We start from the raw sequence: 60,194 nt of genomic DNA, 5'->3' as shown, positions 1-60,194 counted from the left end.
TCTAGATCCAAAATAGTGTGGACACTTGCCAGTACCTGTTCGGTCCATGGCCTATGCCTGTATTTTTGCAAGATTTGTTTAAAAGGAGTAATCTCGTCAACAAAACACAGTGATGCCAGTCCTTCCTTGGAGGCATCATCTTTACATTACTTCCTTTTAAACATTTATATGAAGGTGCTAATTTACATGCTATGGCCTTGTGTACCACTATTTGCCCATGCTTCTATATTCTTCAGAGCTGGGTCTTATACAAGGAATGCAGGAATTACCACCTGACACTCCTGTACCCTTCGGAGTTTACTCCGGTGCTTGGGTTAGAGCGAGAAACTTTAAATTCTACTGAGCCTATTTACTCAGCTCACTACGACTGAGGGTGTGCACACCAACTTCTACAATGATCGATCAATTTTATTTTACTGTAGGCAAAACTTTACAATAAGCATGGCATGTATCACCATGTTCCCCCTCCACTATTCTCCACCAAAAATCTTATGCTCATAAGCACACACAATTTTTTTAGGGGATAAGGCAATACGCTGCATTTATTGAAAGTACAATTTAAACATTAAAATTAGCATACACACACCAACCAAAGGTTCTGCAGCTGGATCTTATAGTTACCAGTTCTTAGTATTGCTTGGTCAGTTCCAGTGGCCAGCTGAAACTACACACGAGGGAGAGGGCGGAGCTGGGTCTCTGTCTGACATGTCCAAAGCTCCGATGTCAATGCAGAACGAACCTAAAGTCCCATGGTAATCCACCCTTTTTTTTATAGTAATAAGTTGCCATGCAAGTTTGAGCCTTGCTGTGTTATGCTGAGGTTGTTAAAAGGCAACAGTTAAGGTTGCTTTCAATTAGCATTATTTTGGGTTGTTACTGGGAGTTGCTGAATTTTTTTATTTTTACTACTTATTTTTATTCTTGGGAGCGTATGCCTTTGCTTTAGGGTTGTTAGTTTGCTGCTGCTTCAGCCATCAGAGCAATTCTGATAATTAGGTTGGCACCTTTTGGTTTCTTCACTTCCCTTTTGACCATTTGATCCATTTGGTACTGGCGTTTTTTATTTTTTATTTGTCAGTGTGCCATAAATTCCTTACTTATACAGCAGAACAGTAAAAGAGTTTTAAAGCAAGACTTCTTACAGAACAGCAATCCGTAATCTTAACCATGCTAAAAGCTAATGATGATGATGGCCCTCAACTTCAAATACTGAATAAGCAGAGAAAAAGAAGTCTCCATAAACTGATAGGCCTTATTTTTTAATATTCTACCCTTTGCGTGCGTATAAGACTGTATGCTCTTTCAGGCAGAAGCTCTGTAGTCAGAGTGTATAACACACTGGCTGCTATTTCAAAGTCAATACTTAAAACTCTCCAATCCCTAAAACTCCTCAGCAGGGACCAATTAAATTCTATATTTTTCTTTATTGCAGTTTTTCATTCTCTTGAAGTATACAATAGCAGCTTTCTAAGTAGGAACTTTATTAAAAGTTCCTTACTATTTTATTTGGGGAAAAAAAAGGTAAAGTTCAGCAGGACAGGAACTGGAACACTTAATATTGGGTTGTTTGGGTGTAAACCTGTGCCCTAACACCCATGTAATTACAATGCAATATTTCCTTCCATCTAAGGATGTTAAACGGTTTTAAACTAATTAATTATTTGTATTACAATAGTATAAAGGGTTGCTACTGGTAGGCCAGGATGCTGTTGTGGGCTATATACAATAACAATTAAAACAACCCAAAATGCTACTTCCTTCTGTGCAGAGTTTACAATCTCATCTCCCCTCTGAGGGCTCTTGTTGATGCTAAATGGTACAGTGAGTAATTCAAACTAAACATTAAAAATCACTCTGGAGTATGTGAAACTTGGTCTAGGATATAAATTCTCTTCCTAGCTATAGACTATGGCAGTGATTCCTAACCAGGGCTACATATAGCCTTGAGGGTACATCAACTCATCTAGATACTTGCCTAGTTTAACAGGCTACAGAAAAAGCACTAGCAAAGTCAGTACAAACTAAAATTTCATACAAAGACTTGTTTATACTTTTCTATACACAGAAATGTAAGCACAATATTTATATTCCAATTAATTTATTTTATAATTATATGATAAAAATAAGAAATATAAGTAATTTGTCAGTAATAGTGTACTGTAACACTTCTGTATTTTTATGTCTGATTTTGTAAGCAAGTAGTTTTAAGTCAGGTGAAATTTGGGGTACATAAGACAAATCAGACTCCTGAAAGAGGTATAGTAGTCTGGAAAGGTTGAGAGCTACTGGCCTCTAGCTGTCAAATATCAAGGGGTAGCCATGTTAGTCTGTATCCACAAAAACAATGAGGCAGGTGCCACTTCAAAGATTAACAGATTTATTTGGGCATAAGCTTTCATGGGTAAAAACCCCACTTCTTCAGATGCATAGTGTGAAAATTACAGATGCAGCATGTGTGTGTGTAATTTTCAGGTCATGCATCTGAAGAAGTGGGCTTTTTACCCACAAAAGCTTATGCCCCAATGTTAGGTTGTAAGATGGACTCCTTGTCCACAAAAACTACAGCTCTCCTCTGATGAAAGTGAGCACCTACTGTATCTGGGAAGTGGTGGGGTGCCTGTACCTCACTTGGGTTAAATAGAGTAGCTGACACCCATGCTGCTTTTTAGATTAGGGGTGGACCACCTACACCTCCTACTATGCAATGTTCCATTTTAGATCAAAGAAAAAGACTACAGCTCCTAGTACGCTGCCACCTTGGAACTACCGCTCCCTTATGTACTCGTCAACGTTCGCTCCGCTGCTGTAGGTGACAGGATGCCTCTGACCTCGTCTTCACATTCAATGTAGTTGTACCGTTCCTGGCCCAGGCAGGAATAGGCAGCAGGTTTTAAACAACCCCAAGGAAGTATTTTTTTCTCACAATGCATAGTCAATCTCTGGAAATCCTTGCCTGAGGATGATGTGATAGCCAAGACTATAAGAGGGTTCAAAACAAAGAACTAGATAAATTCATGGAGGATAGGTCCATCAGTAGCTATTAGCCAGCACAGGCAGCAATAGTATCCCTAGCTTCTGTTTGGCAGGAGTTAGGAATGGGTGACAGGATGGAGAGGTAGATGATTACCTGTTCTCTCTGGCTCACCGGGCATTGGCCACTGTTGGAAGACAGGATACGGGGCTAGATGGACCTTCAGTCTGGTGGAGTAGGGCTGTTCTTGTGTTCTCAAACAAACAAAATACACCCTGGAGGCCCCTTCCCATCCCTGTGATGCTTTGCCTCACCTAGCCAAGAGGGGCTGGCCCTCTGGTTTGCCCACAACTGGACCGCAAGTGGCCCTGCTGTTGCTCCACACTACACACAAACCTCAGCTTCTTGCCTTCTCACCTAGGGCCGGGGGGGGGCAGAGGGGGGGTTCCTAGCCCCCTGAAAGAAGGGCCCAAATGTGGGGGAAGGGCCGGAACGACTCCACGCACGCCAGAAACATTGCAGCAGCGCCGCTTCTCCCCCCCTCCCCCATCATGGCCCAGTAGGATAAGCCTCCCCCAACAGCACCCAGGGGCTGTCTCAACCTAGAGCGAGGCTTCAGCCCCGTATGCTGAATGGTCTCCGGCCTAAAGTCAGCCTAGGGCCCGTCTTGGGCTGGTTGCGTGGGAAAGTTTGACCAAGTTCAAGTCTCCCTCAACTGCGAGTGCCCCAGCGAAGCCAAGCATGCCGGGAGCTGTAGTCCCCTTGGCCATCCGGCGGTCGGGGTGAGCGATGCATGCCGGGAGCTGTAGTCCCCTTGGAGACGAGGCTGTCTCAGTGAGCAGTGCATGCCGGGAGCTGCAGTCCGGGATAAGGGCTGTGCTTCAAGCCGGTGCTCGGGCGGATTGGCTGCGGGTGCTCAGATGGGCGGGTGCTACATGGTGTTGTGGCCACTCTGATTGGCTCGCTCTCTGCTCAGGCGCGGTGCCGTCACTTCCTCCCCAGCCGGACCTGCCCCCGGCGTTCATTCTCTTTAGTGTTTGCCCTGTGTCCGCCGCCTCCCTCCGCCACTGCGATTCGCCCCCCCCCCCTTCCCAGACCCCCTCCCCGCCTCGGGACCCGGCCAATGGACTGAGACGCCCGCCTGCCCGCCCGCAGCACCAGCCGGCCCGGGAGCCGCAGCCCAGGCAGCCAGGTGAGAGGGGACGGCTCGGGATTCCCCACCGGGGGGGGGTGGCGGTGGCGGGGCCTAGTGGGGCAGCGGCGGTTCTGCTGACTCCATCTGTGGGGTGTGCGAGGCCGGCAGCAGGGGCCCTGATTGGCGGGGATGGGAGTCGGTGCTCGGTAGGTCGTAGTGCCGCCAGCTCGGGCAGGGGCAGGGTTCCCCTTCGCCTCCTGCTTCCCGGGGATGAATCGGAGCCCCGTCCTCACGGGCAGCGGCAGGCGGGCCCTGGGGGGAGTCGGCCCGGCCTGGTGTAGGGGGAGGTGGGGGGCTGGCTCAGGTTACAGAGCGGGCTCTGGCTGAGGCTGCTGTGGGGGAGCGGGCCGCGCTGGGTGAGACTCGCCGCCCTGTCTGTCAGGGAGGTAGCTGAGGGGAGCCCCATCGGAGACACCGACCCCTAGGTGTATAGACAGGTGGTAGCTGAAGCGCCAGGTTCCCTCCTTTCCACTCCACCCCCCCCCCCGTAGTACCAGGGCGGGTGACAGCTACAGCATCAGCCACCCCCATTTTCCTGTCGTGACATCAATCTTTTGGTAGATGTAACAGCAACAGGTTCCTTTGCAAGGTGTTTCCCCGCTGCCCATTTTAGAGCCTGTGGGACAGGTGCATTTGGTTAGTTCACACCTGCTGCCCCATTGTGTTACGGCCCCGATAGGCAATATCTTAACTTGATACACAGATGACAATTTTATGTTTGTTTTGGCCGGTTAAAGAGGAGGAAGAACATGGTGCATGTCAGTGAGTAGGTTAGGATCAGTGACGCAACCAAATAAAAATGCCACACCAACAATATAATCCTTCATCCGCTGCTTGGGTAGTAAGTTTATAAAATAGATACACAAAAGTCTTCTGAGTTTTATTTAAAATTCTTATAATTCTCATTTTAACATGCAACTACGGTACCTTGTAGTAATGTTCATATTAGGGGGGAAAGCTATATTTTTAACGTGTTAATGACGATGTTAACATCATAACATAGATTAGACAAGTTGCAGTTTTAACATGTGTTAGCTGGTCAAGGAATTGGCTTAGAAAAACCACAAGCATTTGGGAAGTGTCCAGACTAGCCTTTACAAAAGTGTTAACTATTTCAGGTTAATTGGCAATCCATTAACAAGGTTAAAAAACTTTAGTGTAGACATATCCTGTATAGTTGATTTCTCCCACCCCTTCTACATACATACTTTCACACTTTCCTGTCCAAAATCCTTATTGGGTTGTAGAATTTCATTTTAACAAAATAAAACTCTGTACTGTGTATAAGTGTAAATAAATAAAATAAACCACACTAAGATAAATAGCAACAGTCAGACTTCTTGAAAGTCTTTCATATCTTTAAACATTTTCTTGTGTGGGCATCTGTCAAGCCAATCTGTGTAAAAGTTAGTCTGTCCATAGACTTACCTACATCTGTGCAATTGTGCTGATGTAACTACTGGATCAGAGGTAAATTGAAAAAATGGGCTGCCTATAACTTTGGTGTCACTGAATAATATAAATTCTATTCTGCAGGTGTCTGGGTTTTTAAAGCCCCATCTAATAGTCTTTCTTGGTAAATCTAGAAATTGTGAAAGTGGTTTGACTATTTTACACATTTATAATTCCAAAAAGGGGAGTTCATTTTGCCTGTTATATCAATACTTTCAACAGTTGCATTGACAACTTCTCTTAGACATGAAGATGTTTATATTTACACAGCATGTATGTGTCTTGATTATTTTAGTGCACTGGACCAATAAAGAAGACCTGTGTGGGATTTTTGATAACTTTACAATCATTGGCCTTGAGTGTGTATTTTCAAACCATGTAATGTTTTCGAAAAATAAAGTTTCATTTAAAATATTTTTGTGATAGTGGAAACTGTTAGCATTTAAAGGCTTACATGTTATCTCAGTTCTTTGCCTTAATTACATCTTTCTGCTCTTGGTTTTGTGTCTTTAAACCATGGTGTTGCTGCTGCTTCTCCTTCAGATCACTGTTTAAAATCCCCCCTTCAGGCTTTTCATCACCTGCTTCTCTTTTTTATCATTAATCCACATCCTCTCTCCTGGGGTGTCTTATCTGTATTTGTGAAGCACCATGTAAATTATCAGCCCTGTGAATTATTTTGAGCCTCATCTTATAGTGCCACAAATGTTAGCTTTGACATATTCCTTGGTTAATCAAGATCTTGTAAGAGGAACATGTTTGTGGTTTATAGAAAGTTTGTCCAGGAACACGACTTTGCTCAGCTAGTGTGTTTTTGCATTCTGATGCGCCTTATTTTCTATCAATTATAGGAAAAAATGAGTTAAGTGCCTTTTTTGTGGCAGCTGTTTAAACTTTTCAATAACAAATATTTGGCTATTCTATTTTAACACTAATTATACAAGTTAAATAGTCAGCCACATCAGAGCTGCTTCATACTGTAGGTTATCAAGTCATTGTCACTGAGGCCTGGTTTACACCTAAAACTTGGGTCGACCTAGCTACGTTGCTCAGGGCTGTGAGAAAATTTGACCCAGTTAGGCCTACCCCCTCACTGTAGATGCAGTTAGTCCAACAAAAGAATTCTTCCGTCGACTTAGCTACCCGCCTCTACAGCGAGAGAAAAAACCCTTTTGTTCCTGTAGTAAGTGTCTGTGCTACAGCAACATAGCTGCAGCTGTGCTACTTAAATGTAAACATACCCTGATATGGGTTATCATGGAGTATTTTTATAAAATGACCTAACTCTACAGAGCTATTTAGTTTGTGGAAATTTGGACTTGAAGTTCCAATAATAATGTGGTATAGGGGAAGACTGGAAAGGAGCAGAGGCAGCTAAGTCATCAGTTCCTGCAGTATTTAACCTTCTATGTTTAAAAAAGCATGTAGCTTTTATAGTAGTAAGGAAAATACAAACTTTGTAGTGTGGTTCTGTCTTCCTAGATCTGCAGACAGAAGACTTAATTTGTTTCACTGTTGCCATGGGATTCTAACTAGTATTAGTGAAACTGATGATGTCTTTGCCTTCATCACTGCTACTTAAAAAAGTTGTTATGAACAAGCAAGATGCTGGAACTATTCACAGAGAAGAAGAAAACAGAAGTGAAGCTGAGTGAAGGATAGAATGACAGTGCCCGTGGTCACTGCAGTAAGGAATCTGGAGGAGATCTAAAGTAATGGATCCTTCCATACAGTCAGGAGGCTTGAGATGATGGCGGGGAAGGGGTTTGATATATATTACCCTTACTATCCAGAGGCTGATATTGGAGACAATAATAGCATCTTTCTTGGTAGCCACCAGCCATCAAGTTAAAAATGGGCTGTAACAACAAGTGGACATTGAATAAATTCCCAAACATCCCACTTCTGCGTCTTGGGCACGTCTAATGTATTGTACGGAGTTCTGACAGACCCAAGAGTAGTTTCATACACATTGACAAAACTTGTATAATTTTTCATGGCATTAAATATTCATTTAATAAGAGATGGAAGCCTTGAGCAGGGTTCAGGAACAGCACTTTGTATGAATTCCCACACCCTTCCTTTTCTCAGTGATTTTGTGGGAGGTTGTTCTCACTGATTGGGATAGGCTGGTAGATGTAGTATTATAGTTATGTGGATGTCAGGTAAATTTTTCAAGACCTCAGTCTTTGGGCTTCCATTAATCACCACTACTATTTCGACTGAGGTTTCAGAGGTGTCTGATTGCAAGTTTCAGTTTTTTATATTGAGTGTAGAGTAATAATTCATAAAGAATGTGATATGAAAATCATTTCTTCAAAATTGCAGATGTCACCAAAACCCTGCTGCACCGCAGACTTTCTCTGAGACCTTGGGCAAGTCACTTAGGCACTCTGTTCCCTATCTATAAAATGAGATAATAGCACTCCGTATTTCACAGGGACATTGTGAAAGATTGTGAGGCAGGTAGGTACTGTTATAATGGGGGCCATGTAAGTGCTTAAGATACATAAGAGATTTATTTAAACCTAAGTTCAATTTGTCTTTTGTATTAATGGGCAAAAACACCACTATTCCTGATCTTGAACTGAAGTTCTGCATATTTCATTTTATAAAAGCTTTTGTCTTCCCTTTTATACCCCAGAACAGGAATATGTTGCTGATTAGAAGAAATTATTCTGTCTACAGCATAACTCATATTTTTAGACTTTTCTTTAGTTTTAGCTGAGTATAGTAGCACATAAAATAGTCTGCTTTACTGTGCTTTATTAATCAGTTACTATTTTTACTCCCCCACTTAGTTTCTGAAAACCAATGCCATAAAAAAGTAACTACGCCCTTCAAAGAAAGGACACAAACATTCAGAAATGGGTTTCTAGGAACATGCCAGTTTCAGCTAGCTTCTAGTAGATTTATGTTCTTTATAATTACAAGCTATTTGATTTACAAACTATTAGACAAGTATGATAATGGAGAGGATGATATTAAACACAAATTGGAGGACATTTAATAATATCAACATGATGCCATGTTGGTTTTGTGTTAGTCGCTTGAAATTAAGAACTAAAAAATAGACAAATACATTTCTACAACCTCTTATTTCTTTAAAAATCATTCTGAAAATACTTATCAATCAATTAGATGTTAAACTTCATAAACTTGCCCTAGTAATTATTCTATTACCTTGTGATATGTCACTCTGAAGATTGTCACTGCACAGGTGGCAGATGTTCATAACATGTTTTGTTTTTTATTTATGGTGATTGATAGTTTTTTTACAAAATATCCTAAGTGTAGAATAAACTGGATTTGTTCATCTAAAAAAGGTGGCTAGAAATGTTAGTATGTCTTGTACAATTTTCATTTGTGTAGATTGAGAATTCCTTGTCAGCTGCTATTTATTGCACAGCCCTTTTCTCATCTTTTTTTTTTCAGTCTTCTGTTGTATACTGCTTTGTGTCATAAGTACAGAAGAAATTGTCCCTGTCCCACTTTGTTTACAATTAGACACAGTACATTATACTAAAAACTACACATGATGTGTGGACTGAAGGTCAAACCTTCATGTGGTCAGTTATTTTTTAAATAAAATTTTAAATGTAATACTTGATGCGTGTCCTTGAACTGCTTCACACAGTATTCTGGGATGGTAGGATTTGGATTTTATGAGGAAGGTCACTTTTATAGAACAGTGAGAAGGGGATTAAAAGGACAACAAGTCCAAGCATTTAAGAAATATCCAGCTATTGAAAATGGTTACGATCATTTTGCAAAATACATTCTCAGAGGCTATACTGCTGTAACAGAGGAATACTTTTCTCTTTTTTTATTTGTACTATCCAGGTGAAAATCCTACGGAGAGAGAGAAACTTAAACCTATCTTTAAAGTTTTGGCTCTAGTAAGATAGTTATAAGACTTTTATGCTAGGGACTGAAATGCTACTTTGGGACTTATTTTTTGACATAAGCCAAAACTAAAAATCAATGCAGTGCTGAGAGACCATCCACCTTCCCTGATAAAATAATAGGAAATAACTGAGTAGGAAACAAATGTGCATTTTCAAGACCCCAGAGGCAAAACTGTGGGCATGTTATGTGTAATGTCTGTCCAAAAAAACCTCCATAAATATGTTGAGTAGAATTAGTCTAAATGGGAGTTGTAAGTGACTGACTTGATCTTAGTACTGAAAGCGTTTTACTTTATTAAAAAAAAAAAAGAAACAACCTGGCATTTAACTAAATAATTTTTAATACATGAGATATGACCAAGTTTGAACATTGAAATTATTGCTTTAATGTTACGTAAGTTTTAAACCTTTGACAAAATATGTGGGCATTATCTCTTTAGGGAACTTTTACTCATCAGTTTATCTGTTTTCTCTGCTTTCTACTTTTCCTACTTCTACCGCATAATATCAATATATAGCACAAGAAGTCAATCAGAAATGTTAGGGACCTGACCTGGGCTTTGATAGTCAATAGACAGATAAAACTCACCTTGTAGTAAGTAAGGGCTGCAGAGTTTGATTCATAGTGGTTAAACTTTTTCTACAGAACCAGACTTTATAAAAATTCTGCAACACAATGCTAGAGTCAGTGCGTTAACTGATAATACTATGTGCACAGCTGTTACTGTAACTTTTAAAGATGGTTGCAAAAGTCAATTTTTGAATAAGGCTATCTGATATCTGTTTCTCTGCTTAGTTCAATGCAATGCATTGTTTCTTTGGAGGAGACGCAAGTTCTGTTCCCTTATCTGATCTTAGTCCTCCAGTGTTCAATCACGTGGCAGTGAGATCAGGCCTCGCCGTGGAGCGGGTACATCATATTCTTAAGCAATCCTTATAGCAGTGGTCCCCAACCTTTCTGTGGGAATAGCATATTCCTATTCCCAGAAGACTGTGGCAGGCGCCAGACACCCTGTTGCCGAAATGCCGCCAAGAAGCGGCAGTGGCAAGAAACATCACCGCCGAAATGCCACCGAGAAACGGCAACACTTCTTGGCAGCATTTCGATGGGTGGTTCTTTGGCGGCAACATTTTGGAGGCTCAGTGTCCTGCAGGCACACACAACTGCCCTGGTGGGTGCCATTGCACCCACAAGCACCATGTTGGGGACCCCTGCCTTATAGCCAGGCAAAGAGCAGGATTGATGGACTCCATGATTCCAGCCATTCCTCCAAGTCTAAGGCTTGGTCTAAACTTAAAAGTAGTTTGACATAGCTATATCAATCAGGGATAAGGCGGGAACACACCCCTGACCAACATAGGTATTCTGACCTAAACCCCATCTTAGACGCAGATAAATTGATGGAAGAATGCTTCCATCAGAGTAGCTGCTGTAGCTCATGGTGTTCCTCGAATACCGACAGGAAAACCTCTTCCATTAGTGTAGGCTGCATTTACACTACAGGGTTGTGCCAGTATAGCTATGACAAGATAGTCTCTGTACAGTAGGCATCCCTAAGGGAGGTTACTTGAGATTAGGGAAGGGGAGCAGGAAGAGGAGGGTTGGCAAATAAAGCTGTAGTTCTGCATGGTAAAAAATGAAGCTCATTTGCAAACAATCTGTCAGTGAGAATATAATGTTTGCGTACATTCTTGTCTAAGGCTGAGATTTTCAATGGCCATGGGGAGTTAGGCACCCAACTTCCTTAGGCCCCTTTGAAAGTCACAGCCTAAATATTTACAAGGCATATACTGAAGGCATCTTATAAAACAAGCCTCAGAAACTTAAAATATATGTGGAGTTAGCATTTTTCTGAAAACCAGTTCCTAAATTTCTAAACAGTCTTCACTCTCAGCTACACTTGGACAATTTTGCCCTCATATTCAGAAGTTTCTTCTTTTATCCTGATGATAATTTTTAGCAATGATCAGTTAATTATGGAATACCTTAAAATACTTCAGTAGCTTCATAAAGCAAATTACTAACACTGCATTTTTTTTCCTTCCTAGGCTTTCTCCAACATAAATACTCTCCCTGGAACTAAAACCAAAACTTCACTGTCCCTGGATCACCTAAAGGTACAGGAAACATTAAACCTATGATTCAATAACTTTTATCACTTATAGTGTCTACCTTTTTTTAACCTAATATTCAAGGAGGTTATTAACTGGCAATATTCTGTTACATGGGGGAAAAGAGCTCTTTTTCCTCCTGCACACTTTAACTTATCTGAAACACCTCTAATAATTTTGGCATTAAAGAAATCCAGAAAGATCAGTTGCCTGAAAAAATTACTTTCTTACATAACTTTTTTTCTTACAGAAATCTGACAATTTTTGACTGAGTGAAATGGGGCTGTAAACTCAACTTGATAGTATTTCTCTGGATGTAATATAAATTTAGACTACCATTCCTCACATTTCCAAAATGTCAAGGAATATTGTAGGCATCAATAGACAGAATCCTATTGATTTTGATAAAAATTCGAAAACCAGGAGGAGGAAAGTGTGTGTGTGTGTGTGTGTGTGTGTGTGAGGGGAGATACAGTCCCTGGATCTGGTTAGCACACCCATCAACTTTAATGAGCTTTGTAACTATTTATAGACCAAAGAACTGGTTGATGAAAACTACCAACACCTTCCAGTATAACAACATTCCCCATCTAAACTCTGCCCATCATTCCAATAGAGTTTAAAATGTTCTTCTTTCTGCCTTATCTCCCAGGCAGAAAGAAGAAAATTAATTTAATAAACTACAATAACTACTAATAAACTTCGTAGCTATTTACGTATGTCCCTGAACTGAAGGGGAAGTGGGATGTAAGGGTGTCATATTGGAACTGTGGGGATGGGGGAATGGAGGATACAAGAAGCCCCTGGTGTGTGCAATGAGCTTGGCATACAGAAGCTACAAAGTATGACTCTCTGATCTAAAAGTGTCTTAATGAGAAAAGGATTGGGAGCAAAACCACCTCTGTTCACTTCCATACTCTGCGCCTGTTCATTGTGACTTTAGGCGTCAGTTTTGCTACCTGTATCTCACAAGGGTCACCTAAAGTTTGTAAGGAATTTGCCATCAAACAGAAGGTCCTATAGGAGTTCAAAATGGTTTTTTTTTTTAAATTCATTTTTGAATGCAGCTAGCAAGCAATTATCTATTTCTTTTCCACCTAATACATGAGTATTTTCTTAGTTTTCTACTTCACTTGTAAAATTTCAATCTCAACCTCAGTCTCAAGTTTTCTGTTGTATGTGGCAACCTAAAACATTCTAAATTTCTGTTACAGGACACTTGCCACCTTAATTTGTAAAGGTTATTGCCTATATTTTTATAGATGCTAAAACATGGCCTATAATTAAGCTTTTGCTTTGAGGGCAGTGTCAGTTGCAATAGCTTGAGCACCTTGTACAAATAGGTTACAATAGTGTGGCTACCTGAGTAGCTTAAATTTCAACAATAAAAGGACACCTTGCTTTGTGTACTGTTTGGAGTTCTGTCAAAATATTTCTCAAATTTGATTTTACAAAATATATATATTTTACATAGAAATCATCTGTGGGCCATTCCTATATTTCTTATTGTTTGCAGTACCAGAAATGAAATAAATGGAGACTTCTTAAAACCTATAGAATTAGTTAAATATCGGCTTCACAAGAAGGGTTAATTCTTGAATACAAGATTCCTAGGCGTTCCCTGCTCTGAGAATAAGTGTTGATGCTGAAATATTTCCAGATTGGTAATGTCTGTGCATCTGGCAAGTTATCATGCAATTGGAGTATAAATATAAATGGACTTTGCTTGAAGGAGAAAACTAGGTAACAATGATTGCATCAAACAAGTTATATCTATGCACAAACAAGCATTGTGTACATTGATAGACACAGATTAATAGATTAGAAAAATTTCACCTGCAACACGATTGTTTTCTGTTTTTTTTTTTTTTTTTTTTTTTTTTAAAGTAGCAAATTCATCTTGAGGTATGGAAATAAACTGTGGGTTCATGTATTCAAGCAGTTGGCTGGCATAGGGTAAATGTTAAGAGATGACTACTGCCACAAGCTGGCAATTATACTTCAAGTGAAGTTTTATTTCATTATGGATTTTTTCAAATCTCCAATTTGGGCAGACATTACTGCCACCTATAAACAGTGATGGAGGGAGCACTCATGATTTTGTTTGGTGCATTTTTCTTGCCTGCTAAATTGCCAACATTGTGTGCGGCGGTCTCCATAATAACGTTCAGTAACTATACAGCATTTTTCATCTGTAGATTGAAAGCACTTTTCAAAGGAAGGGTGGATAGATTGTCCACATTTTACAGGTGTGGAAATTGAGGCACAGAAAAATGCAGTGTGGTTCCATTTAATTTAAATGCTGTTACTTGTTTCTTCTGAGGTTGGAAATCTCATCTCAAATTCCCAGAGGATAAACAAAGGCTGAGCTCTTTCAAGTTATTTGAAAGTTGGGGGGAGTGGATGTTGGGGTGCATGGAGGGGAGGTAAACTGCATCAGATTGTTCCAAGCAAAGAGGTAAACTTTCAGCAGCTGTTTCCTAAACCCTGCCAGGCCTTTGTCTAAAACTTGAGCGGTTGATTCATAGGCTGAAAAGAAGCAGCAGATTATGACCCTATGAACATGTCTACAGTGATTTTGTTGTCTGGTTCTGGAATGTGAACAGCTGAAATCTATTCACATTTGGATTAGTTTCTAAAATCTTATTGCTTCAAGCCCTAGTTCATGTGCTGGAGTTTCCATAGAATTTTAGGATAATGGCTGAATTGTCTGTCTTAAGCATTGTTCTATCTAGAAGTGTTTCAAGGGAAGCTTTTTCAGGCTTAATATTGTTTTCTGACTCTTGATGGAGACTGATCCACATAGAACTTAGTTTGAGCTATGATTATATGTGAAACTCCATCCCTTTGTCCTCCACAGTAAATATAGAAAGTAACTAGTATCCTACTCAGAGACTTGCTTCCCTGCAAAAAATACTAGAGCAGTTTTGGAAGATCAAGGTAGAAAACACCTTGTGGATGAAAGGAGCAGAAGAAAACAGTAATAAATGTATGGAGACTTAGAACCGTAACATTCTAAGTTAAACCACGAAACATGGAGAGAACTCAAACAAGTCAAATGAAAACTTTGGCTAATCCTGTTAAGTACATACTGATATATTTGAGGCAGTGGGGCTGCTAATGGATGTCCCTGACGATCAAAAGTGTATTGATCGGGGATGTACTGATCCCAATAGATGATGTGCACACAGAAATAAATTAGCATTCTGCTGTGTTTTTATCTTGATTGCACCCAGATGGATCAGCACTTTTAGCATAGCAGTGATTAACAATATTCTGAACTAAGCAGTATTTAGGAAGTAGCAGGCTTGTGTTGCTATTATCCCCAGAGGCTTATACCAAGTAACCTATGAAATTGTTCAAGAATGACCACCTAGAAAAAGAAATCTGGGTGGTGTTGAATGGCTCTGTGAATGCATGGCAGGAAGTTGGTACAAATTTCAGCAGCTTCTGCCTAAATATCTCCTATTTCTGCAAAAATTTAACTCTGAGGCATTGGGTTGCTTTTACAGTGAACGTGTGATCAATAAAGAAACGGAGTACCTGTGGCACCTTAGAGACTAACAAATTTATTTGAGCATAAGCTTTCGTGAGCTACAGCTCACTTCATCGGAAAGCTTATGCTCAAATAAATTTGTTAGTCTCTAAGGTGCCACAAGTACTACTTTTCTTTTTTGCGAATACAGACTAACACGGCTGCTACTCTAAAACGTGTGATCAATATACATATTCACGTGTGACTTTCGTTTTTTCTAGTCTTAAGTTTGTATAACTAAAAATAAAGTGACACAAATTTTAGATTTGGAATCCACGAACCTATAACAAGCCACATTTGTTACAGAGAGGAATGTTTTAGTGACCTATATTTTAACATATTGTGTTTTTTTAAAAAAAAAAAAAGTCAAACTTTCTCTTTGCTAGAAGGATTGAGAATCTGTCCAGAAAAGTTGCAATCAGTGTTTTTGTGCTGGTATGTACATTCTTTAGGCTGAAAGATGCTGTCATTTCTATAAAATACTGTTTCATAATCTGCTTAAAAATAAATTCCATTTTAGTAGCTGCTATAATCTTTGGGGATACAGCATGTAGGGCATTCTTGTGGTAGTTAATCGTATGGTGTTCTTTAAACCAGTAATTTTGGAGACATACAAAACATCTGAATAGGTTAGTTTTTATACTTGTGGAATTTAGCTAGCCAATCTCTTTGAAATCTTAAAAATTATGCTCATTGGTGGACCTTAGCGCTGACTTGAAAACCTTTGAAATATTTAATGAGCAGCATGAAACATTACAAATAGGTTTATAAAATCAACTCTAGTCATCATCCAGTGAGCAAAATAGACTAAATAGCAAGCAATGAGGGGAATTACGGAAGGAATTCTGCCCTTGATAAAAGCATGGAGAGTACTTTGGTAACTTCCTAGTTAGATTAAATATTGTACCTCATTAGTATTTATGTGCTAACAGTATTTGTTACTGTGACAATGTAAGCTAAAAGGTATTTGGAACACCAGCATTTCAGTTTGCTTTTTTGAGCATCTAGTGTATTTGCAGTACAATAACCAAGCAGAAAAATCATTAAAGGAAAAAAAAAATCAGAGCTTAGTTACATTTTAGATAGTGAAGTACTTGCTACAGGACTCTGCTTTATCCTTGAAGACCTTTTGGGAACGGGAACTAGAGATGAATTTGGTGACTCGCTTAGGCTGTGACTGCACTAGCACTTTTGTCGGCATAACTTATGTCACCCATGGTAGTGAAAAAATATCTCTAGTGTAGACATAGCCTTAATTAACAGTTTCCCACAGGAATTAAATTTTTTCTATTTTCTGCACTGCTGATAGCTTGATTCAAAGTAAAATTTAATGTTTGTTTTGTAGCTTAGCTACCTGAGATTCCCTCTTCCTATTTGGTACCACAGTAGTGGACTTCAGCTGAAAATAGTGCACTGGTTTATACGTATGGGAGCTGTGGGCAGAGTTTTCAGTGCACTTTAGAGCTTGGTTTCTACTTTAGGCTTTTCAGAAAAGCAGTGTAAATTATGTTGTTTTAAGGGGCATATTACTTCAGACAGACCAAAGGAAGAGAAGATTCAGTAATTTCTTCTATTTGTAAGATGTTACTCTTCAGTTGAGTTAAGCATGGGACCTCATTTCACTCGGCCTATTTTTTCATTTAAAGTCAAGACTTTTTCAGTGCTTTCAGACATACTCCTTGTAAGTAGATGTAAGGGTTATAATGTCATTACTGTGGAGCCACCTTCTGAATTTACTGCATCTTACCTTCTCTCAACTTCCAGGTCCTTCTTTATAAACATGGACAAGTTATTCACTACAGTTATGGTGTATCAGTTGTGAAAATTCTGTAAGTTTGATAGGCAAATACAGAACTTCCTCTCATATATTTAAGACCATTTGCTGCATTTATGAAAAACTAGTTTGTCTGAACTAATTTTCTCTCTTTTGTGAGCTAACGTATTTAGAATGAATCACTCATGGCATTTTAGAGTTTATACTGGCAACTTTTAAAGTGAGGTTGAATTAGCAGGAAAATCTTTCTTTAAACCTCAGAACATAATGGGGGAGAAGTGCACTTCAGAGATTCAGAACTTAAACTGCTTTGAATATTTGTAAAGTGCCATAAAGTCCCTGTTGTGCTTGCTAGTATTTTTATCTTTAAAATAATGGAAATGGAAACCTTTTAATCCTTCACTATGTATATATCTGCAAATGTTTAAAAAATGTAACTGTGTACTACTACAAAACAAGGTGAAAATATGCAAGCAAGTAATTTGTATCAGACACAAGCAATCTTGTACAAATCCTCAGACACATATGGAGTACATAAAACATAATAAGGAAAGATAACTATTAGTCCCAGAAAGAAACTCCACACAAGCTTTAAACAGTATGATAGTCTTCAAATATGAAAAATATATTCTCATTCAGGTGAGACTGAATGTTCCCAATTCAGTAAAAAAAAATTAAGTGTGAAGAAACAAAAATCTTGATACTCAGATCTGAAAAGAGGAAATTTCTTTCTTGCTAGAGTAACTTTTGCTAACATAAGGAAAGATGCTTATTTACCTAAGATGTTACCCCAGTTGTCTAAACCTAATTCATTCATAATCAATTGTAGATAAAGAAACAATAACTACCTTTGTTGAGGCATGGAATCAGAATCAAGAGTATTTAAAGGGGTCTTAAAGGAGATGCAACAAAAAAAGTTTAGGAATATGAAGAAGAGCATCAAAATCAGTGAGTTTAGTAGACCAAAAACCTCTAGTTGAGATCCATTTATCAGAAATGCCACCAAATACAAATATTAAAATATTACATGACTTTCAGTCTACTGGATTCGTAGTGGAAGTTTGTTTTCAAAATTATCACTTTGCCTTCTAGAAGTTGCTTTCCTCAGTCCTTTTTAAAATAAAAACAAATCAGTGTTTGTATATTCTTGAATATAAGTTCTCACTACAAGCTTATTTTTTTGTCAGTGTTAGCTAAAAAGATCACTTTGGGTACGTCTACGCTGCACGCTTCTTATTGCAGCATGTAGAATACATACAGTGCAAGCCTCCTCTAGTATGGGTATACGTTGCAATGTAGGCAAGCACAGATAGGCCGGAGCCCTGGGGATATGTACCCTACACCAGGGTTTCTCAACCCATGGGCTGGGACCCAAAACTGAGTCGCCAGAATGTTTCAAAGGGTTGCCAGGCACCTCCTGTGACTCCAGTCCCATGAGGCTGGCTGGGCTCGCCTCCCTGCTCTAGACACTGCCACCTCTGGGGTCCCAGCGCCACTCAAATTGAGCCCAGCTGTTATGATGAAGGGAGTCTGGGTAGGCCAAATTTGAGGGAATGGCACTGCAACCCTATGAGACGGGTCACAACTCCACTCTCACAAATTTGGTCGTCGGGGGGCAGGGCCAAACGGGAGCAGCGCTGCAACTCCAGAGGTTGCAATGCCAGAGCGGAGAGCCAAGCCCAGCCAGCCCAACAGCACAGAAGCTGCAGGAGCCATCACTGTGAAGTGAGTGCCATGTAGGACCCCACTTCCTTGGGGGGCAGGATCTGACAGAAACCACCCGAGGGCCTCCACCCACAGACTATTTACTGTGTCACAACTGCCATAAACATTTACAAATGAGTTCTGAGCCCAAAAAGGTTGAAAACCACTGCCCTACACAGCTCTCTACATGCATGAGAAGCACCTAGGATTACCAGATAGCAAGTGTAAAAAATCGGGTTGGGGTAGGGTTGCCAGGTGTCCGGTTTTTGACCAGAACACCTGGTAGAAAAGAGACCCTGGCGGCTCCAATCAGCACCGCTGAACGGGCTGTTAAAAGTCCAGTCGGCAGCACAGCGGTGCTAAGGCAGGCTCCCTGCCTGGGCTCCATGTGGCTCCCGGAAGCAATGGCATGTCCTCCCTCTTGCTCCTACGCGTCGGGGCAGCCAGGGGGGCTCCACACACTGCCCCTGCCCCAAGCGCTGGCTCTGAAGCTCCCATTGGCCGGGAACAGTGGCAAATGGTAGGTGCAGGCGCAGTGCCTGCGGATGGTGTAGTGTGCAGAGCTGCCTGGCCACTCCTCTGCGTAGGAGCCAGAGGGAGGACATACTGCTGCTTCTGGGAGTTGCCTGAGGTAAGCCTAGCCTGCACCCCAACCCACTCCCGCTCGGAGCCCTCACCCTCCCGCATCCGAACCTCCTGCCCCAGCCCTGATCCCCCTCCCACCTTGTGAACCCCTCAGTCCCAGCCCAGAGCACCCCAAGCTCCTCAGCCCCGCCCCAGAGCCTGCACTCCCAACCGGAGGTCTCATGCACCCCAACCGCATGCCCTAGCCCAGAGCCGCCTCCTGCACTCCAAACCCCTCAGCCCAGACCCCCCCTTCTACACCCTGAATCCCTCATGCCTCTTATGCCCCTCCCGCAGCCCAGCGCTCCCTCCCGCACCATGAACCCCTCATTTCTGGCCCACCCCGGAACCTGTGCCCCCAGCCCAGAGCCCGTACCTCCTCCCAACCCCCTGCCTCAGCCCAGAGTCTTCTCCCATACTCCGAATCCGTCAGCTCCACCTCCCAGCCTGGAGCCCCCTCCTGCACCCCAAATCCCTCATCCCTGGCCCCACCCCAGAGCCTGCACCCCCAGCTGGAGCCCTCACCCACTCCCATCCCAACCCATTACCTCCCCCCAGAGCCCCCTCTCACACCCTGAACTCGTCATTTTTGGCCACACCCCCATCTGGAGCCTTCACCCCTGCCCCCGCCCAGTGAAAATGAGTGAGTGAGTAAGGGTGGGGCGAGCAAATGACAGAGGGAGGAGGGATGGGGTGAGTGGGGGGTGGGGGCCTAGAAGAAAGGGCGGGGCTTCGGAGGAAGGCTGGGATGGGGGCAGGGCAAGGGTTTTCGGTTTTGTGTGAGTAGAAAGTTGGGATGTAATAGGCACCTATATAAGACAAAGCCTGGAATATCGGGACATCTAGTCACCCTAGTAGCACCTCTCCTGTCTCCACTTCTCTTTTTAACCATGTAGTGTCTGTCCCTCTTCCTCCTCAATGCAGGGAAAGGCTCCGGCAGCTCCCTGCTGCCAAAACCTTTCCCTGCTGCCTCCCCGCTATCAGAGTCTTTCTCTGACACATTTAGCTACATGCATGCTGTAGCATGTAGCTACTCGGACACTACATTCCATCTCCAGTAGGTTGCCGTGTAGACATACCCTTTGAGTCATCCCCCTTTCTTTCCTACATTTGGAAGTCTCTTCACAGCTCAGGATTTGAAGCCTGCAGAATATTTGGATAGTTGTATTGCTAGTAATAGGACCTGCGTGGATTCTGGATGAGCAATTTCATTTGTATTCTTCATCTTAAAGTTATACAGGCATAAACCTTTGCCAGCTAGCTATATTTTTATAGAAATCTGCAGCTGGGAAGTGTGTGTGTAAAATACATTAGTAGTAAACTTGGCAGTAAAAATTTACTTTGAAACAGTAAATTGCTGGATGGCTGTTAAATGGATATTGGCAGCTGGCTCTGGCAGATAATCTTCAAACTGGCAGTTTTAGTGTATATTTAAGCTGAACTGTTTGGGCATGAATGTAATGTTGCACCCATGTAAAGCAGAATGCTTCTACAACTTGTTTAGTGGAGAAAAGTGCTATCCTATATAGTACTTCACAATTACTCGTATAAGTTTGTCACTTGGAGGTTACTTCTAATTAAAATAGACAGTTGCTTAAGAGCACTTCTGACATTTGGCTAGAAGTCCCCAAAGCTGTGAACAGTGCTATCCTAATGTATGAACTGTGAATGGGGCACCTTCTAATTCAATTATATATGCATTTGGAATGTTATATAACATAATGACATATAATATGTGTTAAACTCTTGCTTTCTACTTTCCTGGTAAAGTTACTTAGATGATTTCTGTTAGCCACCATTCATTTTATGGTTCTTCCATAAACATTGTGCATAATCTGTATTGCTTTTTGACATTTTTGCTTTTGGAGACAAACCAAATATACTCTGAAGACCTGTGGAGCAGGAGTTCTCAAACTTCACTGCACCACAATCCCCTTCTAACAGAGAAGTTGCGACATTACCAGGGATGGAGGAGCACAGCCCGAGCCCCGCCGCCCTGCGTGGGCTTGGGCTTCAGCCCTGGGTCCCAGCAAGTCTAATGCTGGCCCAGGCGACCCCATTAAAATGGGGTCCCGACCCACAGTTTGAGAACCACTGCTGCAGAGTAATGGCATGTTATCAATAAATACTGTTTCCTACACAGAAAAGGTGAACAATACCGTGAAAACCACAGTATATCTTCTGTCCAAACCAAATATATGGTTGTGATGGCATGTACTTGCTTTGAACAACTATTCTTTTTAAAAGACCACATTATTGCTTATCTTTTAGAGCTATAGACTAATTCCAAAGCTGAAATGTAATATCATTTTAAAAGTTGTTCTGTTTTTTATACTAGCAACAACTCGGGTAACTGGATTTACTTTGAAAGTGGATTCAACAATGATGTAGAAAAGAGATGGGCAGTTGGTAATATTAAATGAGCAAGAATAAATGAAACCTACTGTACTTTTCCGTTTTGTAAATTGAAGCAGTGTGAAGCTTATGCACTTTGAAATATTTTGTTAAAATCGTGGGGATGCAGGAGAGTTTTTGTGTACAAAATGGAAACGATGGGGTGCTTGAACATTTGGACTCCTTTTTAATAATAGAGAAATAAATCTAATAGATACTTTCCAGTTACTGTTATACATACTGATGTTCCAATCATGTTTGTGAATTATTGGAACTTAAATATTTGGTATAATCTTTTTTTTTTTTCTTCCTTACAATTTTTAGGTAGACCATTAGGCTCCATCGCACTGAATTAACCTGCATTCAAAGCTGTCTACCTGCAGTAATTCGCTTTGGTTGCAAGTGAACATGTCTCAAGTTCAAATTCAGAATCCATCTGCTGCTCTCTCAGGGAGCCAAATCTTGAATAAGAACCAGTCTCTTTCGCAGCCTTTGAGTATTCCTTCTACCACTAGTTCTCTGCCCTCTGAAAATGCAGGTAGACCTCTTCAAAACTCTGCTTTACCTTCTGCATCTGTTACATCCACCAGTGCAGCTGCAGGTAAGCTATATGTTAATGAATGTCTATATTTCTCAGCCTTGTACTGTGGTCTGATACAGCAGGTTGCAGACATATAGGAACTGTTTTACAAACATTACTCTAAAAACTGTGTTCGCCACCTGAGTTGGCTTCCATGTTTTATCCCTGTTTTAAGATCATAGTTTTAAGTGAAATTGTTTTAAACAGATCTAAAAATAGCTTTCAAAAGTTTTGAGAGAATGAATTAAAAATATCTATTTAAAATTATAATAACTGGATGATTTTGTTGAAGGAATTGACAGCAACATTTTAGTCAGTGTTCTTTCCATTTGTTTTTAAATACAATATTTTAAACTGACTGCATTCTTCAATTCACATATAACAGCAGGAGGATTGGTGTGTGAGCAAAGACCTGCACCTTAGACCATCCCTGACAGGTGTTTGTTTAACCTGTTCTTAAAGACCTCCAGTAATGAGAATTCTACCCCCTCCCCCCCCGAAAGACTATTCCCGTGTTTAACTATCCTTATATTTAGAAAGGTTCTCCCCCACCCCCATATCTAACTTAAATCTCCCTTGCTACAGATTAAGCCCATTACTTCTTGTCTACTCTCAGTAGACATAGAAAACTATTGATGACCATCCTCTTTATACATGCCCTTAATATGTTTAAAGACTGTTCTCAGGTCCCCGCCTTAGTCTTCCTTTCTCAAGACTAAGCATACCCAGTTTTTTAACCTTTCCTCATAGTTTGGGTTTTCTAAACCTTTGTCCACATTCTTTCTAAAATGTGGCACCCAGAATTGGACACAAACTTCTGGCTGAGGCCCCACCAGTGCTGAGTAGAGTGGGACAATTACTTCCTGTGTCTTACAAACACTTCTGTTATTACACCCCAAAATATTTGCCTTTTTTGCAACTGCGTTGTATCTTAAATCATTCAGTTTGTGATCCCCTATAACTCCCTGATCCTTTTCAGCAGTGCTACTGCCTACCCAGTTATTCCCCATTTTGTAATTGTGCATTTGATTTCTTTTTCCTTCCTAAATGGAGTACTTTGCACTTGGATAATGAATAGCATAATCAAACTTTTTCACAAAGGGGAGATACTTAATAAGGGTTTTCCTAGGAAAGTGGGAACAGACCTGAAATGGAAAGGATGATATGGCTAGGAAACTAAATTAAATGCTAGAGAACTTGTTTTTGGTTTAAATACATAGCATATGTAGGTTAAAATTAATGTAGAGTTTGCATGGAGGAAAAATGAATGAATACAAACCAGAGTAACATAGGAAAATAGATTCCAAAGAAACCAAAAAGCCCAGAAATAAGAACTGACCCTTCTGGAATTGTCAAAACAAATGAACATTATGATGCACAGTTAGAGAACGTCTAATGTATATTGCGTAGGTCAGACTCAAGGCCTCAGCCTCCTAAGCTTTAAACCAGATCAACATGTACCTGGGTAGATGTCTGAAAGCAAATTGCCATTTGATCCTTCCTCTTAGTTTCTGTGACAATTATAGCATTTTCTCTTGAATCTTGAATTTAAATGCTTTCCATTCTACATACCATGGTTAGAGATCTCCACATCCACAGATCCGCTGGTTTGAGACCTAGTTAGAGGTCTCTATCCCAGCAAATAACTCTGACAGTAAAGTAGCATGTTCCCCGTGAACCAGCATGGATTGCAAGCTTCTATCAGTACTTCCATAAAGATGCAGAAAATGAATTGTTGAATCTTTGGTAACTTTTTAAATCTGGACTATCCGTAGTCTTAATTATGATCTAATAATTTGTGATTTTTGCCTTATCATTCAGCTCCTTCTAACATGGCAAACCCCAAAGAGAAAACCCCAATGTGTCTTGTGAATGAGTTAGCCCGTTTCAACAAGATTCAGCCTGAGTATAAGCTTTTGAGCGAGCAAGGTCCAGCTCACTCTAAGGTAAATATTGCTCATATCACTTATGCATTTATATTGACAAGTAACTTTGTGAGTGGAAAGGCAAAATGTCTAGCTCTTGTGCAAAATAATCTACTGTAGTAGAATTATGGATAGTTTAATGGAACACTGAAAACAATTTAAAGCCTTAAGTGGTTTACAATTGCAGTCCAGCTTTTTTAGTACAGCCCTATTGGGTATGCTGAAGCATATTACGGTTGAGCTGGGGATGTTATCCCATGGGTTAAAACTTCTCCAATGCTTATTAATTGTTTTTAAAGCTGCTTATTGTAGTTGTTGCAGGAGATGCGTAACATATTGTTTGAGACTTACCCTTAACTGTACACTACTTACTTTTTTCCATTGTCTGCATTGTGGTCATGGCCTTAACATACAGTGTTTAATGGAGTATGTGTTAGCAGTCAGTTTCTATTATAATACCCAACTTTGAATTGTTACAAATGTGTGTTATGCTGAAAATTCCCTTGTTCTCCTTGCTTGACAGTGATTTTATTTTAAAGTTTGACCTAAATTCCATTCCCCAAAAAACTGTACCTTCAGATGCAGTAAAGATGGCTGAGATTTGTTGTGTCCTGCCCCCTTAATGAGAACTCAAGTACATTTGATTGTGGTATGGGAATAGTAAGTTAATAGGAAAATCACTTCTGGGAATACTCAGTTGGCTACCTAAAATTTTAGAAGTAAAGACAGTCCCTTTTCCCCTTGTACATAACTGCACATTTTCATTGACCAGATTGTGCTACTCCTGCTGGAACAGTTTAATCTGGGAGAATTGTCTGAATTGAATGTTTTCAAAACTTTTCTGAAAATTAGAATTGGAGAGAATCATGGGGTCCCTAGAATTTTTGCTGCATTCTGCAAAGTGTCAATATTCATTTAAAGTAGTGCATTTTCAATGCTTGCTTTCACAGATCACTTCACCTTTATCATAGGCAATGCAGTGCATTAGAAGTGCTGTAAGAGCTTTTAATAGTCTATTCTCAAGCATTAAAAGTCTGAAATAATGCCTAAAGCAGAAGTGGGCAAACTACAGCCCGCAGGCCACATCCGGCCCATGGGACTGTCCTGCCTGGCCCCTGAGCTCCTGGCCCTGGACGCTAGCCCCTGGTCCCTTCCCCGCAGCCTTACCTCACCGCACCACCGGCGCAATGCTCTGGGCAGCATGGCTGCAGAGCCCAGCCTGACGCAGTGCTCTGTGCTGCGTGGCTGCCTGTCCTGGAGTCAGAGGGTGGGATATTTCCCAGGGAATGCCTGGCTGCTAAATGATGAACTAGCACTCGGCTGAACCCTCAAGGATTAACACATTGTTGTTAATGTATCCTCACACTCTACAAGGCAGCATGAATGGAGGGAGGGGAGACGGCATGGCAGAGAGACCCCCTGTGTATGTGCGATGTGCATTGCCCCTTTAAGTAGGATGACACCACTCAAAGTACACTGCCTTTTTAAGTAGATCAGCAAGTTGAGACAGCAGCTGCTGCCAGCAAGCTCCCTCTGTCCTGAGCCCTTTTGTGTCCCACACACCCTTTGCTCTGTGGAGGTGGGGTACAGGAGCGGGGGGAAGGGGGACACCCTGACATTAGCACCCATCTTCTCTCCTCCTCCTTCCCCCTGACCCTGCAAAGCAAGCAGGAGGCTCCTGGGAGCAACTCCAAAGCAGAGGGCAGGAGCAGCACACCCCAGTGGGCGGAGGGACAGCTGAACTGCCTGGTAATTGATAGCCTGCTGGGCGGTTGCCACACAAGGAATTTAAGGGAGTGGGGAGCTGATGGGGGGCTGCTGGTCCACCCAGGTTCCAAGCCCCCACCAGCTAGCTTCAACGGGTTGCTCTTTCTGCAAGCAGTGGACAAAGCAGGCAGCTGCTAAACAACATTTAAGGTAGCATTGCAGAACTTCAAACTAGCATGTTCTCTAATTGATCAGTAACGTTTTTAAATGGGAGAATGTTAAGTGAGGAGTTACTATACCCTGTTGTACTGACAGTGAAGTGCAATTTACTAGAATCCTGCTTTCTAGATGGTTGAGAGCAAGATTTTAGTAAATTTCACTTAACTGCAAACACACAATATAGTGGAATCTAATAGGGCATTAATCCACTTTGAAATAAATTACTTTAGTATTCAAGTCTTCAGTGCCTTATGGAATTAGTGGTGCTCAAGGTTTAAAAATATTACATTGCATGGACCCATTTGTGTACTTTCTATGCCATAATATTCCACTGAAATTTTGGCAGGTTGTAATAAATACTTCGTTTCTTGAGTGTCTGCTGTTAGCATTCAAATGCCTACCTTAAAAGGCTGTAGCAAATATACAGGAGGCTTGTGATGATGCAAAAGGAGTGTAGGGAAAGGAGTTAGAACATTAAACTTTTTTCTTTAGTAAAGCTCTGCATTTTGTGGATCCTGAGGCTAAGACCTACAGGGAAAATCTGGTGAAATGTTTTTATCTGTTTAAGTTGCTTTAGGCAAGAGGTCTATGCTGTAGTAGTGATTATGAATATCATATGCACACGTTTTCAACTTGTGGTCCACGGACCCCTAGGTGATCTGCAAACTGTGTTTTAAGATTTCCAAAGGGGTCTGCAATCTCCATTTGAAATTTTTTAGGAATCTGAAAAAGAAAATAGGTTGAAAACCACTGCCCTAGGAGAATATGCTTAGGTGTGATTATTTTTAAAACTTATTAAATTGATTTTGCTCCAAGATCAACACAATTCCAATAATTTTTGTCTAGTGTCTTAAGCCATAGATTCCATGTGCAAAGCAGGAAAGGGTTACATTTTTTAAAAATGAGTATTTGGGAAGAATAATCAAGGCATATACTCATTTGCATTGTTACTCTGATGAAAATTAAACTTACTTAACCTGCTGTGGATGTGATTCACTTGTGAAAACTAGGCTAATAGGTCTGTCCTTACCCCACTTTACTTACAGTGACATATTACAAAGTTTCTGTAGTTTTTACACTTGTGTAAAATAACTGTTTGTTTTATCACCATATGGGGCTGAAAAAATGTGCACCTATGACAGTGATTTCCCAAACTTTTTCTGTTCCCCTTTCCTCGTCCTTCTCCCCCCCCCCCCCCCATTACCCATAATGGAACTTGTCCACCTGGGACTGTAGCCGGGAGCTGAGGCCGGAGCTGGGACTGGGTGGTGCTCTTCCCCCTTCCTCCCATCGGGGGCTGGCCTGGGCCCCACCATGTGACACCCCCCGGAATATTCCTCCATGTCCCCTCTTGCGGGGCATGCCCCACACTTTGGGAACCACTGACCTATGACAACATAAGAACTGTTATTTCTTAGTGCCTTACATATCTTTGTTCTGACCTCTGAAAAATGTAACCCAAATTGAAAGCCTAAAGTAACAAGTGAATGTCTTATGCCAGAGGTTCCCAAATTTTTGTTACTGCATACCCCCTTCCAGATCTACCAGCTGCCCATGTACTCCTACCCGTCTCATCACTGATACTTTTTTCTTCCTAACATTACCTGTCTTTAGCCATCTGTCCATATTTCAGTTATGTACAGATATAGTTAGTGTGGCATGTACAACTGAAAAAACAAAAAAACAAAAACAAAAAACCCTGACTAAGTTCAGAGCTCAGTTAGACTAGGCAGTTGCTGGGCAACTGAGCCCATGCTGTACAGTGATTGGAGGTGAGGGTTTGTATATCAGCATCTCTGTGTTCTTATTGGTACATCTTGGTCAATTAACTACCATGTTTTATATAACAAATGCCCCCACAGAGTTTTAAAGTTTCGTTTGAGTAGCCTATTATGAACATGCAATAAATAAAATCCACCATTACACAATTTTTCCTGCATTCCCCCAGAGATGTCCCGTGTACCCCCGGGGTACATGTAGCACACTTCGGGAACCCCTGACTTATGCAATATAAAATGTAATTCTACATAAGCAGTCTGCAATTTGAGAAGATTTAGGAGAATCCTATTGGCATTATAAACATTAAAATCATACAATAAATTTCTCACTGTAACAGCCCTTTGTGTAGCCATTACCTATCTACCTACATCTGTGCACATCCTTCAATTCAGACTCCCCAAATGTCTTGCAGTGGGCAGCTGTGTGGTTAGTACTGTTATAACAGTTTTTGTTAATCCCTGCATTCAGTAGCCCAGGAAACCAAAAGCGCAACTTCAGCTACCATGTTGACAAGGCTTTATTTAAGTTGTACTTAGTAGTAAATAACCTTTCTGATTGTAGCAGAAGGCATATTAAACACATAAGAGGTCCTAAAAAACAATGCAAAATGGTGATGTCAGTTATAATAAAGAACTTGCACTTCTTGTTTGTAGGTGTTTACAGTGCAGCTGACTCTTGGGGACCAGCACTGGGAAGCTGAAGGAACTAGTATTAAAAAAGCTCAACATGCGGCAGCTGCCAAAGCTTTGGAAGGGACAAAATTTCCTAAACCTACAGCTCGCCCGTCTCGTAGTGAAGGAAAGAATCCAGGTATTTTCCAGGACAGGCTCTTTAAAAATGTGTATAGGATACCCACATCTGAACTTGGTATGTATAAGTTGCTTAAGATTGTACTTGCTTGGTGATCTTGAAGTGACATTCTATACAGTCAGTGGCAACTGTCAAAATACGCGAGATCTTCATCTTAATCTAAAGGTCACCTGTATGCAATATGGAATTGTTCAAATGCCTCTGACCACCAGAGAATATTTTGAAGTGTAATTTGTTCCCTATACCTAGATATGCATTGTAAGTTTTTAAAGAAACTTCAGTTTCAATTTTACTGTTTGTATTTTGCCATCTAACACTTCAGTTAGAGTATGCTTGTAAAGACTGATTTGCCCATGGATAGATTTTTTTTTTTTTTTTTACTGTAATTGAATTATGGTGAGGATAGATAAGATTTTTTTTGCTTAGGCAGGTAAATGTCTTTGGCAGTTCTGAAAACCTGATTTTTGCAGCTTCAGAAAGTGTTTTACTTAGTTTGGTTTCTACTGACATTTTCTATCAGGTACATTTTGAAGGATTTTATGAGAACTTCCAAATATAATCAAAATACATGCATAAAATTTGTAGTACTGGATGTAAAATTATTGTAGTTGGCATTTCAGTTAAAAGGCTTCAAATTGCTAAGTCAGCATTTAAATGGGACCAGTGTGTTGAAAATAAAAATATTCTGATTTCACTCAGCTTCTGTAGTAAGAATTTTTTGTAATTGATAAAGTGAAATCTGAATAATCTTCTTTCTTTTACTGCATGCTCTTGACTTAGCTTTATTTTCTGTATATTCTGTATCCAAGACTTTCCAGTCAAATCAGTACATTAGTATAACTGATACTAACAGTTGGTAATTAACCAACAACATCAACAAAATTAGTACAGATTTTAAAACCGCAATACGAAAGATAAAAAACATTCAACCCTTCTCCTAAATCACACTTTTAAGACACTCTATAAAACAATTAGAGCCCTGCGTGGATACAAAATTTATATCTGTGGATATAAAGCGGATATCAGCGGAGCTGCAGTGCTGTATCGGGAACCGCAGCGGCAGCAGCATGTTGGACTGTCGCTCGCAGGAGCCAGCGCCCAGCCTAGGCAGCTCCTCTGGCATGGCTCTTCCGCCCCCAGCCCTGCCCACTGGGGCAGGCACCAGGCTCACCAGCAGCTGTCCCTGGTCATGCTGGAGACACACACTGCTGCATGGAAGGGACTCCTGCCTGGGAGCATGCGAGGCACTTGTGCACACCTGCATGACCAGAGACAGTTGCCAATGAGCCTGCTGGCTGCCCCAGTGGGCAGGGCTTGAGGCGGTACAGCCACTCTGGGTGAGCTGCCCAGGCGGGGTGCTGGCTACTGCGAGTGATGGCCCGACATGCTGCTCCTGTTGCCGCTGCCATTCCTGGTACAGCACTGCAACTCTGCAGATATCCACATCTGTGGATATAAATTTTGTATCTGAACAGGGCTCTACCAAGTATAATTAAATGATAAAAATCATGAATAAGTTGAGCCATTTAGCCCATAAAGAAGATGAATTTCACACAGCTCTTTCTTTGTATTTGTCACTGCCTAAGCAAATAGGGCAACTGCTCATATAACCAACACATTATCACTACATAATAAATATTCTTCTTAGAGTGTTTGTCCCTCTGTGTATTTCGCTGTGGGTACACATGTGCCCGGGGCCAGAGAATTTTGAAAGCAATGTCCAGTAATCCACACATGCTTCCTTGCCTATCCCATGCCTTTGACTGAAGAGATAAAGGGTGCCGTGGACTCTCTGCCTCTGCAGTTCCTTCTAACCTCATATGGTCCAGGTCAGTGTCCAAAGCTTTGGTTTATCCTTAATTTGTGAATATGTATCTGTAAATCGTTTTAGAAGTTTATAGAGTTTAAAGTTTTATCTGATAGTTTTAGTGTTTTAGTTAGCTTCCCTCACATGGGGAGCCCTCCCAACCCCCATACCCTGTTTTGGGTGCAGGACTCCCGCTTCAAAATTTGTGCTTCCTGCCCATGCTGCTTCTTGGTCAGCGATGACCACCAACGCTGCTTGTACTGCCTTGTGGGAACCCTCATTGCAGCAAGGTATAGTATCTGCCATTCATTTCCCAGTTGTGCTCGGGAAGGGCGTCAATTTTGCCTTAAGCACCTCGTGGAGAGGGCCCAAAGACTGCATTGGACCCAGGCCAGCAAACCCACCAGACGTAGTCCCAGCTGAGCAAAGAATATACCTCCTGCCACAAGGTCTAGCTCAGGAATGAGGGAGTCTACCCCTTCAGATCCATCATCAGGGTCTGATTGGGAGAGCAGGGAGCGTTCTCAAAAGCATGAAACCAAATCCTTCTAAGTGGATTTGGAGGCGAAGTAGGATTCTGCCTAAACCGAGCAAGTGTCTAAGATCAGCCCAAGAGAAGTTAGGATGTACTAAGTCTCAGGGGCATGACCAGAAAGCCCAAAAGTCCAAGGCTCCATTGGCACCAGATTGCGATTCAGCAGCAATGGTGCCTCCAGTATCGCCCAGCATAAACCTGGGGTCTGCTGGCACTGATGAAGAGCAATCACCAAGACCCTTGGCTAGCCGGGGTACTGAGTTCGTCTTCCATGGCCGTAGCACCAACTGTCCCTTTTACAGCTCTGTTGGTTTGGGTGGACAGGACCCCTCACTCCAGGAAAAACCAAGTCCTGCGCTCCTCCTGAGGACGTCTTTGCTCTCCCAGATCTGATGTCTCCTACTCCGTCAAGTTCCTCTTTCTCAAGAAAGATCCTAATTCCATTCAAGAGCCAATTTTTGGGAGGAGTCTGTCTCCCATTCCGTCTTCGGGTTATGACTTCCCTCCAGCGGCACTATAGATACTGCCAGTGGATCTGGAATTGGCTTTCTCTTCCTCGGGAGATTCTGAACTGCATGATGAAGTGCTATTTCATCCTCCAAGGCGTCTTCCCAGACCCAAGGCCTAGACCAGCTTGGGATCAGCCTGCACCTCATCACCTGCCTTTGAGCCATTGTTAGTCTATGCCATGGGGACCTCTGCAACCCCCATTCAATCTATCCTGTTGGCCGTAGTGGCGGCTTTGGACTTGTACCATCCTGTAGAGTTGGTTCGTTCTGCTAAGGAGTGGTCTCATTCCTCCCCTCTGAGGGGGGCAACCGGAATTGCCTCCTGATTCAATTGAAGAGGAGTAGTACATGCCTGATCCAGCAGTTCTGCCGGAATCAATAAGGTTGTATCTTTGTCCCCAGATGAGGCTGTGGCTCTGTCTCCATCCTGCTCTTCAATCAGCGATAGATGCAGCTGATAAATCTTCAAGGGCAATGGCTACTGCCATTGTAATGTACAGGGAATCATAGCTTCATGCGTCGGGGTTTCCCAGGGAGGTTTAGAACACCGTTGAGGAACTTCCCTATGGCGAGACTCATGTACTTAACCAGAAGATGGATGAGAAGGATTCCAGGGCCACCCTTTGCTCCCTGGGGATATATACTTCTGTTCCAAAATGAATATTTCATAGGCAGTTATACAAGTCTAGACTGATGGCTCAACAGTTCTGCCACCAGCGACCTTATGAGCCATTCCATAAGAGGCAGTGGGTTCAAAAGCCCTACTTCCCCACACCTTCCTCAGCAGGTTCGTCCTCCCAATCCTAGCCCTTTGAGTGTTGTTTTTGATGGCCGCTCAAGAGCTGCAAATCATTAAATCCAACACCTGCCAATCTCCATGTACTGTTTGGGGGTTGTCTTTTTCCACACCTGGAGTGCAATAACAAACACATGGGTGCTGAACGTCATCCATTCTGACTATATGATAGTTTGTGTCTATGCTGTGCACCCCATTTCCCTACCTTTTTTCAGAAGCCTCGTCATGAGAAGATTCTCAAACAAGCAGTAGAATCCATCTTAGAATGAAGAGTGATAGAGCAGGTTCCTCTTCAGTACCACATTTTTACTGGACGTACTTCTTTTTGGGTATTAGGAAGAGTGGAGACCCATTCTTGATCTTTGCCATCTCAACAGTTTTATTTGCAGATTCAAGAATCACATGGTCATGTGGTCATCTATCATCCCATCCCTGGAACAGAGAATGTGGCTTTCAGCTCTTGATATGAAGGATGCCCACTTTCACATAGACATCTACCCTGCTCAAATGTTTTCTCAGATTCATGGTGGGCTTCGACCACTTTCATTATGAAGTACTCCCTTTTGGCATTGCTTCCGCCCCCAGGGCCTTTATCAAGGTATTCTCTATAGTGGCAACCTATATCCGACACACAGCCTATATACCAAAAAGCCTGTGCATCGACTTTGGAAATGCTGCAACTCCTCTCCTCATTGGGGCTCAGTGTAAATTTTGAAAAGTCCATCCTCATCCCAGTGCAAACTTTAGACTTTATTGGTGCATCCTTAAATTGGATCCTGGCATGGGCTTACCTGCGGATGGACAGGTTTCAGGCTTGGCTTCAAACAATGTACTCATCAAACCACCAATCTCAGTGCCATAGTGACTGTTCCTACCAAAATAATATCATCCCTGCAATGGTGGAAGAATCCCCTTCAGGTATGTTTGGGTATTTACTTTCTTTCCTCCCCTCCAGACAAGGGCGATCATTACAAATGCCTCCCTGTTGGGTTGAGGAGCTCACATGGACAACTGTATAGTGCAGAGCACCTAGATATCTCGAGTTTCCAGGATGCACATCAAAGTTCTGGAATTGTGAGCAGTTTGAAAGACTTGTGTTGCCTTTCTCCCATTCATTCAAGGTCGCCATGTCCTCAGTGTAGGACAACATCATGACTGTCTTGCATCAACAAATGTGGGGAGCAAAATCTGTCCACCTGCATGCAGAACTGATGAGCTTGTACAATTGGTGCATCAGCAGTCAGATCACCCTGTGGGCAGTCTACCCCCTGGGAAATCAGAACGTGCTAGAGGACTCTTTCAGCAGACATTTTGCTGTTAGCCACAAGTTGGTGCTACACAACTGTGTGGTGAACCATATCTTTGGTCTCTACGGGACCCCCACTAGGGACCTGTCTGCCTATCAAATGAACGGGAAATACAAAATACACTGCTCCAGAAGCCTAGGTTGCCACTCACAGGGTGCGACTCTACTTCTTCCATGGTCAGACCACCTGAACTATGCCTTCCATCCACTACCACTCCTACCTCTGGTCTTACAGGAAATTTGGCAGAACAGGGCATGAGTCATCCTCATTGCCCACAACTGGCCCAGATGGTTTTGGTTTATGGAGCCTCTGTGCATGTCATCTTGGGCACTGATCGTTATTATTATTATTTATTATTATCATTATTACGATATTTTCCAATCTCCTGACCCAAGCATCCCAACCCCTGTCCACTTCACCTCAGGGTGTAGTTTTTGGATGGGCATCATCCGTAGAATGATCACATTCTGGAGAAGTACAGAGCTTCTTTTCTAATAGTAGAAAGGAGTTCACTAGAAAATGTCATGTAGCCAAGTGGAGGTGTTTTTCTGTCCGGGCACAGACTGTGTACCCTCAGAAGCAGAGGCTCTTCCTCTTATCTTTGACTATATTCTTTCCTTAAAGACACCAGATTTGTCTATTGGCTCCTTAAGGGTCCAGTTGGCAGCAGTCAGTGCATACCATCCACCTTCTCGAGAGAGAGAGAAAAAATAGCCTGCTTAATCACATTTAAATCTTGTTCTTTCGTTACTCAAACCATTAGTTTCTTGTTTTCATGTCTCTCCTATCCATGAAGATTGCATTCCTGGTAGCCATCACCTCACCTGAGAGGGTTAGTGAATTTGGAGCCCTGTTGGTGGAGCTCCTTATGCTATATTCTGTAGGGACAAAGTTTCATTACCTTTGTGTCCTAAATTAATCCCCAGAGTAACTTCAGAGTTTCACCTGAACCAGTCAATTCGTTTACTTGTATTCTTTCCAAAACTTCACACATCCTTAGAAGAAAGGAGGCTCCATTCCCTTTGCATTTGGTAAGCCTTGGCCTGCAAAGGACAAAAACAATCAGTCTCCCAGACTATTTGTCACCATAGTGGAAAGAGTTCAGGGTCAGGCTAAAGCCTGTTAAAGAATCTCTCAATGAATCTTGGGTTGTATTTTGTGCTGTCAGCTGTCTAATTTCTCTCTCCCTCCCTCCATGGGATAAGGGCTCATTGCACAAGAATGCAAGTGACATCTGTGGTATCACTTCAGGAAGTGCCTCTACTTGATACCTTCAAAGAAGTTATGTGGAGTTCTAGCCACACATTTGTGAGACTTTGTGCTTTGGTCCAGGACTCCTCTGATGCATCCTTTGGGATAGTGCTCCTTGTTTGGTTCTGCAATCTGCATCTTTAACCGTCGTCCTCATGAGTACTGCATATGAATCACCCACAGTGGAATACATGTAGGGACCAGCACTTAAAGAGAAAGTTACCTTGTAGTAATTAGAGGTTCTTTGATGTGTGGTCCCTGTCTGCATTTTACTACCGTCCTCCCTCCTCTGCTTTGGATCATCTTTTTGTTTGCAATGGAGAACGAACTGGAGAGGGGATAACTGTTTTGACCTTTTATGTCCTTGGTTGGAGGCATAAGGTGAACCAGGGCGCGTGTGTGGATGAAGGGATTCTGCTTTCAAAATTCTCTGGCTCCAGACACATGGCGTGCACGCTTTCGCACAGTGAAATGGAGAGAGAGACCGCACATCTGGAAGAACATCCTGTTAGTATAAGGTAACTATCTTTGTCTTCTAGTTTTGGCCCAGATGCTTTGTTTCATTGGGTCCAAAATTAGAGAGCCATTTATTTCTTAAATGACAATAAAATTACAAGCTAGTGTAGCAAATCTTCAACCTGTCCAGACCCACCTGGAGGCAAACAGCTGTGCCTCTTAATGCCATTTTATATCCCTTCCAAATAAACCAACTGCATTGTTTGGAAATGGAGAACTGTAAAGGCCCTCTTTAGCTTATTGTTCATAATTTCCAAATATTTCTTTCCAGTTAAATGCCAAAGGTAAAATTATACAGCTGTTTGTTAATATAAAAGAAGGTACCTCTTGGGAAAGAAACCTGCATTTTTTGTGTGGTTTCGCATAACGTTTGGTAGTATTGGATAAAGGAAGTATCCTAAAAAGTATCAGAACCTAGAAAGCTCAATTGATTGCAACAAGACTTGCCAGTCCAATAGCAGTACTAGATTGCTCTGGGATCCATTTTATGTATGTGGTAAACTTTTTGTACATGCTTTCACTCATACTCATATTCACAAATTCACTACAGATTATTGTGATGTGTGCACCAAGAATGTAGTCCCAGTCTGTCCTGGTTTGAGATTTTTACCTGATTTTACTCTGCCTTGACACTTACAGTTATACTCTATATTTCTATTTATCTAGATAGTGTAACCCCCACAGTGGAGCTAAATGCTCTTTGCATGAAGCTGGGAAAGAAACCTATGTACAAACCTATTGACCCTTACACAGGGATGAGATCTACCTACAACTATAATATGAGAGGTGGTGCTTATCCTCCACGGTATGTACTACAGTTTTTCAGTTTTATAATCAGTCCCATACTCTTTGAGTTCCTTTCTTTAATATGCATGCATTGCTGCTGATACTTTTTAAATAATATCTCTAAAAATAAAACATGCCTTAAAGGAACACTCAACTTTAGCCAGTATATTCTTCAGGAACCACTCCTACCCCAAGTACCTCTGCAAGTTTGTTTTTTACAATCATATTTTCTTTAAATTTTTCTCTTTACTGTGTGGAAAAAATCCAAAGCAGGGAAAGGAGCTAAACAGTGAAATGGTGCAGTTCAGAACATATTCATTGTTGTTTCACTAAATAAACTGAAAAAATTTCCTCTAAGTTATAATCTTAGGTGTGAGGAAAAATAGGGAAAACATTTTTAGACATGTTTTATTCTGAAGTTGGCTGTATGCCTTTAAGTATTGACTTTGGTCTGAAATACTTGAGTATAAAAATCCATTGTTCCTTGCTTCGTCATTTGTCAAGTGTATAAAAACTTAATTTACTATGCTATCATTCTCTGTGCTTCAGAAGTATTAGAAATGTGTTTAACTTACGAGTGTAGATATTCTAAGTATTTTAAAAGTCCTACATTAGTCATTCAGAGTTAACAGTTAATGTATTCAAATTGGCTCTCTACTATAGGAGTTTATTGTTGAGCTTCAGTTACTGAGACTCTCATTAATAGATAATGTTTAACCCTAAATGTTGACTTTGTAGCTTACCAGCAATTTTCAGTCTGGCAAACTTGCCTTTCTAATTTTAGGTACTTTTACCCATTTCCTGTTGGACCCTTACTTTATCAAGTTGAGCTCTCTATTGGAGGACAGCAGTTTCATGGGAAAGGAAGAACAAGACAGGCTGCTAAGCATGATGCAGCTGCTAAAGCACTGAAAATTCTGCAAAATGAGCCCCTGCCTGAGAAACCAGAGGTAGGAATTAACCTGAAAATGTCTGAAGTGAATTGAGGTACCTTAAAAGTGGAAATGCAGTTTTAAATATTCTTTGCTAGTTTAAAAAGAAACTGCACTTCTTGGAAGACTTAATTTTAACAGCTTAACACTTGTGGTATCTAATGGAACCACTTATAGGACAAATAGAACTACATCTACACAATCAGGGTTTCGTAGTGTGAGGTCATATTCATTGCTTTGTGCTGTCATAATTCCTGTAGCATTGTCACCAGTAGATTGATCCCTGATGGGTGATAGGCAGCAGGAACAGATAAACTGCTAACATTTAACTTATGACGGTGTGCTTGGTGCTGTACAAACTTATGGCGAGAGGTCTCTCTCACAAGCAACTTGCAGCTTAGTTCAGATACCTCTGGTACATAGTGTCTCTATGAGTTTGACATGATGTAGGAATTTTTGCCAAGAGTGTGGATAAACACTGTAGAAGTTTGAAAAGGTTTAGAAGAATGGGAGGCTGTTGGAAGATTAAGGAATTGCATGGAAGATGCATGAAGAGGTGCAGGTGTGTACCTGGGAGGTGCATTTCTAGGTATGCCTTGGGGAAATTTTGTGCATCTGTCTTAAATGTTTATGCTTAAACTTGTATATTAAGTACCCAAAGCAACAGTGCATACTTAATATATATTTTAAAAAAGAACAGATATGTGCAGGGCTTCAAAGGTGAGGAAGAAATGCCTTAAGTCAATTTGGATGATGGAGAATTCAGAGTGGTTTGAACTGAGTGACATGACTAGAGATAAGAGAGATTTTAGCTGTTTTCTGTATGGACTGGAAGAAAGAAGCTAGGGGTCGGAATGAATTAGCTTGCAGTATGCAAGGCCAGAGATGACAACACATTGGTATTTCGCTAAGTCTAGTACTAAAAATCAAACCAATTTACCTGCAAATTTCTGCCTTAATAGATCGCAAACACTAAGGTGGAACTGTTTCTGTACATTTTTCATTAATTTTGTTTTTCACTATATTCATGAAGTATCAACTGTTCTTTACATTCTTCAAATATATTTAATCATTTGAACACATCTAGACTACAAACTATAACATAGCTACTAATGAAATAAGTTATGGGGTATTTCTTGGCTTGTCCTCCCTTGGCAGTTTAAAAAAGGAGAAAAGTTAGTCCAATAAAGAGAAATCTAGTAGTCTTAACAAGGAAAAGTTTGTAAAGTTTCAAAATTATGAGCAGGGAATGCTTCAATGCATCTGGAACTAGAGGTTAAAACTATTATGCTAATTAATATTTTGAAACTAAAAGGGGAAGTCACTGAAATAGCATCAGTAGAGGTGGCACTGATGAACTAATTGTATTTAGGGAGTTTGAAGTTGACCGCATTCACTATTGTAGGGGTATGGGTTAAGACCTGAAATGATCATTCTATGTCCTTTCCTTTCGGTTCTGTCACACCATGGTAGACTCAAAATGAGTGAATCTGAAATAGGAAAAGTGTTAGAACTTGGTGTAAAAACCTTTTGACTACTGCTTTTTGATCTGGAAGGCCAAATGTCTTAACTACATCTTCTCCTGGGGTGCACTCCAAGAGATCATAGAATCATAGAATATCAGGGTTGGAAGGGACCCCAGAAGGTCATCTAGTCCAACCCCCTGCTCAAAGCAGGACCAAGTCCCAGTTAAATCATCCTAGCCAGGGCTTTGTCAAGCCTGACCTTAAAAACCTCTAAGGAAGGAGATTCTACCACCTCCCTAGGTAACGCATTCCAGTGTTTCACCACCCTCTTAGTGAAAAAGTTTTTCCTAATATCCAATCTAAACCTCCCCCACTGCAACTTGAGACCATTACTCCTCGTTCTGTCATCTGCTACCATTGAGAACAGTCTAGAGCCATCCTCTTTGAAACCCCCTTTCAGGTAGTTGAAAGCAGCTATCAAATCCCCCTCATTCTTCTCTTCTGCAGACTAAACAATCCCAGCTCCCTCAGCCTCTCCTCATAAGTCATGTGCTCTAGACCCCTAATCATTTTTGTTGCCCTTCGCTGTACTCTTTCCAATTTATCCACATCCTTCTTGTAGTGTGGGGCCCAAAACTGGACACAGTACTCCAGATGAGGCCTCACCAGTGTCGAATAGAGGGGAACGATCACGTCCCTCGATCTGCTCGCTATGCCCCTACTTATACATCCCAAAATGCCATTGGCCTTCTTGGCAACAAGGGCACACTGCTGACTCATATCCAGCTTCTCGTCCACTGTCACCCCTAGGTCCTTTTCCGCAGAACTGCTGCCGAGCCATTCGGTCCCTAGTCTGTAGCGGTGCATTGGATTCTTCCATCCTAAGTGCAGGACCCTGCACTTATCCTTATTGAACCTCATTAGATTTCTTTTGGCCCAATCTTCCAATTTGTCTAGGTCCTTCTGTATCCTATCCCTCCCCTCCAGCGTATCTACCACTCCTCCCAGTTTAGTATCATCCGCAAATTTGCTGAGAGTGCAATCCACACCATCCTCCAGATCATTTATGAAGATATTGAACAAAACGGGCCCCAGGACCGACCCCTGGGGCACTCCACTTGACACCGGCTGCCAACTAGACATGGAGCCATTGATCACTACCCGTTGAGCCCGACAATCTAGCCAGCTTTCTACCCACCTTATAGTGCATTCATCCAGCCCATACTTCCTTAACTTGCTGACAAGAATGCTGTGGGAGACCGTGTCAAAAGCTTTGCTAAAGTCAAGAAACAATACATCCACTGCTTTCCCTTCATCCACAGAACCAGTAATCTCATCATAAAAGGCGATTAGATTAGTCAGGCATGACCTTCCCTTGGTGAATCCATGCTGACTGTTCCTGATCACTTTCCTCTCCTCTAAGTGCTTCAGGATTGATTCTTTGAGGACCTGCTCCATGATTTTTCCAGGGACTGAGGTGAGGCTGACCGGCCTGTAGTTCCCAGGATCCTCCTTCTTCCCTTTTTTAAAGATGGGCACTACATTAGCCTTTTTCCAGTCATCCGGGACTTCCCCCGTTCGCCACGAGTTTTCAAAGATAATGGCCAAGGGCTCTGCAATCACAGCCGCCAATTCCTTCAGCACTCTCGGATGCAATTCGTCCGGCCCCATGGACTTGTGCACGTCCAGCTTTTCTAAATAGTCCCTAACCACCTCTATCTCTACAGAGGGCTGGCCATCTCTTCCCCATTTTGTGATGCCCAGCACAGCAGTCTGGGAGCTGACCTTGTTAGTGAAAACAGAGGCAAAAAAAGCATTGAGTACATTAGCTTTTTCCACATCCTCTGTCACTAGCTTGCCTCCCTCATTCAGTAAGGGGCCCACACTTTCCTTGGCTTTCTTCTTGTTGCCAACATACCTGAAGAAACCCTTCTTGTTACTCTTGACATCTCTTGCTAGCTGCAGCTCCAGGTGCGATTTGGCCCTCCTGATATCTTTCCTACATGCCCGAGCAATATTTTTATACTCTTCCCTGGTCATATGTCCAACCTTCCACTTCTTGTAAGCTTCTTTTTTATGTTTAAGATCCGCTAGGATTTCACCATTAAGCCAAGCTGGTCGCCTGCCATATTTACTATTCTTTCGACTCATCGGGATGGTTTGTCCCTGTAACCTCAACAGGGATTCCTTGAAATACAGCCAGCTCTCCTGGACTCCCTTCCCTTTCATGTTAGTCCCCCAGGGGATCCTGGCCATCTGTTCCCTGAGGGAGTCAAAGTCTGCTTTCCTGAAGTCCAGGGTCCGTATCCTGCTGCTTACCTTTCTTCCCTGCGTCAGGATCCTGAACTCAACCAACTCATGGTCACTGCCTCCCAGATTCCCATCCACTTTTGCTTCCCCCACTAATTCTACCCCGTTTGTGAGCAGCAGGTCAAGAAAAGCGCTCCCCCTAGTTGGCTCCCCTAGCACTTGCACCAGGAAATTGTCCCCTACGCTTTCCAAAAACTTCCTGGATTGTCTATGCACCGCTGTATTGCTCTCCCAGTAGATATCAGGAAAATTAAAGTCACCCATGAGAATCAGGGCATGCGATCTAGTAGCTTCCGTGAGTTGCCGGAAGAAAGCCTCATCCACCTCATCCCCCTGGTCCGGTGGTCTATAGCAGACTCCCACCATGACATCACTCTTGTTGCACACACTTCTAAACTTAATCCAGAGACACATTCTCATAGATGAACATTCTAGCACTAGTACTGATACTGCCTGAACAGCTGTCATATGCTACAGCATGTTCCTCAATTCTATACCAGTTGTGCTATTGTGTGGACCACATTTTGCGAACATAAAGAGTACATACCCACATGCCTGTATGTAGTTTGGACTTTGAAGGCTGGAAGCAGGCATTATGTACAAAGAACTGAGAGAACCAGAAATATTGGATGTTTTTATTATGAGAAGCATGTTGAGATTTACTCATTCCCACACTAAGTATTAGTTAATAAGAGAGAGAAAGTAAAACTGTCTGAGAACAAGTGAAAATGGTAAGTATTTTATTGTTTACTCATATTTCACTTGTGTTGGGATGTAGGACCATAAATGGTGAGTCGTAAACTAGATTTCTAAATGCTTAATGTCTCAATCTAAGGGCATGGCAACACTGAAAACTTCAAAGCACTGTCGCGGGAGCACTCCCGCAGCAGCGCTTTGAAGTGCAAGTGTGGTCGCATGCGAGTGCTGGGAGAGAGCTCTCCCAGCGCTCCTGGTAATCCACCTCCACAAGGGGATTAGCTCCAAACACTCGGAGCCTGTTTTACACTAGTGCTTTAAAGTGCTCTGAATTGCTGCGCTCAGGGGGATGATTTTTCACACCCCTGAGCCAGCAAGTTAGAGAGCTATAAAATGTAAGATGGTAGTAACTTGAGGAAACTGTTTTTTAATTAGAGCTATATTTAACCTGACAAGGCCTCTTCAGGGTATATTTATTTTCCAAGTTAAAAAAGCTAACCCATTTTCCATATGGTGTTATGGAGTGAAGTAATTAGTAAATTGACACTATTCCTCTCCACTGTGGTCCCTTCCCCATCAGTGCCTGACAGCTCAAGTGCTAGAGTTCCTTAGTCATTGTTGTTCTGCTTATCAAATTCACCTTTGTACCTTGTGCGGAACATGAGTGCAGTAAGACCATAACAAACTTATGAAACAGTAATTTTTGATGTGCTCAAGATAGCATTGCTCTACTAGTGGAAGGTGCATGATCTTAGGCCTGGTCTATAATACGCAGTTATTTCAGAATTAGCCAAGTTACCTCGAAATAAAACTGGTTCTGTCCACATGACCAAACCAATTTTTTCGATTTAAAGAGTTCTTTACTCTGATTTCTGTACTCCACCTCGGCAAGTGGAGTAGCGCTAAAATTGAGATCACAGTTCCAGGTTACAGGTACTGTGGACGCAATTCGATTATATTGGCCTCCGGGAGCTATCCCAGAATGCTCCCTTGTGATTGCTCTGGAAAACGCTCTGAACTCCGATGCAGTAGCCAGGTAGGCAATAAAAGCCCTGGGAACTTTTCAATTTCCTGTTTGGTCACCACCATCACAGGCGACCATGCAGTCCCAGATTTGCAGACAAACTCCAGCATGGTCCGAACAGGAGGTATTGGATCTCATTGCATGTTGGGGAGACTAATCTGTTATGGCAGAACTACATTCCAAAAAAAGGAACGCAAATACATATGCTAAAGTCTCCAGGGCCATGACGGAAAGAGGCTACTCCAGGAACACAGGATAGTGTTGTACAAAAATCAAGGCGCTCAGGCAGGCATACCAAAAAGTCAGGGAGGCGAACGGGCGCTCTGGGTCACAGCCCCATACATGCCGCTTCTACCATGAGCTGCATGCGATTATGGGGGGTGACGACACCAGTACCCCCACTACTGTCCGTGGACACCTGCAAGGGGGGAGTAGCATGGAGCGAGGAGGATGAGTTTTTGCAGGACAAAGAGGACGACGACAACAGTGCACAAGCAGCAAGTGGGAATCTGTTTTCCCCCCTAGCCAGGAACAATTCTTAACACTGGAGCCAATAACCTCCCCCTACTCCCAAAGCATGCTCCTGGACCATGACCCTGGAAAAGGCACTTCTGGTGAGTGAGAGCTTGATCGGAGCCACGCAGTAGGGGGTGGGAGGAAACCCAGCTGTGCTTGGCTGTTCGCGTTTAGTTTAAAGGGGTCATCCCTACTCAGAGCCTGATCAGAGCCCCGCGGTGGGTGGGTGTGGGGGATGGGGTGGAGGGTGTTGTGTGAAGCGATCATCCCAGAGAGCCCGCAGGCTGCCTGCAAGCTGAATTCTGTTGCCTGGCCGCTGCCTGCAAGCTGAATTCTGTTGCCTAGCCACATGTGATGGCTTACCCACACAAAAGTGGCAGGCACTTCAGTATAAGAGGCAAAATGAGACCTTGTACAGAAAGAACATGTTCTGTGTACTGTGAATTGCCCGTTTCACTGGGAAACGGTGTCCCCTTTGTTCTCTAAAATGTATCTTTTAAAATACTACCCTCCCTTTTTCTCCTACTGCAGCAGGTGCAAATGTTTCAATGTGGCCCCTATCTACTCCATCCCAGAGGCTGGTCCAGATTAGAAGGCGGAAAAAATGAACTCGGGATGACATGTTTGCCGAGCTCATGCACTCCTCCTGCACTGATAGGACCCAGTTGAATGTGTGGAGGCAAACAATTGCGGAGTTGCATAAAGCATTACATGAATATGAAGATAGGAGGGACGTGCGCGATGAGAGCAGGCAGGATGCTATGGTCAAGCTCATGGGGGAGCAAACTGACATGCTCCTCTGTATGGTGGGTCTAATGTGGGAAAGGCAGCAAGACCGCAGACTGCTGCTGCAGCCCCTGAATAACAGCCCTCCCTCCTCCACAAGTTCCATAGCCTCCTCACCCAGACACCCAAGAACACGGCGGGGGAGGGGAGGTTATGGGGATCCACAAAGTCAACCCCAGAGGATTGCACAAGCAGCAGAAAGCTGGCATATCCTATATTTTGATTTGGTTTCTGGACTTATCCTTCCCTCCTCCTTCACCCCCCCCCACCCAATATCCCCTCTCCTTCATCTAGCTTCTGATTTCTCTCAATGTTTTGTGCAACAAATAATAAAGAACGATTTTTAAACCATTGTGACTTTATTTCCTTTCATTCATATAGATAGATCTCCCTATCTATCTTTATAAGTGGCAGGTAACTTTAAGAGGAACACACACAACTCTCACACCGTACCCTGGCCAATCATGAAACTGGCTTTCAAAGCTTCTCTGATGTGCAGCGCTCCCTGCTGTGCTCTTCTAATTGCCTTGTTGTCTGGCTGTGCAAAACTGGCTGCCAGGCGAGTTGCCTCAACCTCCCACCCTGCCATAAATGTCTCCCCCTTACTCTCACAGATATTGTGGAGCACACAACAAGCAGCAATTACAATTGGAATATTGGTTGTGCTGAGATCTGAGTCAGTAAACTGCACCAGCGTGCTTTCAAATGTCCAAACGCACGTTCTACCACCATTCTGCACTTGCTCAGCCTATAGTTGAACTGCTCCTTACTACTGTCCAGGGTGCCTGTGTACGCCTTCATGAGCCATGGCATTAAGGGGTAGGCTGGGCCCTGAGGATAACTATAGGCATTGCAACATCCCCAACAGTAATTTTCTGGTCTGGGAAGTAAGTTCCTTCCTGCAGCTGTTCAAACAGACCAGAGTTCCTGAAGATGCGAGTGTCATGCACCTTTCCCGGCCATCCCACGTTGATGTCGGTGAAACGTCCCTTGTGATCCACCAGTGCTTGCAGCACCATGGAAAAGTACCCCTTGCGGTTTATGTACTGGCCACCCCAGTGTTTCGAGGCCAAAATAGGGATATGCATTTTGTCTGTCACCCTGCCGCAATTGGGGAACCCCAGCATATTAAAGCCATCCACAATGGTCTGCACATTTCCCAAAGTCACTAAACTTGATAGCAGCTGGTCAATGATTGTGTTGGCTACTTGCAGCACAGCAGCCCCCACATTAGATTTCCCCACTCCAAACTGATTCCCAACTGATGGGTAGCTGTTGGGCGTTGCAAGCTTCCACAAGGCTTTGGCCACTCGCTTCTCAACTGTGAGGGCTGCTCTCATTTTGATGTCTTTGCACTTCAGGGCAGGGGACAGCAAGTCACAAAGTTCCATGAAAGTGGCTCTACGCATACAAAAGTTTCTCAGCCACCGGGACTCATCCCATACCCACAACACTATGGGGTCCCACCAGTCTGTGCTCGTTTCCTGGGCCCAGAATCGTATTCCACAGCATGAACCTGGCCCAACAGCACCATGATCTCCCAATCGCCACATGCTGTGCTGTCTGTGTCCAAGTCCTCATCAGTATAGTAATTATGCTGTTGTCGTTTCCTTGCCCGGTTTTGCAGGTACTGCACATGCTGCTGGATAATGCACGCGGTATTTACAATGGTCAAAACTGCAGCGGAGCTCTGATCGGGCTCCATGGCTATGGCGCCTGCAGGGGTAATCCTGGAAAAGGGCACGAAACTTAGGAGAGCAAAGTGGCAGCAGAAGCTGTGCTGTTTGGTTCACGGTAGCCGAACAAAGGCTGAAAATGGTTGTCTTCCATGGCTTTCACGGAGGTGGGAGCCCAGGACAGACAACATGGAGAAGCTCGGAAGCGTAGCAATAGCGGGAGAGTGGAGTTGGCAGCGGAAGCGTTCAATGACAGAGAGTAGATAGTAGAGATTACATAGGAAGATGAGAGGTGGATTCATAGTAGCAGGAGAGCAGCGGTGCATCGTCTGCTGAAAGCAGTATGGTGTCTGCATGCCAAAAAGGCGCGAAACAATTGTCTGCTGTAGCTTTCTGACAACACACACCTAGGAGAATGTTTTTGCCCCATCATGTACTGGGAGCTTAACCCAGAATTCCAATGGGTGATGGGAACTGTGGGTTAGCTACCCACAGTGCACCGCTCCGACATTCGATGCTAGCCTTGGTACTGTGAATGCAATCCGCCAAATTCACACGCTTTAGTGGGGACACAGAAGATCAAATGTATAAAATAGCTTCCGAAAATTCTAATAGAATAATTTCAAAATTTCATACTGTAAAGGTACCCTTAGACTCAATCATTTAATTTTTAGGCATTTTGCGAGTGATGCATTGTAATAATTTCTTATGTTTCTGCAGTTAGAAATATCTGCAGAGCAAATGATTAAACAGAAGCACATGGAGATCACATGACTACCCCAGGAACTAATTAACCACTCATGAGAGTCCCACACTTGGAATTCAAATTTCTCCTGCCTTTTTCTCATCTGATACAGTCTTACAAATGTTAAATCAGCTTATGAGACTACAGTGTTTCACAAGTGTACTTCAATTTGGAAACCGGTTAATTTAACGCTTGAGTTTGTCTTAACACTTACAAAAATAGTTTTGAAACTTATTGGCCTTTGTGGTGTGTATTTTTCCTTCCTTCAGTGAGCGCTTGTGAATTTTATCGGGCTTTTACGTAAAACCTGTTTTTCGTTAAACAAGGTTCTTAAGCTTAAGTGTCTGTACTATGTCTGGTGTATTGCACATTCTCATGAAAAGAGACAGTAAAGGTTAGACAACTTAAAGATTTATGGGTTCCATAAACAGGTTTGCTAACAAGTCAATTAGTGGGATCTTTATTTAAATGATTATGCTTCTTTTAGGTTAATGGAAAAGAACCAGATGATGAAAATCTCAATAAATCTGAAATAAGCCAAGTGTTTGAGATTGCACTTAAAAGGAACTTGCCTGTGAATTTTGAGGTATGTTTGTTTTACAAGCTCTAGAGGTATTCTTTTAGAATATTTAATTTAGGATACTAAGCTAAAATTACGTAAAGTGGCTCTGTTTTAGACAAATAAAACAGACCTTTTAAAGCTTTGTGTTAGTTCTGAATATGCTTTTATCTTAATGAGTTTCAAGCTGATCATTCCAGGTCTATATAATTGAAAAAACAAATTCTGTCACCCTAGAATTGGCACCCAATGCTAATTACTTCACATGTGAGCAATTCTGTTGCGGGATGGGCCCTATATTGTGTTTTTTGAAAATGAATCCTGAAAGGATCTTGCACAAAACTTTTTTTAATCACATCTATAGTTAGAACAATAAAAGCAGAGTTAAGAAGGGAAAGAGTTTAAAGTGTCCCTTTAAAGGCAAGTTACAGAAGCCTTTGCTTATTTGTGCACTGATGTGAAGGATAAACAAGGTGGGGAATCCCACAAACAGGTTTCCATTCCATATTACCCTAATCCTCAAGAATCATCATGGGTTTACTGTTACTTAAAATTGCTCTCCTGGCTTCAAGAATTGCAGAATCTTTGGCCTCATATGCATAAATTGTCCTGCCACTTCTCAGTCTTGGTTCCATCCTTGTCCATCTCTCCTTCAACTATTTGTTTTATTAAATGAATACCTGCCAGAGGAACATCTTGTTGCACTAACACTTTAATTTATCATATTGCTGCGATGTGCAGAAGACACAGTGATTCTTCACACAAACACCTGAGTTCTTATGAGATAAAATACAATTGCATATCACTGAATTGCTTTTAATGTGTTTTGTGAAACACTAGATTAATGACAGATTTGTTACATTTTCAGTCCTCTGCTTGTCATACACTTGAGTTTAAATTTTTATTTTTATTTGAGCTCTTTACTGTCAATTAATATATGGGCCTTTGGTGTCTTTAAAGTGTGAGTGAAAATAGAGAATGTCTGTTCAAAGACTTAGTAAGTTGTAGGCAACAGTACCTCACATTTCTGCAATATGCTCTGTTTCTTTGAATTTAAATCACAGTAGACTCTAGACCCTAAAGAATTACTTTTTACTGATCAAATTATTGTAATATGAACCATTTAATGGGGTGATGTTAGTTGGGTGGAAATATACACCAAAAAAGAGGAACACTAGTGTTTCCTGTTGAAAGGTAAAAACAGTAAATTAAATATGATGTGAATGATGTCTGTAGCATGTAAAGTCTACTTACAGCTTGCTGTACATAAACCTTTCCAGATATAAATATCTTAGCAAATTATGTATGGGTGGGTGATATCCATTATACTTAGTGATGATGCATTTAAACAGCCACTACCTGGATTGTTTCAGGAATGCTGTTCCATGTGAGTGTTCCGCATTTGAGAGTTTTTTGTGAGTGAAGTTTGTTATAACCAGTGTGTCCTACCATTTTTAATAAGTGTTTATCACGCTTTCACTCAGTTTTTCCCTCTGAAACAGGTGACAAAGGAAAGTGGTCCTCCCCATATGAAGAGCTTTGTAACTAAGGTGTTCGTTGGAGAATTTATGGGTGAAGGTGAAGGAAAGAGCAAGAAGATCTCAAAGAAAAATGCTGCAATAGCGGTCCTAGAGGAACTGAAAAAACTGCCACCCCTCCCTATGGTTGAGAAAATGAAGCCACGAATCAAAAAGAAAACAAAATCAATAGTGAAGGTAAAAAATACTTTATGGTGGACTCAGATTTAACTATTGTAAAATATCATAGGGTGAGGGACATTCCCAAGCTGATTATAAATCACCTTTTCAAATGCTGCACCTAAACCAGCAGTCCCAAGCTGGAACTGAGATGTTAGTTAACCTGCATCCACTGTTGATGGAGCTCTGGCTTCAGTGCACTAAAGAGGAATTATGTTAGCTTTGTGAACGATGAGAAAACAACACATAAAAGTTGCATCCGATGAAGTGAGCTGTAGCTCGCGAAAGCTTATGCTCAAATAATTTGTTAGTCTCTTAGGTGCCACAAGTACTCCTGTTCTTTTTGCGGATACAGACTAACATGGCTGCTACTCTGAAACCTGACATAGAAGAATGTTTACCCTATAAACTACTAGTTTTATCTTATTTTCAAGCTTCTAAGGGCATTGCAGTTTGTCTATTAGTTTTAGTGGTGCCTGTTCCCTCAGAGACTGCACTTTCAGCACTAGTCTCCTAACAGTCAAAATAAGCTGAACTTGTGACGCTTGCTGGTGGCAGGTTATCGAAGAACTAAGTTGGCTACTTCCGTTTGGCTATTGGTATTGCTCTTTGTAGTGTTTCATAAAGCAGGTTTTGGTGGTTTTTTTAGAGAATCTAAAGCCCAGAGTTGAATGAATGAATTGGCACACTACATTTGGGATTACTGTACTCAAATATTCACAAGTGTCAGCTTATTTCTTCAACGTTATTTCCACCTTAGCTGCAAACAAGCCCAGAATATGGCCAAGGAATGAATCCCATTAGCAGACTTGCTCAGATACAGCAGGCCAAAAAAGAGAAGGAGCCAGAGTACATGCTCATCACAGAACGTGGTCTTCCAAGGCGCAGGGAGTTTGTTATGCAGGTTTGTATATTGATTTCAGATCTCTGGTTGCCTGGCTTTGATTTTTTTATTTTTATTTTTTAGCTTAGGGTTATCAGACTTTACAACAATGATAAATGTAGCTAGCAGGATTGCACCCTTCATTCCACTGAACTCATTAGGAACTATTTCCTCTGACTCCATTGGAGCAGGATAAGGACTCAAGACAGCAAATCTCTCCTATCTTGAGTCCTGTTAAAAAGCTGGATAGGTTGCTGGAAGACTATCTCATACCTACATCATGCTCTAATTTTCTTTTTTTTTTAGCAAAAATAAATCTAACATGAATTGCAAAGTGCTGCCGAATATGATAGTAGGTGCTTCATACATCTAAAATGTGGGCTTCATTGAAATGTAGCTCTGAGAATCGCTTGGCTTTTTTCACTAGTTTCCTTCTCCCATTAGAAGTGTTGTGGTCCAGAATCTCACTCTGCATTGCAAATTCCAATAATTTGGTAGCATTCATGACAGTAGGTATTCTACTCATTTGTGGTTGATTAACTACCATCCCTCGGTAGTTAAAGTGCTTAAATGCTTTCCAGCCCTCTGTCTTTTATGCTGAGCAAGGCAGAAAACTACCACTATGTAAAAGGATGTGAATTCTTACCGCACTTCCATTGCACCAAGAAAGCTGCATAATTCTGAGCCAATTACTTTAACTTGTGACTTTTCGAATATAAATTTCTTGGCTTGACAGAGCATTTAAGCCAATGTCAAAGTGAGATCATGAAATACAGCTGATTATTGTACTTGTATGCGGCTTTATGCTGTGGAGTTCATGATCAATTATATCAAAAGGCAAACTTGGTTAGGATAATAAATCAATTCAGCTGATTCTCTGATCACTCAGACCATATTTGAGACAAACGGGCCACTAATGAGCATACACTGGTTTTACTTTTATAAGGATTTATTTGCTTTTTCTTTGTCCCTGTTTCTTCCAGGTGAAAGTTGGCATGCACACAGCTGAAGGAATGGGAACGAATAAGAAAGTGGCTAAACGCAATGCAGCTGAAAACATGCTGGAGCTTTTAGGTTTCAAAGTCCCCCAACCTCAACCCCCAAAGCCAGCACTAAAGACAGAAGAGAAGGTAACACATTTTTAAATTACCACCACTTGGCATTTCAGCAAATGTTGAGTGAAATGATGACTGGCAGAGGTGCAAGAGTATATCAAGTTCATGCTTCCTACTGCAGCACATTTGACAAGAGGCAGCAGTAATCCAGCTACAATGCATTGAGTGAAAGGGAGTGCCAGTTAGTACTGCCTGTTGGTATCAAGGCCCCAGTGAGTTTCTGAACAAGAGTATAATCATGGCCCTGTGCGCTAGCCACTGGGTGCAGAGTAGTGTTGGGGCACATATAATACAGATCCTCCTGGGTCTTGACAGTACTATATCTGCTCCTGACATAATGTTGCTGGAGGACCATCTCTTCACAGAATGTGTCAGCGCTTCAATCATAGAATATCAGGGTTGGAAGGGACCTCAGGAGGTCATCTAGTCCAACCCCCTGCTCAAAGCAGGGCCAATCCCCAACTAAATCATCCCAGCCAGGGCTTTGTCAAGCCTGATCTTAAAAACCTCTAAGGAAGGAGACTCCACCACCTCCTGAGGTAACCCATTCCAGTGCTTCACCACCCTCCTAGTGAAAATTTTTTTTTTCTTAATATCCAATCTAAACCTCCCCTCTGCAACTTGAGACCATTACTCCTTGTTCTGTCATCTGGTACCACTGAGAACAGTCTAGATCAGGGGTTGGCAAACTTGTTTTGGCCCGAGGGCCACATCAGGGTGCAAAATTGTATGGAGGACCAGGTAGGGAAGGCTGTGCCTCCCCAAACAGCTTGGCCCCTCCCACTTCCTGCCCCCTGACTGCCTCCCTCAGAACCCCCAACCCATCCAACCTCCCTTGCTCCTTGTCCCCTCACCGTCCCAGGACCCCAAGCCTCAAACCGCGCCCTTACCCCCGGAACCCTACCCCCATCCAACCCCCCTGTCCCTTGACTGCCCCGACCCCTAGCCGCGCACACACCCCCTGGCAGGTCACCCGGGACTCCTATGCCTATCCAAACGCCCCCTGACCTCCACGCCATCCAAATGCCCCCCCCAGACCTCCTGCCCCTTATCCAACCGCCACCTCCTTACTATGCAGCTCAGAGCAGCAGGAGCTCGCAGCCCGGCTGGAGCCAGCCACGCTGCCCGCGCTGCAGCTTGCCTGCAAGGAAGGGGGGACAGCATGGGAGGAGCCGGGGTCTAGCCTCCCTGGCCGGGAGCTCGAAGGACTGACAGGATGGTCCTGTGGGCTGGATGTGGCTCACAGGCCATAGTGCAGAGGTGGGCAAACTAAGTCCTTTTCTGCAGAACTGCTGCCTAGCCACTTGGTCCCTAGTCTGTGGCAGTGCATGGGATTCTTCTGTCCTAAGTGCAGGACTCTGCACTTGTCCTTGTTGAACCGCATCAGATTTCTTTTGGCCCAGTCCTCTAATTTGTTTAGGTCCCTTTGTATCCTATCCCTACTCTCCAGCATATCTACCACTCCTTCCAGTTTAGTGTCATCTGCAAACTTGCTGAGGGTGCAGTCCACGCCATCCTCCAGATCATTAATGAAGATATTGAACAAACTGGCCCCAGGACTGACCTTTGGGGCACTCTGCTTGATACCGGCTGCCAACTAGACGTGGAGCCATTGATCACTACCCATTGAGCCCGACTATCTAGCCAGCTCTCTATCCGCCTTATAGCTTGTGATATTTAAAATCCTTGGTCTGAGGACCTAAGCTTCAGCAGGCTTATGTCAGACCTCATGATAACATTATTTTTATGTAGCTTAATATTGAATAATATTGGTTTATACCTTTTAGAAATTTGACTTCTACTGACTAATGATGCTTGAAATTAATAAGATACTATTTTTCTCCCTTTGTACTCCAATGCCATCTGTCATTACTGCTCTAGGAATAGTGATAACTACAGCTAAGATTTTGTCACGGTTATTTTTAGTAAAAGTCACTGACAGATCACAGGCAATAAACAAAAATTCACGGAAGCCATGACCTGTCTGTGACTTTTGTTGCTGCGTCTCCGTGGTTTCCCCTGCCTCCGTGGTGGCTGGGAGCTACAGGGTTCTCCTCTTTCTCCCACCCCCACCCCCCAGGCTGTCCCTAGTCACTGGAACCCCAAAGAGGGCACCCTGAGGAGGCTGTCGCCTGTTGCTGGAATCCTGCTGGGGCCCTGCTGGCTGCCAGTACCAGTCCCACAACCCCAGGAGCTGAAGCAGAAAATGTCATGGAGGTCTCTGGAAGTCAAGATTTGTAGAATGGACAGGGTCAAAACTTGGCTTTATTTGAAACCATAAATTAATGGATAGCTTTTTAATAAATCCTTTCAGTTTACATTTATGATACAGTACCATAATACTTCCTTTTGAGAAGGCATCGTAATCTCAGCCAACTCGTATTGCTGTGCAGTCAGCTTTAAAGATTCAGACTAAGCTTTATTATCTTCAGCCTAGGTTCACTTTAGCCACTCAGTTTAACAGTACCAACCAAGAGTATCCAGTTCTGAGCTACAATGCTTTTCAGTAGCACTTACTCGTAGACTAAATGTAGTCTTGCCTACCTAGTGTGTGTATGATTCACTTAATTTGTTTTGTTCTTGCGTGGCTATGTAAAGCTTATGTTCTGGGTAATCAACTGGAATCCTTTTCTAAAGTTTTGTGACAATTGAATCACTTAGATCTTGAAATCTTTAAGGAAAAGTTATTGGTGTATGGGTTTTTTTAGACACCAGTAAAGAAACCAGGCGATGGAAGAAAAGTAACCTTCTTTGAACCAGGCACTGAAGAAACTTCATCTAGTAAGTGAAATTACTGAAATTAATTTGGCCCTTTATTTTATTATGGGTGTATCTTTCTTGATTTGATTGCTGCGCTTAGCCTGCTGTGTATGGAGTACCAGATGAGCTTTCTTTAAGGAGCTGCCTTATTGCAAATAGTTCTGGTTCTGCTCGTCAGGTCTCAGATGAATGAGCATGGATTTGTGTGAATTAGTCCTTAAAAGTTTATTAATAGAGGGGCTTGATTGTGTCCCAAGTTACATCCATCTTCCGGCTATGAAACTTCATTTGCTTCCAAGATCATTTTCCTGGCTTGTGCTCTGACTTTGTCACCCCTTCCCTCATCCATTTCTAGTGTTCATCCTGTAGTCATGCCCTACCTAATTTATCTAATCTACCATGATGCTGACCCCTGCCTTTGATCTGCCACTGTACCCACCCCTCAAATACACCACCTCAGATTCTCCCATGGTACTCCGTATGAGCCTCTGTCAGGGGATAGAGGGACAGAACTCCTGCAAAAGGTCGCTACCTTATCCTCTTTGAAATCTCTTCTTAAATCTAAGTTCTGCCCTGGTGCCTACAAATAACTGTTGGTTGACAACGGTTAGGCAGGTGGTGAGCTGCGACTTCTGCTTATTGTATGACATGCTTGCTTACTAACCTCATGTTCCTCCTCGTGTGTTCTCCTCAACCTGCTATGTCTTGTCATAACCTAGACTGTAAGCTATCTTGGTCCAGGATTCTTTTTACCACCTGTACAGTGCTTAGCACAGTGAAGTCTGGTCATTGTGTGGTTCCCTATGCTGTTACTGTGATTCAAATAGCATAGTAAAATAAGAGACCCTGATGTCAAAGGCCACCTGGAGTGTAGCTGCAGCAATGCAAGATAGCTCCACTGGAGAGACTATGGTCAGGACACTTGGGGATAAAAGGGCACCTTTGGCAGAAACAGCCATTGCATTGAATAATTCATTCAACACAGCATTGCAAATACTACCCAGGGTGTAGTTGCACCCTTCCGAAACAGTGGAGATGAATCAAGCCCAGTAAGTGTGACTACTTTTGAAACACAACAAAAACTTGTAGATGTTTAGAGATTTATAAATTCTTAGGTGCATGCTGACAAGGCTCCTTTATACATGGCTAGAATCTATTTAATGTGTACCTCTCTCTCTTCAGGTAATAAAGATGATGAGTTTAGGATGCCTTATCTCAGCCATCAGCAGCTTCCTGCTGGAATTCTTCCCATGGTCCCAGAGGTTGCACAAGCTGTAGGAGCCAATCAAGGACACCACACCAAAGAGTTCAACAGGGCAGCCCCTAATCCTGCCAAGGCTACAGTAACAGCCATGATTGCTAGAGAGCTGTTATATGGTGGTACATCTCCTACTGCTGAGACCATATTGAAGAATAACAACTCATCAGGCCACGTACCCCATGGACCACTCACTAGGCCCTCTGAACAGCTGGACTATCTTTCCAGTGTTCAGGGAATCCAGGTAAATGTTCAGTCTGAGGTATAGCTGGAAAAATATTATGTAGGGTTTACCATACTAGATTAGATCATTATTTAATAAAATTCTCTCTGCCAATTGCTTCTGATTCTGAGAGTACTTAAGTTGCCCTCGGCTTCCTATTAATATTTTTCTCCAGCTGGAAAACCTTTTGAATTTTAGAGTTTTAGTATTTTTGAAATATGCATTTCTTTGATTCATGTCCTACCTTAATTCAGTGCTATTACGAAGTCTATTTTAAGAAATGGAATTAAGTTTCATTTTGTAAAGTGTTTCCTTAACATGAGAATATATAGCCGACCAATATTGGCTGATCCAAATTTAAGTTTTTGAAAAATCCCAGGGTACTTTGACACTTGCTGTAGGCTACAAATTATTCATCTTCCGTATATTCTTTCATCAGAATTTACATTTCAACTACTGCATTGCATTAATACAAATAAGAATTTCATGGATAAATTATAGTATGAAGAATTTAAAATGGCAAGTATCCATGGTCGGAATAATGACAGCAACAGTAACTTTTATACAGCACCTTTCATCTAGGAGTTCTTATGTGTTCAAGAACTATTACAGGTTCAAAGTTAGGCTTCAGAATAAATGGTTTTACTAGTTTTTATAAGAATCATTGTTCAATTAGATTGAACATGGTTTTGTGGTGAAGGCAGATACTACTACATAGTGGCTGGAATACATTTACTCTTTTCACAGTTCATTAAGAATAACTGAAGCATTTTTCTTTTTTTTTTTTTTTTTTTCCCCTCAGGTGGAATACAAAGACTTTCCAAAAAATAACAAGAATGAGTTTGTATCTCTTATAAACTGTTCCTCTCAGCCACCACTGATCAGCCATGGAATTGGAAAGGATGTAGAATCTTGCCATGATATGGTATGACGACTATCACTGATATACTATCTTCTTTGATCTGCATTGAGCAAGGGGTGCAATTGATCATCCAAGATGTCATTTCACAGCCAAATATCTTTGCTGTGTAATTGGTTAATTTTTGTCTGACATGTTGCAAGCCTCAGAAGCACTTAAATTGATTTACTCTATACTGATGATGTACTTCAGATGTAGAATTAATATTTAAAATGCTAAATACATGCTCACCATTTTGGCCTATAAAATGTACTTGCTTTCTTATCTTGCTGCGATTAGTTAGCTTACATGATCATTTAGTAAAGAAAATGTATAAAGTGAACTTTCAGAACATAAATACCTATTGATATTTTCTCATTGGGAACTGAAATACGCTTTTATCTGATTCTGTTATAATTCTTCAGGCTAGACTTCCTGCTAAAAGTAAACCAAGATGAAAACAATGTCATTCCCATTAGATAGTACAAGACACTCTCAGATCTAGTAGGCTTTAAAAGGAGATATCTCCTAGACTGTAAACTCTGAGGGAGAGACCTAGTCGTACCAGTCTGAAAGGTGCTTATATTGTTGGTAACATGCATCTAGTCTATTACAACTTAGAAAAAGTTTGTCATTTCTGGGCTGTTCAGTGGTGAATGGTGTTCTGACAGCCTCACATGGCCGCTTTTTAACTCTTAAATATAATTTAAATCACACAAATATATTTTATCTTTATACTTGGATTCTTTATAGAATATTTTATTATTTTATAATCTTTTAAATTTTTCTAGAAATTTCTTTTTAACCTGACTTATGTCCTCACTTTGAAGTATTCATAGATATCTGGCCATCCTGTTCAAAGAATGTATATAAGATTAGATGTACAAACAGATGTAACAGGAAAAGCTGTAAATTTGGTGAAGAAACTTTAAGACCAGCCTTATGAAATGATTTTACTGTCTCTTGCACATGTTCATATATTTATCTTTAATTTATGCATATGACATAACTAACCTTTAAGGTTAATATTAAACCAAAAATAATTTTAAAAAAAAGAGAGAAAGAGAATAGTCCAAGCCTGATCCTAATCAAATTACTGAAAAATCTTTTTCAGTTCAGCCCAGAAGATGACCTGTTTGTCACATAGTGACAAAACACCCATAGCCTGTTAGAGTAATCTCACTGTACCTATATTTTCATCCAAATGTAACTTAGTAGATCACTTTTCCAGCAAAGCATTTTCTGATTCTGTTCATTTTAACCATCTGTGCCTGATATCAATATAGTTAGAAATAAATAATTGGTAATGACCTCTTTAATGACACGAGTAGCAGGCCATTGGTGGTGGTCATGTTTGGCACTGTTGGATCCATTGTCCCCTCCTCTAAGAACAAATGCAGTAGGAAATCCAAAGCCACAGCATCCTACTGCTATATAGTGCTACAAGATGCTCTTACATGTTGAAACCTTCATCCTTCCTCAATACTAACTACACAGGAGGAAAAAATTAGACTTGGCTTTACTTTGATGCCCAGTTTCAAGTTGGCCTTTAGTCCTGTTTTTCCCCCAAATGAACTAAAAGAAATGACTCTTTTCTTTAGGCTGCACTGAACATTTTAAAGTTGCTGTCTGAGTTGGACCAACAAAGTACAGAGATGCCACGACAAGGAAATGGACCAATGTCTGTGTGAGTGAAAGAAATGAATTCTGGCCAATATTTTTCCCTTGCAGTAAAGTAAAAGTGGCTGTGACCTTTTAAGGACAGCCTTACCTCAGGCAAATAAAATGTTGTAAGGTTGGTTGGTTTGTTTGTCTTTGGGGGTTTTTTTGGCTAGGAGAGTTAAAATATCAAGCTATTATCTTGGTAAGCGTAAGAGAACAAGTTTTATGACTAAGCTTGGACATTTTTATAACAGGCCAAAGAAAAGTTATTGGGCTCAATATAGGGGTAATTGGGTGAAATGTAATGGCTCATGATATATACAGGTAGTCTAACTAGATCATCTGATTCTCTCTTCTGGTCTTGTGCTGCATGAATCTATTACTCTTACCCACTTGTTTTAACAAATGTTTAGTAGTTCCTTTTTTCAGAGAGTCTTCTGAATATGTAACCATAAACAGAATATCCGGGTTAGCCAGCCTACTGTCATCTAAATTGCCACTCTTATGTAATTGTAAACGAATTCCCTTTGCTGATCAAGAAGTTTGAGCTAACTAAATTGTGGAACTGGCAGCACACTTTCTATCAACTCAGAAAAAACTTTATGGGAGCCTGTTGGTTCATGTGAACTATTTTTTTCGTGGCAATATAAAATCCTCTATGTCAAGACATTTAATGTTAGTGAAAATAGCATCACAGGAGGATCCTCTGAGTAACGTGGTGTTTCTCATTTCTAGATGTGTGAAACAAGAAATGGAAAGTGACCCTCTCCTCAAACCGGCTAACTCAAACACTTTGGGACAAACACTGGACAGCACTGCCTGAAAAGGCTTTTGACTGGACCCAAACCTGAAAGCACCAGAGAAAATCAAATGCTTCCTATTTAATGTAACCTAACTGTTTTAGAGTGCTACAGTCTTTCCAACCTACTGTAGTATCTAAATCATAACCGTTGCTTTTTCTTCAAAGTGATAAATTTTTAGTTTCATTATACTGTTTTGATTGAAATGACACTATAAATTTTTCATTTAAAAGTTTCTTAATTGTATCTAGAACAATAGCACAGTTTAGAAACTTTGTCTTCTGAGACTGATGTTATCTGTGAACTAACTTGGGAAGATCATATCCATGTATGTGGTTATTTTGTTTTTACTGAAATAGCAAAGTTTCACTGGAAACAAATTGTGTGCCCTCCATTTAAAAAAAAAAAAAAAAAAAAAGTCAAGGACTTCGGCAAACTTAACTTAATTCTCCAACGGTTGTATGAATTAAACATTTTAGGAATTTTAAACTTTGTTTGATTTTGGTTAATTTCTAGTTTTCTTGTGGGGAAAGGGGGGACTTGAATGCAACAGGAGTTTAAATAATCTCTGATCTATGTTTTAAAGATTGTGTGTGTGTGTGTGTGTGTGTGTGTGTGTATATATATATATATATATATATATATATATATATATATATATATATATATATGAGAGAGAGAGAGAGATAGTGGCACACAACTCACTACATTACAGGATATGATCTCAATGTAGTGCATATAAAACTGCAGATTGATTTTCCTTGAGTGCTTTATACTGTTTAATTACATCTCCATGTAGGGCTGAAAAAAATTACCTATGTTTATATATAAACTGTGTTGCTTTTGATGTTGTGTTATTGCGCACAATTCTGTGTGCAATAAGTTTTTTGCATATGGTCCAGGTAAAGCACGATAGCCTTGCAAGTTAAGTACTGCTTCAGTTCATTGTTTACGCTGGAATTTTTTCTCCCCATGGAATGTAAGTAAAACGTAGTGTTTGTCACCAATAAATGGTAATACTAAAAATTTTTTGGTTAATTTATTCTTGTATGCCATTACTGGGGCTCCTTTTTGATAGGATTTGTAATGCTTGTGATATAGTACGGGCTGTAATGTAAAACTATGAAGTAACTGTACAATGGGTAATCAATAACCTATAAATAACTACTTTTGTGACAAACTGGCTAGGTCAAGGAAATTCAAAAGTAATATGGGTACGCTCTCTGTCTTTGGTGCCACAGTGTCTAGCTTAAATACGTTAATGGGAATCTTACAAAATTATAACATGATTTTGAAAAGCAACATGGCACAGCAGGTTGAAATGATATCAATACTTAGATCTCTACTTTTAAGTTTTCTTGCTTGCTTGTAATTTGTGTCATAATCTTAGCTTTGCACAGAGTAATTTTTGGGGGGTACTACTTAAACACCCAAAACCTTCCTCTAGCAGCAAGAATTGGCACCATAGACTGACACATAACTGTGTAACATTTGGATGTGAACTACCTTAAATGTATATTTAACTGGTAACCTGTAGCAGTTCTTCCTAAATATCCATATGCAGTATGTGAAGTAAATGTTCTTCTGAAAAGCAGTTACTGCACATGCTGTTTATTCAAAGTTAAATGTCTCGGCCATTTTAAACCTTATTTTGTTCACATTATTAAGCAATTGGGCCATACTAACTGCTTACCAAATTTTTATTAAATCAAAGTTGTTTTTGATCATTATAAGTGCAAAAAGCATTGTAAAGTTTTTTTACATTTGTAGAACTAAAATGCTGTAAATTTAAAAATTAAAAAAAAAGACTTGCTAGGCTGAGACTCTGTATTGCAAATTCTTACAACTTAAAAATTCCCTGGAAAATCGTTTATAATGGAAAACATGAATGATGGTGCAGGTGGTCACCATAAGTCTCTATTCTGCAGTTGGTTAACTCTTCTCACTAAGCTGAAGAGGACAGCCTACAGTTCTTGCTGTCTTGGCTTGTGT

At 41.6% G+C, this 60,194-nt stretch overlaps 1 protein-coding gene and 1 long non-coding RNA gene across 15 annotated transcripts; one reads left to right on the top strand and one right to left on the bottom strand.

The window, feature by feature from the left end:
• Positions 1-511: 511 nt before the first annotated feature.
• On the bottom strand, positions 512-3,779 carry LOC122456530. Its single transcript, XR_006275469.1, has 2 exons — positions 3,286-3,779; positions 512-3,158 (listed from the first exon to the last, which is right to left on the bottom strand). It is a non-coding gene; the product is annotated as an uncharacterized LOC122456530 (long non-coding RNA).
• A 35-nt stretch (positions 3,780-3,814) lies between these two features.
• STAU1 (staufen double-stranded RNA binding protein 1) lies at positions 3,815-59,228 on the top strand. 14 transcript variants are annotated; one of them, XM_043496056.1, is made up of 17 exons: positions 3,937-4,163; positions 7,947-8,084; positions 11,576-11,644; positions 21,994-22,270; positions 24,071-24,195; positions 28,533-28,689; positions 36,077-36,215; positions 36,981-37,146; positions 46,835-46,933; positions 48,391-48,621; positions 49,364-49,507; positions 50,470-50,616; positions 53,310-53,382; positions 54,544-54,863; positions 55,645-55,767; positions 57,342-57,427; positions 58,138-59,228. In XM_043496056.1, the coding sequence occupies exons 4-17, from the start codon at positions 22,078-22,080 to the stop codon at positions 58,223-58,225; spliced, it is 2,091 nt and encodes a 696-aa protein (XP_043351991.1). In that variant the 5' UTR covers positions 3,937-4,163; positions 7,947-8,084; positions 11,576-11,644; positions 21,994-22,077; the 3' UTR covers positions 58,226-59,228. The 14 variants fall into 14 exon arrangements, with proteins under 14 accessions (XP_038225415.1, XP_038225414.1, XP_038225412.1 ...); XM_043496057.1 differs by having other exon boundaries at positions 3,940-4,163; positions 48,409-48,621; XM_043496055.1 differs by having other exon boundaries at positions 3,940-4,163; positions 28,533-28,746; positions 48,409-48,621.
• The last annotated feature ends 966 nt before the right edge of the window (positions 59,229-60,194 follow it).

The sequence above is a fragment of the Dermochelys coriacea genome, chromosome 13 (assembly GCF_009764565.3).
Source record: "Dermochelys coriacea isolate rDerCor1 chromosome 13, rDerCor1.pri.v4, whole genome shotgun sequence".
Classification (NCBI taxonomy): Eukaryota; Metazoa; Chordata; order Testudines; family Dermochelyidae; genus Dermochelys; species Dermochelys coriacea.
This window is presented reverse-complemented; position numbering and strand designations above follow the sequence as displayed.

What these genes read in the sequence shown, in the direction of transcription:
- STAU1 (XM_038369484.2), top strand. Translation starts at nt 22,078, where the DNA reads ATGTCTCAAGTTCAAATTCAGAATCCATCTGCTGCTCTCTCAGGGAGC. An exon ending in GGTGGTGCTTATCCTCCACG is followed by an intron (nt 36,216 to 36,980) that starts GTATGTACTACA and finishes TTCTAATTTTAG; the next exon opens with GTACTTTTACCCATTTCCTG. An exon ending in CCCTGCCTGAGAAACCAGAG is followed by an intron (nt 37,147 to 46,834) that starts GTAGGAATTAAC and finishes TGCTTCTTTTAG; the next exon opens with GTTAATGGAAAAGAACCAGA.